This window comes from Dasypus novemcinctus, chromosome 3 (genome assembly GCF_030445035.2).
Source record: "Dasypus novemcinctus isolate mDasNov1 chromosome 3, mDasNov1.1.hap2, whole genome shotgun sequence".
NCBI lineage: Eukaryota > Metazoa > Chordata > Mammalia > Cingulata > Dasypodidae > Dasypus > Dasypus novemcinctus.
The window spans coordinates 143702515-143774603 of NC_080675.1; the positions used below are offsets into that span (position 1 = coordinate 143702515).

Here is a 72089-nt window from a genome sequence, read left to right on the forward strand (position 1 = left end):
ATCTCATTGATTTGCTGAGCATATGTCTCAGATATAATGGTTTTGCAGGGATTCAGGAAGCTGTAGTGAATCAGACCGGCAGCAGACCAGCACACAGTGACCATGATCTTTTTTTGGTGCAAGTTTGGTCTTGGGAGGTGCTCTGGAGCTTCTTCTCAGTTCAACCACTGAACTGGTTATTGCTGGTTGTCATATAAAATCCACTTTTCATTGCATGTTGCAATTCAATTGAGAAATGGTTCATTGTTGTTGCATAGAATAAGAGAAGACGACACTTCAAAATGATGGTTTTTTAAAATTTTTGATCAGCTCATGAGGCACCCAATTATTAGGCTTTTTCACCTTTCCAGTTTGCTTCAAATGCCGAACTGCTGTAGAGTAATCAACATTGAGATCTTCAGCAACTTCTCACATAGTTTAAGAGGATCAGCTTCAATAATTCCTTTCAATTGGTCATTGTCAATTTCCAATGGCTGACTTTCTAAGCCAAACTGAGCATGTAAATGCATTACCTTTCCCCCAGTGTGGGACATGACTCCTGGGGATGAGCCTCTCTGATACTGAGGGATTACTATCAAGCACCAGCTGATGATGTAACTAGAAAAAGACCTTGAATAAAAGGGTCATCTAAGACCAGCAGAATATCTCAGCCTACATGTAATATCAGGTGTTAAAAACTGCTTTTGACTTTGGATAAAAGGGGGAAATGGAAAGGACAAATGAGTTTATGTGGCTATGAGTCTCCAAAATAGAGTTGGGAGGTCATTAGAGGGATAATGCTTACACATGCCTCAGCAAGGTACCAGAGACAGCCAAAGTAGATAGAAACCCAGGTACTGGTTGTCCTGAGGGCTACAGAGACCCACAGGTTCTATGGTCATGGCAGATGACTCTGGAGTTCAGTGCCATGTCAATTGACCCTACTTTGAAGTTTGTGTTCCTGAGTGTGATGGAGTTGGACTCAGATATGATCTTTCTGTACATGTCTCTTCTGTTACTTTTACCAAACCTGTGGTTGGCATTGGGGTTGGTGTATACTCAGGAGACCTGAATCTCTGGACTGTCCATGTGACAGCCAGGCCCTGAGCCTCAGCAGACTTGCAACTCCTACCCTCAGGTTTACTGGACTTACCCTGGCCAGCTAAGATTGGGTGAAGAAGGTCAACCACCACACCAGGGAGCCAAGAGTGCCTACAACTGCAACCAGGAGAATTGCATCCATCGTCCATGTGGAATCTAAGCCCCCTCTTGATGTAGCGAGGGACTGGACATAACCATCCCAGGGTCCACAGGATGGAGGAATAGAGTATGCATTAGAGTGCACTTACTGGTGTTCTGCTGTGGAACTATTGTGATTAGTAATGGAAGAAATTGTAGCATTAATGTGGAGAAAGTGGCCACGGTAGCTGCTGATGGTAGGGAGAGGGAAAAAGAGATATGATGTGGGGGCATTTTCAGGATTTGGAGTTGTCCTGGATTGTGCTGCAGGGACAGATGCTGGATATTGTGTGTCCTGCTGTGGCCCACTGGGTGGACTGGGGGAGAGTGTAGAATACAATGTAGACCACTGTCCATGTGGTGCAGCAGTGCTCCAAAATGTATTCACCAGGTGCAGTGAATGTGCCACGATGATGGAAGAGGTTGTTGATGGGGGAGGAGTGGAGTGAGGGGGTGGGAGGTATATGGGGACCTCATATTTTTTTAATGTAACATTTAAAAGAACATAAAGAAGAAGGAAAAAAAAACAAAAACAAAAAACAAAAAAACTTCCGGTGGCCAGTCACTATGCTCCTCATCTTTAAGACGCTTGTCTCCTTTGCAAAACTTCTTGAACTACCACTGCACTGTACTGTTCATTAGCAGTTCCTGGGCCAAAGGCATTGTTTACATGAAGCTGCAAATTGTCTCCACTGCTTTATGACTGATTTTGAACTCAAATAAGAAAATCACTCAAATTTGCTTTTTGTCTAACATCATTTCCATAGTCTAAAATAAATATAAAATAAACAGCAAGTAATGTCATTAGCAAAAAGGTATAAAGTGAGAAATTCACATTAAAAGGATGTAAAACATAACTACATCTATTTAAGAATGTATGTCAATATCAAATGGCAAATTTCAACAATGCAAAGCGCAATTACTTTTGTACGGACCTAATACAATACATTTTAATTGGAGGGATAGAACTGGGGGGATTCCCCGAGGGTGGTATTTGAGCCTTGAAAAACAAAAGAATTTTGACAGGCAAGGGAAGCGGGATAGAAAGAAGGGCCCTCTTTCTTTGGGTTCAAAGAACATGAACTGTAATTTATTAAATCTCTACTGAGCACCAACAAGGTGCTATGTGGGATAGAAAAACCATAACTTTCCACTACAAAGAAGAGGTGTACAACAGCCTGAGAAAAAAGAAGTCATGCAATATTAAATGACACTGTATGATTAGATGTTAGAACAATTTGCAGAATTTAGGGATGAAGCAGAGATGCAGCCTAAATCTTTTTTTGGGGGTGGGGTGGGGATGGAATACTAAATTAGCCACTTTATAAATATTTCAGTGAAGTCAGTAAGGGGAAATAGGAGGTATAAGACACATATTGTTTCTACTACTACCACTCCTCCAAGCTTCTAGATTTTGTATAAGTGGTTGTTTTAATTTTTAATTATATGAGCAATACATCACAATCTTGTTTGGAAAAGTTCAAGAGAAAAGTATTTAGAGTAAAAAATAAAAATTTCCCTTTACAATATCCCTTCTCCCCCCCGTCTCACTTCTCTTCCCAGAAACAATCACTGTATTCAGCTTACAGTTTCTTTCCAGAATGATTTCTGGTGAATTAATATAAATATGTAACATTCTTTTTAACTAGGATTCCATAGTATATACCTTGACTATTTTCCCACTTCCATTTTGATGTTTCACAAAATGGGCAGTCACTAAGGTCTTACCTGATTGATATAACCAACCAACCAACCAAGAAACAACCCTAACTAGGGACTTAACAAATGGAGGTCTTACTTGCATCCCTCACTTACAAACCTTCACTCAACTCCCAGACCTGTCAGTTTACAAACTCAGAATCTCTTATATGAAGGGAAAGCTGGAAATCTTGAGAAAAGAATTCAGTCGTAACATTATAAGTATGTATCATGACTCTTACTCCTAGCCTTCTCCCAAGGCACCATGGTCAGCTATGGGTAATTCTGCACTGAAGAAGGAAAATCCCAGTCCTCTGGAATTATGGAACCTGGTATGAATTAGACTAACCCCTGAGGATTCAGAATGTCAGTGTGACTCACTAGTTACAGTGCGCTTATAGAAGTGAGGTGATTTAACCTGCCTTAAAAGGAGTTTTAACCTGAGTCCACCTTACACAAAGCTCGATGGGACCCTAAATTCATCCCATGTTGTTTCCTCAATTCCTGAATGTACAGGTGAAGGAGATATATCCAGACACTGGCAGAGTCTGCAAACTGGTTTCCTGATACTTAGAATAAGAGTGATTATGACAGAAAAGTGGAAACCCAGAGAGCTTGTAAAGCAGAAGCAATTGTAATCCCTTGGAGAACAGCTATAGTAATTGCCACTGTCGAAGATTTGAAAGACACATTTAACCTGCCAGTTTATTTAGTGATGAAAATGGATGGATCTTTGAAGAATGACTGAGGATGATAAATGCAATCAAGTATTGCACCCAGCTGCCAGTGATTTTCCAGGTGTGGTCTCTTTTGCAGAGCAAGTCACCAGAGGCCCTGGTATCTAGCCATTGGTTGGGCAAATGCTTTTCTTTCCCTCTATCTAATAAGATGAGTATACCAGAAGCAATTTGCTTTCACCTGGCAGTGATTGTAGACCACCTGCACCACTGTGCCTTTCTGTTGACATAAATCTAAGGCTCTGTGCCACAATTTGGTAAGCAGGGATCATTATCATCTCACCAACTATGGGATATCTTATTGATCCACCAGGTGGATGATATCTTGCTGATATGACCTACATAACAGGAAGTAGTGGGTACTTCACTCGCTTTGACAAGACACACGCAAGCCAGAGAGTGGGAATGAAACCCTGAGAAGTTTTTGGTAAAATTTCTAGGAGTCCAGTAATCTGGAAAATGTTGGAATATCCCCTCCAGTTAGAAGGAAAAGTAGCTTCACCTTTTACCACCAACCCCTTAGAAAGAAGCACAATGTTTGTCTTTGAATTTTAGAGACAACATATTCCATTTAGAGGTATACCATTCAAATTTATTTACCAGGAACCCCAAAGGGTGCCCAATTTGCATGTACTTTGAACAAAAGAAGGTTTCTAAGGTAAAACAATCAGCAGCAAAAACCACTGCCACTTGGCTTTATGACTCAGTATGTTCAACGGTGTTTGAAGTGTCTGTGGCAGAGCTGTAGCAGCACAATAGGAACAGACCCCCTAGAGTTTTAGAGGAAAGTCATACCATCTTTGGAAATTATTTTCCTGTTCAGAAAGTGATCTTGGCTTGCTACTGGACTCTGGTAGAGACTGATGTCCAGACCATAAAACACCAGGGTACCATATGACCCAAGCTGCTTATGATAAACTGAGTGTTTCCTTATCTACCTAGCCATAACGTTGGGCTGCCTAGTTCCACTCCATTTTTAGGTAAAAATGTTATACATATGTGCTCCGTTCCTATCTTTCCATGCTCTTCTTGGTTATTATAGGGGGATAAAAGCCTACTAATTCATTTCCCAGATTCTCTTGTCAGTAGCTTCATTAGGTTTTGACAATGAAAGGTGGAAGCTGGGAGAAAGGAGAAGCCATATTTTCTTTTTTCTTTGATTTTTTTTTAAAGATTTATTTTATTTATTTCTCTCCCCTCCCCCCCCTGCCCCCCCGAAGTCCCATCGAGCTTTGTGTAAGGTGGACTCAGGTTAAAACTCCTTTTAAGGCAGGTTAAATCACCTCACTTCTATAAGCCCACTATAACTAGTGAGTCACACTGACATTCTGAATCCTCAGGCGTTAGTCTAATTCATACCAGGGTTCCATAATTCCAGAGGACTGGGATTTTCCTTTTTCAGTGCAGAATTACCCGTAGCTGACCATGGTGCCATGGTGCTCCCGGTTGTCTGTTCTCTGTGTCCATTTGCTGCATGTTCTTTGTCCGCTTCTGTTGTTGTCAGTGGCACGGGAATCTGTGTCTCTTTTTTGTTACATCATCTTGCTGCCTCAGCTCTCCATGTATGTGGTGCTATTCCTGGGCAGGCTGAAATTTCTTTAGCGCTGGGTGGTTCTCCTTATGGGGCGCACTCCTTACGCATGGGGATCCCCTACGTGGGGGGGCGGGGCACCCCTGCATGGTGCGGCACTCCTTGCGCGCATCAGCACTGCACATAGGCCAGTTCCACACAGGTCAAGGAGGCCCGGGGTTTGAACCGTGGACCTCCCATGTGGTAGACAGACGCCCTATCCACTGGGCCAAGTCTGCTTCCTTCTTTGATTTTAATAGAATTTATTTTTTAGAGTAGTTACATGTTTACAGAAAAGTTGTACAGTGTAGCAGTTTGATATGGTTATGAATTCCAAAAATTGATATTGGAGTATGCTTGTAATCTGATCTGTACCTGGGCATGATTGAGTTATGATTAGGGCATTATGATAAAAGGCACGGCAAAGAACAGAGTTGAGGGTTTCTGATGTTGGAGTTTTGATGTTGAAGTTTGATGCTGAAGACTTAAGCTGGAGCCCCGGGAAGTTAGCACGCAGAGGAAAGAGAAGCCAGTCCCAGGAAGAAAGGAACCTTGAACCCAGAGAAAAGCAAGCCCCAGGAACATAGGAACCCAGGAAGCCTGAACCCTCACAGACATCGGCAGTCATTTTGCTCCAAATAGACTTTGGTGAGGGAAGTAACTTATGCTTTGTGGCCTGGTATCTGTAAGCTCCTACCCCAAATAAATACCCTTTATAAAAACCAACCAATTTCTGGTATTTTTCGTCAGCATCCCTTTGGCTGACTAATACATACAGAAAATACAGAGTTCTTATGTATCCCATTTCCCTGTGCCTCTGCACACAGGTTCCCCTTACATTAATGTGGTACATTTATTATAATTGATGATGAACCAATATTGATATGCTATTAACTAAAATCCATAGTTTACGTTAGGGTCCACTCTTTATGTAGTACAGTTTTATGGCATTTTGACAAATGAATAAAAGTTATATATCCACCATTGCAGGATCATGTAGAACAGTTTCACTGCCCTAAAAATGTCCTGTGTTCCAGTTTTTCATCCATCCACCCTCCCCCTGCACCTCTGGTAACCACTGATATTTTTATTGTCTTTATAGTTTTGCTTTTCCTAGAATGTCATGTAGTTGGAATCATGCAGTATATAGACTTTTCAGACTGGCTTTTTTCACTTAGTGACATACATTTAAGGTAACTCCATGTCTTTTGTGGTTTGATAACTCATTCATTTTTATCACTGAGTAATTTTCCAGTGTGTAGATGAACCACAGCTTGTTTACTCATTCACCTATTGAAGGACATTTTGGTTGCTTCCTATTTTTTGGCAATTATGAATAAAACTGCTATGAACACCAGCAACTGGTGTGAGTTTTGGATTTTAGCCATTCTAATATGAGTGTAGTGGTATCTTGTTTAATTTGCAATTCTATAATGACAAAGAATGTTGAGTATCCTTTCATGTTTAACCATCATCTTTATACATTATTTGGTGAGGTATCTATTCATTACTTTTGCCCATTTAAAAATTGAGCTGTTTGTTTTCATATTGTTGAGTCTTAACAGTTATTTGTGTATTTTTTATTCAAAATTTTTATTAGCTTTGTTTTTTACACATATTTTCTCCCAGTCTGTGGCTTGTCTTTTCACTCTGTTAACAGTGTATTTTTCAGAGCAGAAGCTTTGAATTTTAATTAAAATTAGGCAGAAGAGTCCAACTTATCAATTTTTTATTTTATGGATTGTGCTTTTTGTGTTGTATCTAAGAAGTCATTGCCAAATACTAGGTAACCTAGATTTTCTCCTATGTTATCCTCTAGAATTTGTACAGTTTTGCAATTTACTTTTAGTCTGTGATCCATTTTGTGTTAATTATTGTGAAAGGCATATGATCTGTGTCTAGATTCATTTTTTAAGCATGTGGATATCCAATTGTTCCGGCACCATTTGTTGAAAAGACTATTCATAATTATGTCTTCTTGTTGAATTGACCCCCTTATCAGTATACAGTGATCTTTGTCCCTCATTACAGTTTTTGACTTAAAGCTTATTTTAATGGATATCAGTATAGCCACCCCACCTCTCTTTTGGATACTATTTGCATGGTATATTCCCCCCCCCCATCCTTTCAGTTTCAACCTACTTGTGTCTTTGAATTTAAGGTCATTCTTTTGCAAACAGCATATACATACCTTTTTTTTAAAAATCATCCTGCCAACCTCTGCCTTTTGACTGGAGAGTTTAACCCATTTACATTTAAAGTTACTGCTTATAATGCAGGACTTTTTTCTGCCATTTTGCCATTTGGTCTTTGTAAGTCTTACACTTTTTTGTTGTTGTTGTTCCTCAAGTCTTCCAGTAGTGTCTACTTTCATATTTATTTGATTTTTCTGTAGTATACCACTTTGAGTCCCTTCTCATTTCTTTATGTATATATTTTTCATATTTTCTGTGGTTATCATGACACTTATATCCTAATTCTGTAACAATCACATTTGATTTAATTGTGGCAGTTTGAAATTATTTATGAATTTCACAAAGAGATATTATGTTTGTAAACTGATCTGTTTCTCTGAGGATGAGTCCCTTTGATTGTATTAGATTCAGCTGAAATGTCTGATTAAATTATGTTAAGATTAGGGCTTTGATTCAACCACATCATTAGAGTGCAACTCAGTGTTGAGTTCCAGCCCCCTTGGTGGGCTGGTAAAACAGACTCTCACATGAAAGCAGACATACAGAGAAGAAGACAGAGGAAGAGAGACAGCTCATTAGACATGGCAGAGGCCCCAGGAAGAGAGATGAGCCTGATAGTCTACAGCTGACCTTGTGCAGAGAACAGAGCAGCTGAGCCCAGAAAGAAACAAGCCCTGGGGAGAGAGATGAGCCTTATGCCAGACTACAGCTGAGATTGGGAGACGCTGGGACCACAGAGCCTTAAGAGGAAGAAGGCAGGCTGAATCCTTGCAGGCATTGCCTGCCATCTCTCTTCAACATATGGCCATTGACTTTGGGTGAGAAAGTATCTCTTGTGGTAACTTCAGTTGGACGTTTTAGGGCCTTGTGACTAAAAGCTTCTACCTCAAATACCCTTTATGAAAGCCAAAATATCTCTGGTACTTTCCATCAGCACCCCTCTGGCTGACTAATACACTAACTTTACTTTAATAGCATACATATGCATTGTCCCCATACCCATCTGTCCCCCCACCTTTTTTGTTGTACTTGCTACAAATTTTATCTTCATATGTAGATTTATCATTACTTTTTGTGCATTTCCATTTTAGAACCTATAATAAGTAAAAAGGGGAGTTATATGCCAAAAAAATACAATAATACTGGCATTTAGAATTACCCACATGGTTTCCTCTACCATGCACCTTTATTTCTTTTTGCCACTTTGATCCATTGTCTAGTGTTCTTTCCTTTCACTCTGAAGAACACCCTTTAGTGTTGTCTGTAGAGCAGGTCTAGTGGTAATGAACTATCTTTTATCTGGGGACGTCTTAATATCTTCTTCATTTTTACAAAACATTCTTACCAGATATAAAAGTCCTTGTTGACACTGTTTTCTTTCAGAACTTTAAATTTTTCATCCCACTGCCTTCTTGCCTCCATGGTTTCTGATGAGAAATTGGCCCGTAATCTTATTGGGACTCCCTTGTATGTAACACGTTGCTTTTTTCTTGCAGTTTTCAGAACTCCTTCCTTGTCTTTGGTTTTTGACAGTTTGTCTGCTATGGGTCTGAATTTATCCTGTTTGGGGTTTGTTGGGATTCTTGAATGTGCATACTAATATCTTTCATTAAATGTGGGAAGTTTTCTGCTATTATTTCTTTGAATATTTTTTCTGCCCTTTCTTTCTTCTCTTCTAGGACTCCCATATGCATATATTGTACGCTTGATGGTGTCCCAGAAGTCTCTCAGGCTCTGTTCACTTCTTTTAATTCTTTTTCTTTCTGCTCCTCAGTCTGAATAATTCTAATTTCTTATCTTTAAGTTCACTGATTCTTTCTTCTGCCCACTCAGATCTGCTGTTGAAACCCTCTAGGGCAGGGGTTCTTAACCTATACTGTGTTATTATTTAATAAATATATCACACCTGCATTAACACATCCCTGCCAGAGGAATTTTTTAAAAATTTCAATTCAAGCTTATGGACCCCTTGTTGTTAAGAAGCCCTGTTCTAGAGAATTATTCATTTCTGTTATTGTGGTTTTTAACTCCAGTATTTCTACTTGGTTCCTTTTTTTAAATTTTTATTTTAGGAAGTACCAGAGTTTGAACCCAGGACCTCATACATAGGAAGCAGGCACTCAACCACTAAGCCACATCTATTCCCCAATGAGTTTATTTTAATTTGTTTGTTTTGTTTGTAAGAGGCACTGAGGATTGAACCCAAGACCTTGTACATGGGAAGCAGGTGCTCAACCACCTGAGCTATACCCACTCTTGTTTGGTTCCTTCTAAAAAATTTGTATCTCTACTGAGATTCTCATATTGTTCATTCCTTATTTTCTGTTATCCTTTAGTTCTTTCTCCATGTTTTCCTTTTTATCTCCTTTGAAGATCATTTTCTTAAAGTCTTTGGCTGGTATATCCAAAGTCTCATCTTCTTCATTGGTGATTTCAGGATTTTTACCTTGTTCCTTTGAATAAACCATCATTTCCTATTCCTTTGTTTGTTTTGTAGCTTTTTGTTGTACACTGTACATTTTAATATTTTAAACTGTTAACTTTCGGATTTAGTCCTTGATTTGTTTGTTCCTTAAGTTTGTATCCAGCTAGTGATATGACAGAGCCTTCCTTTTGTGCCAGGAGCTAACAAAAACAAACCAATACAAAACACACAAACACAAAAGAAACAAAAAACAAACAAACCACTTTTCACAGTTTTTGCAAATTGGTTCTGCACTTACTGGTGCTTTCCTTCAGAGTTTAGCCCTCCAATAAAGACAAATAGCCCAAGGTGAAAATGAATTGCAGGATTCTCTTGTCTTTTCTGAACCTATGTCATGCCCTGGTTTTGTGCTTGTTCATGCCCTTAGAGATTCTCATTTACAGGAATTCAATTCCCCCTCCACATCCTATGAACTAGGCTTTCAGCCCTCCTGGATGCTTCGCTGTAAGACTTGAGGCAAGTAATCCTTTGCTCCAGGCTGATTCAACTTAATTATTTCTCGCTTGCTTTAGCTGTCTGCAAGCTGCTTTTCTGCATTCAGGGCAATTCTGGGAGGCAAGCCGGAGACAAATTTCCTGGTTGTCTTTCCTTCAGGCTTCCACCCAATAGATTAGCATTGACATATAGACAGGCCAGTATGTGCATAAAGGTTACTCTGCTTCCTCTGTAACTGGGTCCAGGGTCCTACAATGGGAGCAAAGGCTGGCTCCACACCACACCAATGAAGGGGTGGGGGAGCATCTAGTAAGGGTGTTATGAGCTTTTCCTATCATTTTAAAAGCCGTGTTTCTTGGTTCAGCACTCATCCAGTTATTGCAACCCTTTAAATCTTTTTGGGAATTGTGAGGAAGATGGCTCTGCCAGTTTTTGTTAGTTGTTGAAAGATTCTGTGGGGCAAATGGCACCCTGGAGCATCTTTGCCAACATCTTGGTTGAGAGGAAGACAAAGTTCCATCACTTTTGCCTATTCTGTTCATTAGAATCAAGTTACTAGGTCCAGTTCACACTTAAACTAATATTTTCTGAGTATTATTAAAGAAAATAAAATGGTCACCTCGTTGTGCATTGTCAGAAGGCACCCCTTTCTAAGAAAGGACTCTTCAGAAGACAAAAACAATTGACCTGCAGGGACTTTCTGAGAAAATGTAACAATGGAACATACCTTGCAAATCTCTACAGAACTGCCGATAAGCAGCACGTGGTGATAAACTCATGTTGGTCTAGGAGAAATGGCCTATCAGATTGGACATACCATACTAATCATTGTGTATCTGCTCCCCGCACTCTAAAACCTCTCTCTCATGTAAAATAGAAACTTAGTGTAATCAGTCAAAGCACAACTATGTTTGATTCCATGTTTGTCCTATATAAGCAACCCCTTTTCACTTCCATCGTGGAGCTTCTTTTTACTTTCTGAATGGCAAGCTGCCTGATTCATGATTTTCTCAATAAAGCTGTGATATTCTAAACTGCATGAAGAGTTTTTCTTTTAACAGTACTTACTACATGTCAGATCTATATATTCTGCTTCCTTCTGGTCTAAGCCCCAGGCCTGTCATCCAAGTCCCTTTCTCAGCATTTCGGTGCTCCCCTGGGGATTAAGAGTGCTTGATTCTTCCCTTTTCCTACACTGTCCACCTAAGGCTGACATGTTCACCTAAGTAAATGAGATAGAGCCACACAATTACTCTGACCCCCTCCTGGGTACACAGCATGTCTGAGAAGTTTGCAGTTTCCCCTGAACTCTTCCATGGAAACAGACTGTTAGAGGCTCGCAATAATTAACAAGCCATAGCTCAGTTTCCCATGATATGCACTGGGGAAAGGCTAACCCCATCCCCCATAAGCCTATGTGTCCAAGGGCATGGCACTTCCCCACAGGTTAAACAAAGAAACCACATAGACAGGAGTAAAAGGAAATGGAAACCTTCCCTACCTGCATATCAGAGGGAAATAAAATCCCTACAGAACAAAGAAACATCTGCTCCTGCAGTATTCCTAGAAACCATAACTCCCTAACCCACTCTCTTCTAGTCACTGTCAGGGAGTTTTCACCTCTAGGGCTTCCTATTGGTCCCTGCCCCTCACTTGGAGCCTCAACCCCCTTCCACCAACCATCATTTCCCCGCCTAGGAAAGTTCTGTATAAATTCAAGTCCCCCCCTTCCAGGAGTGGGCTGAAGTCTGTTTTTCAGACCCCCTCCATTGGGAAAGCTTCCCAATAAATACATTTTCTGCCTGTAGTCAATCAGTCTCCGTGCCCAGTGAATGCTGTTTTTCACCAACAGAGACAAACAAGTTATCTTTGTTAACCTCCCACGCCTGCCAGGGGTTTCGGTCTGCAAACTGCAATCCCTTTCCTCTAGTTTCCCTAGAAACTAGCCTGGTTTAGGGAAAGGAACCATTCATCACCCTGAATCTTTTCCCACTGTATTGTTTATACTCTCTTGTCTTCCAGTTTCCTTGGATTTTGGTATTCAAAACCAAGTCCTCCCAATAAAAATACAAACCAAACAAAACTTTTCACTTAAGCAGCAGCTCATACAAAAGTGCTTTGCCTTTCACCCCAACTATGAAATTTAAAAAAATTCAACACCTCACTTAACTTCTTTGAGATTCTAGCTGTCCTTCCCTGAGGTATTATGAAAGTGATTGCTGATATTTCAATGGCAGAAAGAAGGTACTGGAACAAGGAAGATGGGACCTCAGTTAATACCTCAAAATATGATCTACTCCAAATAAGCATTTCCCCAAATTATATTTACTTTATGGACATCATTTTAATAATTGGCCAATTGTCTAACCAACAAATATAATTTTTCATTCTATTTTGTATTGCTTGTGTTTATATTATAGATATTATGATTATCTTATGACATAATTTTCCCCCTGAGTTTATATTATATAACTTATAGTGTTAATAGTATGTAAACCTTTTGTTATATATCCCAAATTGCTTCCCCAATAGTTTTAGCTGTTTGATTCTAGAATGCAACTGTATTTGGATAAAGCACTGGTAAAGACTTCTGAGCCAACCTTGAAAAAGCTGTCTATACTAATTGTCACACTTACTCACCTCTTATTTATTCCTCAACTCATTGGTTCTCATTGCCTAAATCACTCCACTGAAACTGCTTCTGCCAAGAATCTCATGGCTAAATCTAAAATCTTCTCGTTTGACTGTTCAGCAGCAGTTCACAGTGTTGGATTCTCCCTCCTCCATGAAGCTTCTGTGCTCTCCTGGTTTTACTTCGAGTCTCCTTTGCAGGTCCATCCTCCTCTGTCTAGCCTGCCTATGTTTTCCAGGGATCTGTCCTAGGCCCAATGATCTTCTCACTCTAAAGACTCACCTTAGGCAACTGCACACATGCCACTTCTAAATGCTGACGTTTCCCAAACCTCCATCTCCATCTCCGCTCTCCCCAGAGCCTCCACATCCATCTGCTCCCTAGACAAGCCACTCTCCAGTATAAGTTCCCAACACATCTCAATATCACAATGTTGAAAACTAACTACCATGATCTTCCTTCACCCCATAAGTGCCCAGCATTCCCAATCTTGTTGAATGGCATCAACACATATCCAGATATTCAAGCTAGAAATCTGGGTATGCCTCCTCTTAACACCCAGATTCAATCAATCCCGTCTTGTTGATTCTAGCGCTAAATATCTCTCAGATCTGCCCCCATCTCAAGTTCTGTCCCTATGAGCCCAGGCCCTTATCAACCCGTGCCTGTATTCTGGTACAGCCACCTAACTTGGATCTCTGCTGCCTGTCTTGACTCCCTCCGCGCACATTCTTGATGCTGCAGGGAGAGTGAGTTTTCTGAAATGCAAATTTAATTACAACCTTTCCTCCCTCAAAACCTTGCATTAGCTCCCCACTGCCTCAGAACAATATTCCAAAGTTTTAGGGTTTCTTTGAGGGCCCTTAACGCTCCAGCCCACCTCCTGCCGCTCCAACTATCTCCCCACCCCATCTCTCCATCCAGTTAGGCTGGATTATTTTCAGTTTGGGGGCGAGTTCCAAGCTTTCTTCTCTCTAGGTAATCTGAATGGGGGGCAGGGGTTGCAGTCCTTCTCTTGTCTCCTTAACGCCTGACGCTTGCACCATGGCACTTTCACGATGTTGTTATTGCCAGCGTCAGTCTCTCCCATCACACAGGAAGTTCCTCCCGCGCAGGGACTGCGTTTCAGCCACTTTCTCAGCGTGAGCCCAGGCCGCAAAGCCACTTCAGTCGCCGGGGCTTCAGGGCGCCCTGGGGCCTGCGCGGGCCCCGGGCCTGGAGGACCTGGTGAGCACGCAGGGCTGGGGCGGGCGGCGCGCGGGCCCAGGAAGGGGCGGCCCCTCGGCGCTCGTGCTTTGCGCCCCCTTCCTTGCGCTTGCGCACAGGCGGCAACCGTTGCCGGGCGCCCAGGGCCCTGAGGTGGGTTTGCTGACACCCTCCGCTTTCGGCCCTGAGGTACCCGGCCTAGTGGCCCCAGGACGTTCCAGTCGCATGGCGGTGTGCTTCGGATGATGCCCATGAAGTCCTCAGCCCTTCTAGTTGTGCTGTTGCTATGGCCTTCGTCCGTGCTGGCAGATCTGAGTGATCCGAGTGAGTGACCGGTCCAAAGCGGTAGCGACCCAGGGGACACCCCGGGGGGAACATCCTTGACGACAGGGCCCACCCGAAGCCCGGTTCTTCCTTTACCCTCCGATTCCCTGGTCCTACTCTTCTCCCAAAGCCCACCGTCCAGGGGCCTGGCCTCGCAGCGCTGAGATGTCCCCTGTCCTGCTCCTGACTTTCTCCACCGCCAGCCCGCACGCTGCGCTGCGAACCAGGACGAGCAGTGATTGGGACAGTTGGTCGCAAACGTGACCAGTGACCCTTGTGCGCCTGTCTGGGCGGATTGGGCTCCCAAGTTGCAGTTTTCTCACCCCCTGTCTGAGAATTTCCTTGATGTCAACCTCTTCCTCTTTCCCCAGAGATGCGCTGCCGGGTGGTAGCGCAGGGGTGGGCAGACCACGGCCAGCGGGCTGAATCTGCCTGCTTTTGAACGGCTGGCCAGCTAAGAACGGTTTTTACATTTTAAAACGTAAATGTTAAGTATCATATTTCGTGACGTGAAAAAGTGTGAAATTCAAATTTCTTCGTTCATAAATAAAGTTGTTAGAACACAGCCACTCTCATTCCTTTACATAGGCCATGGCTGCTTCCCAGCGCTCAAACAGCAGTTTAGTTGCCACAGCGACAGTATGGCCTGCAAAGGCTAAAATATTTGCTATCTGGCCCTTTACAGGAAAAGTTTGATCTGTGTAGTAAAACTTGGAAAGCATGTGGACTCTGGGGAGCTGTCCAGGACATTCATGTAACCCTTTGTGCATGTTCACAGAGTAGCCTCCAGATGCAAAGGATTCAAGGCCTCATTTAGGCAGAATTACAAATTACTACTTGCCAAGGAGCTCTTTGGTGCCTTCCCAATAAGAGAAAAATAATGTCAATTTGGGGGCAATAAGAGTATTCAAGTCTAAATATCTGGGACTCCAAATATAACTATGTGACTTGTCCTCTGGTCTGACCCCAATTCAGTGTAATAATTAGTGATGCAGTTTGTTCGAACCAAATAAAAAAAAATTTAACGGGTAGGTGTGAGAAAAAGTACTACAGTGCAGGCTAATCATGCAAAACTATTTTTCAGAATTGTTAAAAGGTTCTTAGTTAAAAATTAGATATAAAAAATGAAAATACACCACCACCTAAATTACGAATAATAGTAGGAAAAGTTCTGGATAATTGAGGTTAGCCCTTTAAATAAAGCACTTATTTTTTAGCTGATTTTTAATAAATAACCTGGTAAAATTTTTCTTCCTTGCCATAAGGAAACAACATACTGATTTCTTGATTCCCGAAGGTCATTTTTGCTAACACAAATTATTACAACTTCTTTGGTAATTGTAGATCAGTAGGTCTCATGTATATGAGATTTTAGTTGAGGTGATATTAATATTGTCACACTCGGTATGATGGGCAGCAGCCTCTAAATCACTCTAAACTCCTGTCTCCTGCATCTTGCCTAACTCTATAATTTCATGGCCTATTCTTTTTTTCTGCCTCTTGCTCCATAAACTTCCCTATGCTTGTAGGAAATGAGAAGATACTTCTCAGAAAAATGAATACTTTCTTGGTTGAAGATACAGGTCCTAGATCCAGAAGATATCTTGGAAAATGTAATTTACCTCTTTTTTTTCAAAAAGGTGGATTAAGGGATCCTACATTCTCTGTCTCTCATTCTTTTTCTCTAAATTTAACTTTATTTACTTTCTTTTTTAAAAAATAGATATGCCAAAAGAAACAGGTTTATTATTGTGTTTGATTTAAATCAGTTATGTATTCTTTATTTTATATGGCCACTATTCCAACAATTGTTATTGAGAGAGTTAAAATAAAAATGTTCTCTCATAACAAAGATGAGTCATTTAGGATTTTACAATGGAAAGTACAGCTTTGACAAATTTTTTCTAGACTACTAAGACAGTTTTGAGGTTATCTTATATAGAATCACAGGCATTGTATTAAGTAACTGTACTTGTGAAAAACTCTCAGTACTTTGGTAACTGCCTATATCTTTCCAACAAGCCCAACCCAAGTTTACTAGTACTGGTTTAATTCAGTTTGACATGAATAAGACTTGGGGTATGGAAGTTTGCTCTCTACTACCTACACACCTATCCCGATGGTGTTGGATATACTCTTTACTATATACTTAAATTTTATATACATTAATTAATTTCCTTGTATCTGATTTTTCCATAGTTTTAGATAAATTATTTTCCATTTCTTAAAAGGATGCCTATTTAATATATTTGCACTGTACAAATTGCCTTACATTAAAAAAGTATAACTTCTAAAGTAATATAACCATAATATTATATATTTAAATCATGTTAACTAATACTAAAATAAATCGTATAATTTGCCATTTATAATTTTAAGTCACTAAATACTCATAGGACTGAAACTATAAACAAAAGAGTATGAAATACTAGTTTTTGTGTTTTTATTGTAATCTGATAAATGTATGTATTTTTTCAGTTCATCTACTTGGATAGATTAGCAGAAACAGGGTTAATGGTATAGGATCTTTTTTGGCGAGGCTGGCAATACATCTTAACTTGCCTCTTTAGATTGGTGAAATAATGGTTCAATATGTAAATCTTTGTCATCTCTCTTTGTCCATAGGAAGACCTTTGTCCACATAGGGCAACAGCAGTGGTAAGGCAGCAACAATTGTGCAAACCAATTGGCAAATAAATTAAAAGGAAAAGCAGAGTTCTTTTATTTAGGTATATTTTAAAGCTAAAATTCATTTGGTTTTGGTGCTATAAATTCACTTTGTAGTGCTTTAAGTCCCAATGCTTTGGCATTTGGGAGGATCTCTCAAACCTGAGAATGGAATATCATGACAATTTCATTAATGTTTGAGATAATGAACATATTATCTAATATGTGAACGTCCAGAGGGTGGCCTCTGGGGGAGTAGCAAGGAGTCTCATTAGCCTATCCATTAATGTTCTGTCCGGAAAGGTCCTGTCTTTCTTTTGACAATGTTAGTCCTTAACTGGATATACTTCAAATTTTTGATGATTTATATAAGGTTACATTTATTTATTTAAAAGATTTATTTATTTATTTCTCTTATTTCTCTCCCCTTCCCCTTCCCCCCCGTTGTCTGTTCTCTGTGTCCATTTGCTGCATCTTCTTTGTCCGCCTCTGTTGTCAGCGGCACGGGAATCTGTGTTCCTTTTTGTTGCGTCATCTGGTTGTGTCAGCTCTCCCTGTGTGCGGCGCCATTCCTGGGCAGGCTGCACTTTCTTTCGCGCTGGGCGGCTCTCCTTACGGGGCGCACTCCTTGCGTGTGGGGCTCCCCTACCCGGGGGACACCCCTGCGTGGCACGGCACTCCTTGCGCATATCAGCACTGCACGTGGGCCAGCTCCACACGGGTCAAGGAGGCCCGGGGTTTGAACTGTGGACCTCCCATGTGGTAGACGATGCCCAAACCACTGGGCCAAGTCCGCCGCCTAAGGTTAAATTTAAGCAACAGTTTTTCTTACCCTAATAAAATAAAGTATAATATTATTTAAACAAAAATATTCTTTTTTTTTTTTAGTGTCATTATACATTTTTGGATTTTTAAAAACACAACTTATTTTACTTCACTACAATTTTTTCCTGAGTCTCCAATATTCATTCCTTGGCCAGCTGGAACCACTGTGATAGGATCCCATACATTTAAAATGACTTGTTTTCTGACAATAACCAGTTATTCCAGGCCCACTTTGTATTTTCCCTGCTCTAAATGGAATTAGCCATCCTTCCAAGAAGACATAGTACATAACATGGTATTAGAGGTTAGTGTACCTGGGTACATATAAAATTTATGTCATAGAGTGATATTGCTATTTAGTCCATTTTAGTGAACAGAACTAGAAGAGATATATTTAAGATTCATGAGTTTATTCTGAGTTCGATTAAATTTTAGCATTGGTCTTAAGATAACTTCTTGATGTTTAGCTCTTTACATAACGGAATTTCTATTCCTTTTAAAATATGTAATTAATTGAGGCTGTTTCAGTTATCTCTTGGTGCATTTGTAAAAAAGCCTCAAATCCTGGTGGCATAAAACAATACTTTATTATTTCCCATGATTCTCTTGGTTGATTGGACTCAGATTGGCAGTTCTTCTGCTTTATGTGGTGTAGCTGAGGTCACTCATGTAACTGCATTCTACTGATTGCTCAACTTGGACCGAGAATAAATCCATCAATATGGGAAGGAACTACCCAAGAACATGAATACCATGAAGTAAAAAGTCATAAAGTTACATTTATTTAACTGGAAATCTTGATTAATATGAACGTCATTATTTGTTATTTTACCTGTCAGCAAAAATAAAAATTTGAATTAAAAGTAATATTAACAAGTTCTGGGGAAAGTACTGGATGAATAATTAATGATTCCTTTTGTGGTCATTCTTTGGGTATACTCCACTAATGAAGCACAGTTCTACCACTTTGATTTGAGTAGGAAATACTTTAATACAATTAAGTTCATTTTCATTTTGAAGGTGTTGGTGTTTTAACTGGCCGTTGTTAACATGGTGAAAACTTTGAGGTATTACTTGGTAGCAGCACTTAACTGCTAAAGGATAAGAGAAACCAATTTTACTTTACATGCATGGAAAATACAAGCAATGTGTTGTCCAAAGTCATGGACAGGTTTCATTCAGCCAAACTCTGGTCCACCTATAAGTGATTTTATGCTTGGGTATATATTTAAGTTTTATATACATGAGCTCATTATGGGTAAAGCCATTCTGGTTTTCATTTTTGTGGTAATAAAAATCCCGATTATATATGAATCTTTAAACAAATGGGCATCAATAATTCTTGGTTGAATTTCGGGTGCAACCATCCATAATTCTTGACATATGAAGGTTATGGATCAAAGACAAAGTAACAATATGTGTTCTTTAAGCAAAAAGATCGGATTTATTCCATTAACTTTTTAAATCTTGGTCTGAAAGTTTTAAAAGTTATCCTTCCCTCTTTATTGAAACACCATTTTTTCTCCACATCACCTCCCCATTATATGCAACATTTTGCTACTACCCTTAACTTAAAAGGTATGTATTCTTGTAGCAAACTGCATGTTTAAATCATGATATATTTATCTTTGAAAGTATAATTTTTAAAGCATAAATTGTATTTTAGCACATAATCACAGAGCACCCATTTTATATTGAGACATACGGATTTTTTTTTAGAATTACATCTTGACTTTTGGTATATTTTGAGTGTATCTTTTTGTATAGCCCAGTTATTACATTAAATATACAAAACTTATCACAGTCTATTGCTAGAACCTTTTAACCAGGTTGAGGGAACTAGAAAACTTACCTCCCTGTTTGCCTTTTTACTCTCCCCAAATTATCATATAACTGTTTTAAATATTTCTTTTACATACACTGAGAAACACATCAGAAAATATAATTTTTTGTTTTCAACTGTCAAACATAGTGTGGCCATTTGGTATTGTTTATGAATTCCAAAAATAGATACTGGATTGTGTTTGTAAACTGGTCTGTTCCTCTGGGTGTATTAGATTGTATTAGACTCAGAGGTTTCACTTTTACTTTGTTAAATCAAGATTGGGGCTTTTATTTGACTATGTCATTAGGTAGACTCAGCTTGAGTCCTTGCTTACAGCTGTGGGCTATATAAATGCAAATTCAATCAAAGACAGGTTAGTAAATACACAGAGAAGGAGAACACAGAGTTTAGTTTTGGATGTTGGAGCCCTGAGGAGAGAACCAAACTGTTCACCTGATAGTTTGCAGCTGAAGAGACGAGAGCCCTGAACAGCTGAGAAAGCCTAGAAAGAAATGAGCCTGGGGAGAGGGACAAGCCTTATGCCAACCTACAGCTGAGACTGGAAGAAGCTGGGACCACAGAGCCTTAAGAGAATGGAGGAAGGCTGAACTCTCACAGACATTGTCCACCATCTTGCGTCAACATATGGCAACAGACTTTGAGAAAGTACCTCTTATGGTACCTTATGTTGGACTCTTTAGGACCTTGTGACTATAAGCTTCTACCCCAAATAAATACCCTTTATAAAAGCCATCAAGGCTCTGGTACTTTGCATCAGCACCCCTTTGGCTGAGTAATACAGAGTTTGGTACCAGTAGTGAGGTGGTGCTTTTGCAAATACCAAAATGCTGTAATGGTTTTATAAACGGGTAAGGATTAGTTTTGGAGGAATTGTGAGTGCTTGATGGAAAAGGCCTTGATTGCTTTGAAGAGACTATTGATAGCAGCATGGATGCTAAAGAGACTTTCTGTGAGGCCTTAGAAGTAAATGATGAAACTATTATTGGAAACTGGAGGAAAGGCGATCCATGTTTTAAAGTTGCAGAGAACTTAGCAAGATTAATTCCTGATATTTTATGGAAGACAGAATTTGAAAATGGCAAGCCTGGGCATTTAGCTGAAGAACTTTCCAAAGTAAACTCAGAGAATGCAGCTTGGCTTCTCCATGCAGCTTATAGTAAAATGCTAGATGAGAGAGATAAGCTGAGAACTGAATTGTTGGGTACAATAAAACCAGAAACTGATTCTAGAAATTCCAAGCCTCTGGAAATCAGGCCCCCAGACAGTAGGGACCCATTTGAGGAATTAACTGGATTTGGAACTTATAAATCAGGATTGAAAATGTAGTTATCTAGGAAAGACTTGTGGAAAGTCTTACTGTCTGATGGCTTGGACCTCTGCTTCTTGCATGCTAAACCAACAAGCTTTATTGAGAGAGCTGCATGAATGAAACCACTGTCATCCTGGACTAAAAGGGACATCAAAGGGAGAGATGGAAGGGGAAACAACTTTAAGAGGAAAACTATGGAAGCTGAGATCTGGAATTAAGACATCTCTTTGGGGAAACGGACTTTGGCCCAGTGGTTAGGGCATCCGTCTACCATCTGGGAGGTCCGCGGTTCAAACCCCAGGCCTCCTTGACCGGTGTGGAGCTGGCCATGTGCAGTGCTGATGCGCGCAAGGAGTGCCGTGCCACGCAAGGGTGTCCCCCGCGTGGGGGAGCCCCACGCGCAAGGAGTGCGCCCGTGAGGAAAGCCGCCCAGCGTGAAAAGAAAGTGCAGCCTGCCCAGGAATGGCGCCGCCCACACTTCCCGTGCCGCTGACAACAACAGAAGTGGACAAAGAAACAAGACGCAGCCAATAGACACCAAGAACAGGCAACCAGGGGAGGGGGGGAAATTAATTAAATAAATAAATCTTTAAAAAAAAAAAAAAAGACATCTCTTTGGGCAAAGAGAGGAACCCCACCCACATGTACAGAGAGGGTGAGTTTGCCCCAGCAGTTGAAGAGGGTGGATGTTCCAGCCCAATGTTCAGGGAGAGTTTTGCTTCCCCAGGCTACAAAGAGGGTGGAGCACATTCCCCAAGGCTTTGGAAGAGTAAGGGTGATACCCCATAGGTCTGAGAGGGGTGGGCCTGCCCTCCATAGATTAGGGAAGGCCAGGCTGCCAACTCACTGCTCTGAGAGGGCTGGGCCTATAGACCAGAAATTAGGGAGAATGTTGCCTCCCCCTCCCTGTACTAAGGGGTTTGATACTCTACCCCAAAGATTGGATGCAGTGTGGCTATCACCCCGTCACTCTTGGAGGGTGAGGTCTGGAACTCAGTCTTGGCAAGGATTTCATTGCATTTGTTATGTTTGTGGTTCGGTTAGCTTCTTTAATCTATAAATTCATGTATTTTGCCAAATTTGGGACATTTTCAGCCATTATTTCTTTGAATATTTTTTTAACCTCATCTTCTTTATTTTTTTAACCTCATCTTCTTTTGTTCTTTCCTACTAAGATTCTGATGAAACAAATGTTATACCTTTTGTCATAGTGCCACAGGTCCCTAAGGCACTATTCTTTTTTTTTTTTTTTTAAGTTCATTTTCATTTTCTCTACTTTTCAGATTGGGAATTTTATAATTCTTTCTTTCAATTCACTGACTCTTCTTCTCACCCTCATCCTCTTCTTTATTCTTTTTTTTAAAAAAATATTTTATTTTTTTATTTATTGCTCTCCCCTTCCCCCCCCCACCCCAATTGTTTGTTCTCTGTGTCTGTTTCCTGCGTCTTCTTCTTTATCCACTTCTGTTGTTGTCAGTGGCATGGGAATCTGTGTTTCCCTTTTGTTGTGTCATCTTGTTGTGTCAGCTCTCCATGTGTGTGGCACCATTCCTGGGCAGGCTGCACATTCTTTTCGTACTGGGCAGCTCTCCTTACAGGGTGCACTCCTTGTACATGAAGCTTCCCTATGCAGGGGACACCCCTGTGTGGCACGGCACTCCTTGCGTGCATCAGCACTGCGCATGGGCCAGCTCCACACGGGTCAAGGAGGCCCGGGATTTGAACCGTGGACCTCCGATGTGGTAGACAGACGCCCTAACCACTGGGCCAAGTCTGCCACCTATTCTTCTTTTTGATATAAACTTTTTATTTTGAAATACTTTCAAACTTACAGAACACTTAAAAAAATACCTGAGTAGATGTGGCTCAAGCAGTTGGGCACTTGCCTCCCACATAGGAGGCCCCAGGTTTGGTTCCTGGTACCTCCGAAAGAAGACGAGCAAGACAGCAAGCTGATGCAAAAGGCTGACATGGTGAGCTGATGCAACGAGGTGTTGCAAGAAGGAGACACAACAAGAGAACAACAAGTAGGGAGTGGATGTAGCTCAAGCGATTGGGCACCCACCTCCCACATGGGAGGTCCTGGGTTTGGTTTCTGGTGCCTCCTAAAGAAGATGAGCAAGACAATGAGCTGACACGAAGGGCTGGTACGAGATGACACAGCAAGGAGACACAATGAGAGAACAACAAGCAGGGACCAGATATGGCTCAAACAAATAGGTGCCTTCCTTTCACATAGAAGCTCCTGGGTTCAGTTCCCAGTGCCTCCTAAAAGAAGATGAGCAGGCAGTACAAACCCCATACAGAGAGTTCCAACATACTATTATTCCCCCAGAAATCCAGATTCACAAATTTTAACAATTTTGCCACATTTGCTGTACATTCTGTCAATCTATCAATCATCTATCCATCTTCTTGTCTATTTATCAATCTCTTTTCTCAACACTTGATTGTATGTTGTATACATCATGCTCCTTGAACACTTAATGCTACCATTTACCTTTCCTAGGAACACAGATATTATATCAATTTTAGGTGCAGTTATCAAGTTAATAAAATTTAACATTGGTACAAAGCTCATAATCCATATTCCAATTTTTTTAGTCCCAATAATATCCTTTTGAGCCTTTTCTCCTCCCTTGTTGTATCCAGTTCATGATCAAGTATTGCCTCAATTGTCATTATCTCTTTATTTGCTCTTTTTTTCCCCTTTTTTAAAAAAGGTTGGAACATATATACAACATAAACTTTCCCATCTAAACTACTCCCAAGGATACCGTTCATTGGGATTAATCACATTCACTATGTTGCGCACCCTTACCGTCTTTCATTATTAAAGTTTTCTCATTTCCCCAATCAGAAACTCCACACCCATTTTGCATTAACTCCACTTTGCCTCTGTTCCCCACTCCTGTACTCACTTTCTGTCTCTATGAGCTTGCATACTCCAATATTTTCTATGTAGTTACCATGGGCTTAACTTTAATATCTTAAATCTATAACAAATTTGTTTGCTTTGGTAGCAATTTAACTTCAATAGTATATACAAACTATGTTACTTTATGTAGTTCTTGTCACAAATTACACATTTATACACTGAGTCCACACTACTGATTTAGGAATTTGCCTTTTAGATCCTATAGTAAGTAAAAAGTGGACTTTAAAATAAAAAATAAAATAATACTAGCATTTATATTTGCCCCTCTTGTTACCCATATCAGAAATCTTTATTTCTTCCTATGAGTTTGATCTATTGTCTATTGTCCTTTCCTTTCAACCTTAGAACTCTAGCATCTCTTGTGAGGCAGATCTCAACTTCTTAGCTTTCATTTATCTTGGAATATCTTAATTTCTAAATGAAACACAGTTTTGCTGGGTATCGAATTCTTGGTTGGCAGCTTTTTGCTTTCAGCATTTTAAATATATCTTGCCACAGCCTTCTTACCTTTCCATGGTTTTCTATGAGAAATTGGCACTTAATCTTTTTTTTAAAAAGATTTATTTATTTTTATTTCTTTCTTTCTTCTTTCCCCCCCAACACCCCTCCCCAGTTGTCTGTTCTGTGCATCCATTTGCTTCATCTTCCTCTTTGTCCACTTCTGTTGCCGTCAGCGGCAAGGGAATCCGTGCTTCTTTTTGTTGCGTCATGTCATTGTGTCAGCTCTCCGCATGTGCTGCGCCATTCCTGGGCAGGCTGCACCTTCCTTTGTGCTGGGCGGCTCTCCCTATGGGTGTCCCCCATGCAGGGGACACCCCTGCGAGGCATGGCACTCCCTGCACGCATCAGCACCACACATGGGCCAGCTCCACACGGGTCAAGGAGGCCGGGGTTCGAACCGCTGACCTCCCATGTGGTAGACAGATGCCCTAACCACTGGACCAAGTCCACTTCCTGGCACTTAATCTTATTGAACCTTCCTAGTATGTGATGTGTTGCTTTTCAATTGTGGCTTTCAGAATTCTCTCTTTATCTTTGATTAAAAATATAATCAACAGTTTTATTATAATATGACACAGTGAAAGTTTATTTGGGCTTATCCTGTTTAGAGTTGATTGAATGTCTTGGATTTGTATATTCATTTCTTTCATTAAATTTAGGAAGCTTTCAGCGCTATTTCTTTGGTAAGCTTGATGGTTAACCACAAGTTCCAGGGGCTCTGCTCAATTTTCTTCATTATTTCAAGATGATTTCAATTGTCTTATCTTCAGATGCACTGATTCTTTCTTCTGCTAGATTCAATCTGCCCTTGAACCCCTATAGGGAATTTTAAATTTCTGTTAATGTGGTTTTCAGTTCTGTTTGATTCCTTTTCATAGTTTCTATCTTTCTATTGAAATTCTCTTTGTGTTCATCTATCATTTTCCTGATTTCTTTTAGTTCATTGTCCATGTTTCCTTTTAGCACTTGGAGCACATTTAGTATCACTTCCTTAAAGTGATTAATATGTCCCAGTGGTTTCTTCTACTTTTTTTAAAAAAAATTTTAATTATTTATTTTTCCCTGTCCCCGCCCCCACCCTGCTGTTTTTTTGCTGTCTGTGTCCATTCATTGTGTGATCTTCGATATCTTTTTCTCTTTTTTGTCTTTTCTTCTCTTCTTCTCTAAGATTCAGAGGGATTTGATCCTGGGAACCTCTGATGTGGAGAGAGGTTCCCTGTCAATTGTGCCATCTCAGTTCCTGGTCTCCGCTGCACTTTGCTTTGACTCTCCCCTTCATCTCTCTTTTGTTGTGTCATTATCTTGCTGTGTGACTCTTTGTGTGGCACTGGATCACCACATGGGCACTGGCTCACCATGCGGGCACTCACGTGTGCACTTGGCTCACCATACAGGCACTGGCTTACCGCATAGGCACACCTTCTCTTCTTTTTTTCACTAGGAGGTCCCAGGAATTGAACCTGGGTCCTCCCGTATCACTTGAGCCACATCTACTTCCCTTCTTCTACTTTTAATTTTCTCCATTGCCTGAGTCATTGCTTCCTGTTTCTCTGTATGCTTTGTAATCTTGATATTTTAATGATGTGTTGTTGCTGGAATTTAGACACCAAGGTTACTTAAACTTGTATCCAGCTTGTGTTATAGCAGAGATTTCCTTTATTGCCAAGAGCTAATGCCAAAAAAAAAAAAAAAAGAAAAAAACCTCAACACCTTTCCTAGACTTTGCAGAATGACATATGCAGTTATTCTTCTTCACGGCTTATCCATACAATGAGTTGAGGATAGCTTGTAGGGTCCTTCCTGATCCTTTCTGTATCTTGTCTTGGGCATCTGCATATGGCCCTAGGAATTCCCCTATTTATGCAGATTCTAATGTCCCCTCTTTCTTAGGAAGCAGTTTCATCATGGTCCCAGGCACTGTATGGTATGTCCTACAGTTAGCAATGTCTTCTTCCGGCAGCATGACTTGACTGCTCTCCCAGTGTATTGTAAGAGAGTTCCACGAGCTGCCTTCTATGTGCAGGGCAAGTTCTGGGACAGTGAATCCTTCAGGCCACCACCAGATAGATTGCATCAGACATACATGCTCCCAGTATGTGCATGGGGGTACTCTGCTGCCTCTGGAACCAGGACCACATCCACACTGGGAGTATGGGTCACATCTGTCAAGGTGCCACAAGATCTTACTGCTTTTAAGTACCTTTTTCTTGATTTGGTGCTTGCCTTGTTAAATGTAGTCCTTAAGTGCTGTCTCGAGTTTTGAGAAAGAAGTTTCTCCCAGTTCATGAGTTGTTCAAAGCTTCTATGGTTGGACAGAGGTCTGAGACATATTGTTCTGCCATCTTCTCAGTTCACTGATTCTTTCCTCTGCCCTTTTTAGTCTGCTGTTGAGTCCATCTATTGAGTTTTTCAGGCTAAAAATTTCAGTTGGGTTCTTTATATCTTCTATTTCTTTGTTGATACTATTTTTAAAAAATTTATTTCAAACAAATTTCTATACTTGCTTATTGACACACTTTAATGATTGCTGCTTTAAAATTCTTTTGATATGTATATCTCAGTGTGCATGTCTGTTGATCTTATTTTCTCATTCAAATTGATTTTTTTTTTCTGATGTGATACATGAATTTCAGTTGAAACCTGGACACCTTGGGTATTATGTTGTGAGTATGGATTTTATTTAAATCTTCATTATAGCAAGCCTCCTGTGATACCACCTGAGTGGGTGTAGAAGTGGGGTGTTGCCTTATTACTATAGGGTGGTGATAAAAGTTGTGACCACTTAGCCTTCTTTACTGAAATAGATGGTTTGTTACTTGGTAGCAGCACTTAACTTCTGCAGGATAAGCACAGAGGGGTTGGTGCACCTTATTACAGCCTGGTGAGGGTAGAGGTCTAGCTTCCCCATTCAGCTTTTGCTGATGGGGGTTCGGAATGGTCCTGCAGTTTCTTCTGCTGCTACTGGAGTGTTGTGGGTTTTGTCTAGAAGTTTTATATCTTTCTAGTCTGCCCCATCCTGATCCTTTGCCTACAGAGAGCAGGCTTTTCTTGAAGATTTTTTTGTCTGTGGCCATTCACATATCTCAGTTGTTGGCAATCCAGGATATATAAGGGAAAAGAAACCTCAGGAGACTCACTGCTGTGTCATTCCTCAGGTTCTGAGGTCATTAGGTGCCCTGACTTCTTCTGTCCACTTTTCAGCCTTCTTATGCTTGTTTAATGTATAATGTTCAGAGTTTTGAAATGTACTTATTAGGAGGAATAGGGAAAAATATGTCTTTCTACTTTCCAGAAGCAGAAGTCCAGATGCTTACTTGGAACCATTTTATTTGGGCCTTTTTTGGAAGAGACAATGTGTTTCACAAGTAAATGACTATACCTAAGTAGAGTATACCAGAGAATTAGGTGATGATCTGCTTGTTTTTTAAATTATGGTTAAAATTTGGTGCAATTAGGTTTACAATACATTGTCTGATTATTTTCCTCTTTGTGTGTAGAGTTATTGGAAAGAAAAATCTTAATTGCCTCCAAGGGAGATAACAGACATCTATCTAAATTTTTTTTAAATTTTTTTTTTAAATCTCTTTTTTTTATTGACTTTGTAATAATATTACATTAAAAATATATATATATGAGGTCCCATTGAACCCCACCACCCCCACCCCACCTCTCCCCCCCCCCAGCAACACTCCCTCCCATCATCATGACACATCCACTGCATTTGGCAAGTACATCTCTGGGCACCCCCGCACCCCATGGTCAACGGTCCACACCATGGCCCACACTCTCCCCCATTCCATCCAGTGGGCCCTGTGAGGATTTACAATGTCCGGTGATTGCCCCTGAAGCACCATCCAGGGCAGCTCCATGTCCCAAAGACGCCTCCACCTCTCATCTCTTCCTGCCTTTCCCCATACCCATCAGCCATCATGTCCACTTTTCTCAATCCAATGCCACCTTTTCTATGTGGACATTGGATTGGTTGTGTCCATTGCACCTCTATGTCAAGAGGAGGCTCAGATTCCACATGGATGCTGGATGCAATCCTCCCACTTTCAGTTGTAATCACTCTAGGCTCCATGGTGTGGTGGTTGTCCTTCTTCAACTCCATCTTAGCTGAGTGTGGTGAGCCCAATAAGTCAGATTGTAGGTGCTGGAGTCTGTTGAGGCTCAGGACCTGGCTATCACATTGTCAGTCCAGAGATTCAAATCCCCTAAATATATCTTAAACCCCGACACTAACTGCACCTCCAGCACATTAGCATGAAAGTCTTATGAAGAGAGATCCCATCTGAGTCCAGATTCATCACACATAAACACCAGTTCCAAAGAGGGGCCATCTGACCTGGTAGTTAACCCCATCGGCCATGACCATAACTCCCATGGGTCTCTTTAGCCCTCGAAGGAACCGATATCTGGGGGTTGTATCTGCTTTATCTGTCTCTCAGACTCTGCTCAGTTGTGCATAAGGGCAATCCTTCTGACAGCCTCCAGACTCTTTTGTAGAGACTCGCAGCCATATAAACTCATTTCTCCTTTCCATTTCCCCCTCACATTAGGTCAAGCAGCATTTTAAAGTCATGTTATTTTATGTAGACAGGGATATTCCGCTGATCCGCGTCGAACCTTCCGTATGAGGTCATTTTCCAGTTGCATCATCAGTTGGTAGTTGTCTATCTAAATTATTTTGATAGAATTTTATCTGAGTAGTGATTCATAAAACTTAAGTAATTTAGAAAGAGAAAATATAAATAAATTTTGATGGTTTGTCTAAAATTTTCCTTTAAGTTTTCATTTTTATAGCTAAATAGTGTACATTAATTTAGTAGTCACATTCTGTTTAAATCACAGTTTGATGCCATTTTTTTCTTTTAAAAGTCTTTAAATACATGATTATTAACTTAAAATTGTTTTAGTTTAGTGATACATAAATAAGAATGTCTGAAAGTTTAACCAAGTTAATGTCAAAATAAATACAATTCATTCCAAGAATTATTGGAGTTAAAACTAGTTTTAAAAAACTGTGCACAGAATATTTTTTTTTTTATTGACTTTGTAATAATATTACATTAAAAATATATATGTGAGGTCCCATTCAACCCCACCCCCCCACCCCCCTCTCCCCCCCCAACAACACTCGTTCCCATCATCATGACACATCCATTGGATTTGGTAAGTACATCTTTGGGCACCTCTGCACCTCATAGACAATGGTCCACATCATGGCCCATACTCTCCTCCATTCCATCCAGTGGGCCCTGTGAGGATCCACGATGTCCGGTGATCACCCCCGAGGCGCCATCCAGGGCAGCTCCACGTCCCAAATACGCCCCCACCTCTCATCTCTTCCTGCCCTTCCCCATACCCATCGTCCACCATGTCCACTTTTCCCAATCCAATGCCACCTCTTCTATGTGGACATTGGATTGGTTGTGTCCATTGCACCTCTATGTCAAGAGGAGGCTCAGATTCCACATGGATGCTGGCTGCCATCCTCCCATTTTCAGTTGTAATCACTCTAGGCTCCATGGTGTGGTGATTGTCCTTCTTCAACTCCATCTTAGCTGAGTGTGGTAAGTCCAATAAATCAGATTGTAGGTGCTGGAGTCTGTTGAGGCTCAGGACCTGGCTATCACATTATCAGTCCAGAGATTCAAATCCCCTAACTATATCTTAAACCCCAACGTTAACTGCACCTCCAGCAGATTAGTATGAAAGTCTTATGAAGGGAGATCCCATCTGAGTCCAGATTCATCACACATAAACACCATTTCCAGAGAGGGGCCATCTGCCCTGGTAGTAAACCCCATCGGCCATGACCATAACTCTCATGGGTCTCTTTAGCCTTCATAGGAACCAATATCTGGGGGTTGTATCTGTTTTATCTGTCTCTCTGACTCTGCTCAGTTGTGCATAAGGGCAATCCTTCTGACAGCCTCCAGACTCTTTTTTAGAGACTCGCAGCCATATAAACTCATTTCTCCTTTCCATTTCCCCCTCACATTAGGTCAAGCAGCATTTTAAAGTCATGTTATTTTATGTAGACAGGGATATTCCGCTGATCCGCGTCAAACCTTCCGTATGAGGTCATTTTCCAGTTGCATCATCAGTTGGTAGTTGTCTATCTAAATTATTTTGATAGAATTTTATCTGAGTAGTGATTCATAAAACTTAAGTAATTTAGAAAGAAAATATAAATAAATTTTGATGGTTTGTCTAAAATTTTCCTTTAAGTTTTCATTTTTATAGCTAAATAGTGTACATTAATTTAGTAGTCACATTCTGTTTAAATCACAGTTTGATGCCATTTTTTTCTTTTAAAAGTCTTTAAATACATGATTATTAACTTAAAATTGTTTTAGTTTAGTGATACATAAATAAGAATGTCTGAAAGTTTAACCAAGTTAATGTCAAAATAAATACAATTCATTCCAAGAATTATTGGAGTTAAAACTAGTTTTAAAAAACTGTGCACAGAATATTTTAATGAAACAATCTATTGGTGTTTATGATTTTACAATATTGTATAGGTTTTATAATAACTAATTTCTAAGATAATCAGGTACTTCGTTTCTAGCACATTTCAAGTGAATCTCATATTCACATTATATTTATATGTTTTTTCAATACAGTTCTTGAAAAGTTTAGCTGTATTATCTAAAGTACAAAAATCTAAATTTGGATAAGCCACATTTGCTTTTCCAATTTTTTTTCTGTGATGATTACATAATCACCATAGAAGCGAAATGGAAATAAAAAACTTTTTAAAAATAAGTTTTTAGGAAGCAGATGTCGCTCAATCCCTCAGGTACTCGCCTACAACATGGAAGGTCCTGGGTTCAGTTCTCGGTGCCTCCTAAAGAAGATAAGCAAGACAGCGAGCTGACTTGAGGGGCAGGCACAGCAAGCTGATACAACAAGATGACGATGCAATGAGGAAACAGTGAGAGACAAACAAAAATGGAGTGGAGGTGGCTCAAGTGATTGGGTGCCTCCTTCCCATATGGGAGGTCCTGGGAGGTCCTGGGTTCAGTTCCCAGTGCCTACTAAAAAAATGAAGATGAACAGACAGCAAACACAAAAACAACAAAAGGGGCCAGGGGAGATATAAATAAAGTAAATCTTTAAAAATAAATTTTTATAAAACCCTAAATTTTATCAGTAAATATTCTTCTGAAACTTTAAATTGCAGCATTAAATAAAGGGACTCTCCAAAGAAATTTAAAAATCACCCAGTTTTATTATAACCCTTCATTTTATTACCCTGTGAAGTAAAGATATTTTATATAAAATTTCCCAAATTTGTAATTATTTATCTTTTAAGAATAATATATTTATCACCATTCTTTTATAAAGAAGAGGTGAGAATGGTTTTGTTTTCCCTTTATTCACCTTAGAAACTATTAGTTCTTTGGCCAAGATTCAAGGTGACATGTTTTTTTCCTTTCTTAAACTTTAATCTTGGGGAAACTAGGTATGTTACTAAATAAGATCTTTAATATTAACATTTTATTACTATCATTGCGTTTTAGTGTAATTTTTTGCATGCTGGCACTTCTTAGGCACATAGAAATTAATTTTTTTCTTTTTGAGAATAAAGTTTTTCTGAGAAAAAAATTGCTAGTTAAAGCAGTTTAACTCATATAGCATTTTAGGTTTACTATTAGTAATTTCTCCTGAAACAGATAAAGGCTTTACATTTTAGGTTTTTATATTTATTAATTCTCCTAAATATATATTTTAGGAGGAATTATTTGTTGTTTACATATTTTACCAATTAGACTTTTATGTATGCACTTAGGTATTTTAATTGGTTGCTTGGAAATGCATTTTATTTTAAAAATCTGATTTGTTTATAATATATTTACATAGGTAATAGAGTACTAAGTTTTCTTGGGTTAGTTTGTTATGTAGTTTCTTTAAAAAATAAATCAGTTAACTTATAAATGCCAATAATCATAGTTAAAAATGACTAGATCTAAAAATTATAGTTTTTTAATTTTTAAAAATTTACGTTATCTTTAGCCACAGAAGCCACTGTTTCTCAGCTGAGATTGGGGAACTAGACCACTCCTACTTCTTTGGTAGAAGAAAGAATTCTTATAAATTCAATTTTCAGAGCCATAATCTTAAATTTAAGAATTTTTATATTTAAGTTCCTACCTAAAAGTAATAAAAAGTATTGTAGAATGAAACTGAAAGATATTACTCTTTACTTAGCTTTACTAATTAAAATGAAAATAACATTTATTGGTAAAATTAAGTTTTTTAAACTCTAATTCTTTAAAAATGGCTTTTTATTTAGTTTCTGTGGTAATGTATAGTAACCATAGTGCAAAACTGATATTTTAACATATAACATACATATAATAAAAGCGTACAAATCACAAGTATACAGCTTAATGAATTTTTATAGTTAACATTACCATGTACCCAGCACTCAAACCAAGAAACAGTATTACCAGCCTAGACTAGTTTACAAGCATGATGGTTTTTTGTTTGTTTGTTTGTTTTATTCTATTTTTGTTGAACATGATGTTTTAATGTATGCAAATACTTAAAATATTGCATAAAAACTTCAATAATTGGAATTTTAAAAATTTCTTACACTTATAAAACTGGGTTTATCCAAAAAAGAACTTATATATAGAAAAATTATTCATATAACCACACAATGAGTCTTGAAGAGTAACCAAATAAAATTCTTGGACATGCAGATCACACTGCTTATATTTTTCATCCATTTCCTAAGTGTACTAATAAAGAACAGATTTCCTTTTCCTCTAATATTGGAATGCTGCTACCAAGAAAGAACTGTCAGTTAAAGCATCAACTCTCTCAAATTAAAATTAGGGAATTAATGAGCATATATCAGACAAGTGTGTATGTAATGACAAAACAGTTTGAAAAAATTACAGATAGCTTCAGTTAAGACAATTTCACTATTAATTAATGGAAATGGAATGTAGTCAAATTATACAAAGGCAATTGTAATGTTTAACCTTGTTATTGTTGGTACTTTTACAAGTTTTAATGTCAGTAAATTTTTATTTATTGATAGAATGAGTAATTATGCTAGTTTTAACCAAGATTTCCCTGATATTATAAAAAAAGGAATGCAGTTATAGTTTAGATGTGGGGTAAAAATTCAGCTAGATATGCCTTAAAATGATGTTAAAACTCTCATGGAAAATATCAATAAAAATTCATGGCTTGGGGAGCAGATGTGGCTCAAGCGGTTGAGTGCCTGCCTCCCACATGGGAGGTCCCAGGTTCAGTTCCCAGTGCCTCCTGAAAAAACAAAAACAAACAACAAGCAAAACACAAAAAAAAACAACTCAGGGGAGCTGATGTGGCTCAGTGGTTGAGCCCCGGCTTCCCACTTACAAGGTCCCAGGTTCAATCCCTGGCCCCTGGTACCTAAAAAGACCCACAAAAAGTAGAACCAACCCTGGCTTAAAATAGAATAAAAATTTAAAAATACATATGAAAAAAAGAGAAAAACCAAAAAAATTCATGGCTTAAATATATATCATTTAGTTCTGTGGAGAACAATGCCACTCCATAATACCAGTCTTAATAGATCTTGTTGTCTCTAATATTATTTTCCATTAAAAGAAACCAGGACTCCTTGAAGGTATAGCTGATTTCCATCTGTAGGGAGGTAAGGTACAATGAAGGGAAGTAAGGATTAGGGAGAGGGAGGCACACAGCAGTATCTGCCAAAGATCAAGAAAGGATGCTTTAAAAAATTCACAGATTCCCTCAAAAGGATATAAGAACCAGCCTACAGTGGCTGCTACTGGCTAAATTCTGACCAGTTGAGCATAAAAAAAGAAAATGGCAATAATTAATAATGTAAGTTGTCTGTAAAAAGCCTATAAATCCATAATGAAACTCTAAAGTATAAAACTACTTTTCAAATAATTAATACTTAAACTCAATTTAATTTTATTAAACTAAGCATGTTTAAATTTAATTTTATTTATGTTCCTAAGCTAATTAAGTGTGTATTTCCATACATAAAAGCTGGTACTAATCAATACTTGCAAAAAAGACCTGGCTTTTTTCCTGGACAGTCTCATGACTCATTTGCTCCTCCCAGCGAGGCTACCCACCAAGATTCACATACCACTTGCCTGCTTCGGCAGCACATATACTAAAATTGGAACTATACAGAGAAGATTAGCATGGCCCCTGCACAAGGATGACATACAAATTCGTGAAGAGTTCCATATTAAAAAAAAAAAAAGACCAGCTATCATATTGTCTCAAAGATTATTGAAATGTGTCAAGATTTCCCATTCACAATAAGGTAAGTCCTCACAAAAGATCCTGATGGCTGTACCACAACAAAGTAACTAAAATTTGGTGTTCCAGACCCAAGTAAGTTAACCTTTTATTGCAGGACTTTCTCTAGGTTCTTGGTTAAGCTGTAAGAAATGAATTTTGAGAGCAAGCTGGGTTGGTTAGGCCAGTAATTTATTAAGGAATGGTATTGATTACCCCACCCATCATTCCCCCAGGAGGGCCCAGTGATAAAGTCTCTGGAGAATATCTGAGGTTTCTCCTGGCTTCTGGAGGAAATCTTGTTCCAAATGAGATTTCTTGCGAGAGTTTTCCAGCAGCCATTTTGGGGGTACTAAAGGACACATGGGCTTTTTTGCCAGGTTCCAGATCTGTCTATTGATTACCTACCCTGACTACCCTACATCACTTTTAAATATGTTTAAACATACCGAATTCTGATTTTTCCTTAAGTTTGTTTGCTTGTTGATGGGTTCACCAGTTGTTGCTGGTTGCAAACTTAACTTCTCTCTTTGCCTATTAATGTGATTCTTGAAAGGAATGGAGTGGACAAAGACCTGCCCAAAGACCATGTTAGAAGCCAAGGATTTACACATGACATCTTTTGTTTTTCTGGTCCAAATAATCCAGCAATGTAGATCCCATTTGCGTCATTTAGTCCTGGGAGAGGAAATGAGAAAATAATTTTTTATCTAATATTCTCCTTTTAAAAAAAATTTTTAAATTTTATTTTTAAAAGAAGCTTTAGATTACATAAATGTTACATAAAAAAATATAGGGGATTCCCAGATGCTGCACCTCTTCCCCCTCCCACAAGAACATATTTTTTTGTTGTTATTTAACCTTCAGCTAAAATATCTAATGTTTCAGATTCTTGGATTTGTGGCTTCAAGGCCAAGAAAATTTAATGACTTAAAAATGTATAAGAAATATATTTAAATGAAAAAAATTTTAAAGCTGATAAAATATAATAGTTGTATAGTATGATTCTATCTATGTAAATACATTGTGTATAATCGGGAAGGCTGTTAAAACTTTATAAGATAGCTATACTACCCAAATTGATCTACAGTTTCAGCACAATTCCTTTCAAAATCCCAGCTTGCTTTTTGGGAGAAATAGACAAGCTTATCCTAAAATCTGTATGAAATTACAGGTGGCCTAGAATATTCAAAATAAAGGAATGAAGTACTGATAAATGCTAAAACATGGATGAACCTTGAAAATATTATGCTAAATAATGAAAGAAGCCAGTCACATTAGACCACAAATAGTATGATTCCACTTATATGGATCGTCCAGAATGTAAATTAGTGATTCCCTAGGGCTAGGGACCAGAGACAATGGGTAATGAGTTTCTTTGGAGGGTGATGAAATGTTTTAAACGACATTATGGTGTTGGTTGTACAACTCTGAATATACTAAAAAGCATTGTATACTTTGAATGGGTGAATCTTCTATGAATTATATCTCAATAAAGATGTTAAGAATGTAAAAGGTAAATTATGAAGGTATTTTAATATTTCTGAAGATTTTGAATTACATTAAAATTATGTGAATAAATGTTACTTTATTTTTTTATCCAATCTATTGTGGTTTTTTTTGGTTTCTTTTTTTCTTCTTTATTTTCTTTTAAATGTTACATTCAAAGAATATGAGGTCCCCATATACCCACCCCACCCCACCCACGCCACCCCTCCCACATCACCAAACTCTTCCATCATTGTGGTACATCCACTGCACCCGGTGAATACATTCTGGAGAACCACTGCAGCACATTGACAGTGGTCCATATTGTAGTCCACACTCTCCATCCAGTCCACCTAGTGGGCCACAACAGGGCAAACAACATCCAGCATCCATCTCTGCAGCACCACCTAGGACAACTCCAAATCCTGAAAATGCCCCCACACCATATCTCTTCTTCCCTCTCCCAACCATCAGCAGCCATTGTGGCCACCCTCTCCACATCACTACTACAATTTCTTCCCTTACTAATCACAATATTTCCCCAGCAGAACACCAGTAAGTCTACTGTAATCCATATTCGATTCCTCCATCTTGTGGACCTGGGATGGCTATGTCCAGTCCCCACTCTACATCAAGAGGGGGTTTAGATTCCACATGGATGATGGATGTAATTCTCCTGCTTGCAGCTATAGGCACTCTTGGCTCCCTGGTGTGGTGGTTGACCCTCTTCACCTCCCTGTCAGCTGGCCAGGGTAAGTCCAAGAAACCAGAGGGTAGGAGCTGCAAGTCTGCTGAGGCCCAGGGCCTGGCCGTCACATGGACCGTTCAGAGATTCAGGTCTCCTGAGTATACACCAACCCAAACGCCAACCACAGGTCCAGTAAAAGTAACAGAAGAGGCATGTGTAGAAAGGTTATATCTGAGTCCAACTCCATCACGCTCAGGAACACAAACTCCAAAGTAGGGTCAACTGACATGGTCCTGAACTCCAGAGCCATCTGCCTTGACCATAGAACCTGTGGGTTACTGCAGCCCTCAGGAGAAACAGCACCTGGGTTTCCATTTACCTTGACTGTCTCTGGTACCCTGCTGAGGCATGCATAAGCATCACCCCCTGATGACCTCCCAACTCTTTTTTGGAGACTCTTAGCCATATAAACTCACTTGTCCTTTCCATTTCCCCCTTTTTATCCAAAGTCAAAAAGCGGATTTTTAACACCTGATTTTACATGTAGGCTGAGATATTCTGCTGGTCTGAGTTGACCTCTTTGTTCATTGTCTTTTTGTAGTTACATCATCAGCTGGTGCTTGGTAGTAATCCCTTGGTGCCAGGGAGGCTTATCCCTGGGAGTCATGTCCCATGCTGGGGGGAAGGCAATGCATCTACATGCTGTGTTTGGCTTAGACAGTGGCCACATTTGAGCAACACAGAGGCTCTCGGGAGGTAACTCTTAGGCACCCCACAGCTATAGGCCTAGTTCATATTTCAGGCACACAGGCTCATAATTGGAGCCATCAGTATCAAGGGCTCATCGTTGGACCATCCATCTTTATTGGTCTTTGCCATTGCACTTGGGGGATTGTTGTTTTTCCATTGGGGAATGTGATAGAACTCCCCTGACACAGGGCAAGCTTTTGGGGAGTGTGTGAGTGCTCATTTTGTCATAGTAGATTATATCATTGGGTGGAGACCCATACAATAAGAGTGAAGGTATACCTACATCCTGAGTAGGACTGATGTGCTCAGATAGAGGGAATTGTATCTCTTGAGAGACTCGGTGGCTCCCAATTAGGTCAGTCAAGTATGTCAAACCCTGAACATTTTTGCAAGTATCTCTGAATATGGTCCCTCAAGTAGTGAAGATTAATTGTCATGGTGGGCCCTGAGGGGAGGGGTAAAGAGGTGTTGAATACATGGAATCAGGGTAACTGTGGAGCAATGGAAGTGTTCCACAGGATCATGCCATGATGGATATAGGTCATGTTAAATTACACCAAAAATGTATAAAAGTCTATAGGCTAAAATGTAAGCCATAATGTAAAACATAAGATAAGTAAAAATTTAGAAAATTATATAGTCTAAAATATAAACCATGATGTAAATCCAAATGGAACCATGTTTGAAAGCTATCATTTCAATATCTGTACATTAGCTGCAGCAAATATAATATGAACATGTAAAAAGATCACTGTCAGGGAAGGGACAAAGGGTTTGATGTTGGATATGTGGGAGTACCATATATTGTATATGTGAATTACTGTGACCTAAAACTTACATGAAGACAAATTTAATATTCAGAAAAATTAAAAAAAAGAAAGGATGTAGACACTAAGGAAGAAATGGAAGAAATTGTCTTGCCATTGTACATACAGGGCAAAACCTGTAGCAGTGATGAAAGGCAAAATGTCAAAAACAAATCTCTTTCATTTTTTCATTTCTTTGATACCCCAGTTTATTTTTCCTTTATTTAATTTTTCTAAATTTCTATGTATTCTATATCTAACCTTTAAACCCATCACTATATTCCATTTTTCTATTACTGGAACCTGGCAATATATTGGGTTTCCTTTTCGAAGAAGTTTTGTACTACAGAGAGGTTCAACTATGGTGGGGGAGAAGCGCTTGTGTGGGGTGTCATTAGTGGGGGGCACACGGTTGGGAGGGAGTTCTCCAGGGCATGTATACAGGGTACATAGAAAGGTTTGGATATTTTCATAGTGGTTTCAGTTGGAAACTACAGATGAGAGAGTGCTGAAAATGTTACTTTAGAGATTGATATAATCCAATGAAAGAAAATTAACAGAACTCAAATTTAGTTAAGTTTATATGGTCTAAACATATTAGGCAATTTAGGAAGGACAATTACAACAAATGTGGAGGCTTTCTGAAAATTAGAGTTGTTTTTAAGTTTATGATGTTTTAGATAAACCTAAGGCTTGGAAATTTAGAAAAATAGGGTTAAAGCTTTATCTTTTATTATTATAAAAAGCTGCCTGCTTTGCTTTAAAGTGAACACTTTCAAATTATCTAGATGATCCCCCTTAGCCCCAAAACACTGCTTTTAGACCAGCAGATCTATTTTATTTTTTAAAGATTTATTTATTTCTCTCCCCTCTCCCACCCTTCCCCCGCCCCCGCCCCCGCCCCCACCAGTTGACTGCTCACTGTATGTTCTTCAGTTTCCACTACTATTCTTGTCAGTGGCACCGGGAATCTGTGTCTCTTTTTGTTGCATCATCTTGCTGCATCAGCTCTCCTTGTGTGTGGTGCCACTCCTGGGTAGGCTGCGCTTTTTTTGTGCTGGGCGGCTCTCCTTACGGGGCGCATTCCTTGCGTGTGGGGCTCCCCTGTGCAGGGGACACCCCTGCATGGCACGACACTCCTTGTGTGCATCAGCACTGCGTGTGGGCCAGCTCATCACAGAGTTCAGGAGGCCCTGGGTTTGAACCCTGTACCTCCTATGTGGTAGGTGGACACTCTATCCATTGAGCCAAATCCGCTTCCCAGCAGATATATTTTAAACACAACATGAAGTCTAGTTTTTCTCTATAGAATTCTTTATTAAAATTTTTGTACCTGTGATAATTTCCTTAAGAAAAATTCCTGAAATTACAATTAATTTTCATACCTACCAACATTTTCTTCATTCATTCATTATTCAATCAACAAATATTTTTTGGTTGTCTATTCTGGCCTTCGGTATTGGCTAGGACAGGAAGTATAGTGAACAAAGCAGACATGACCACAGTTCTTAAAGAGCTTACAATATGTAGCAGTAAACAATATTAAACAAACAAATATTGATAAAATATTCTTAAGTTCTATAAAGAAAAACATCAGAGTGCTGAGAGAGACTAATGAGGGATCTGGGGATCATAAGGGAAGTAAGGAAGTAATAACTCCTTTCACTAAGCAAGTAAAATATATGCATGCCAATCCTAGGTTTTATTATTTTAAAAATATTTGCTTACTTGACTGGTAAAAAAAACCTTTAATTTGTATTTCTTTCTTTGACAATAAATTTTAGCAAGTTTTTATTTTCATTGACTTTTCCTTATTTCTTCTACTTTCTTCTTTCTTCTTTAGTTGGCCATTACATGAAAGGGAAATATATATTTTGAATGTATTATTTATTGATGTAAATTTTAAGTTTTATTGCTCATTTTAAAGCATGATTTTTAAAAATTTCCCTCAGTGTAAACTCAAAGCTAATTAATTGGCCTTTCACCTGAGAGTGAAATGAAATTTTCAAAATCATTGACTCTCGGTTCCCATCCATACTTTGTAGTAAGAAAATATATTAACTTTGGGTGAATTATTTTCACTGTTCTTAGGAACATCTTTATTTTTATTTTTTAAATGAATTTATTTATTTTTTCTTCCTCTCCCTTTCCCCTGCTCTGCTGTTTTGCTGTCTACGTCCATTCGTGTGTGACCTTCTGTATTTATTTCTCTTTTTTTAAAGATTTATTTATTTATTTCTCTCCTCTCCCCACCCCCCCAGTTGTCTGCTCTCAGTGTCCATTCACTGTGTATTCTTTTGTGTCCACTTGTATTTTTGTCAGTGGCACCAATCTGTGTCTCTTTTAGTTGTGTCATCTTGCTGCAGCAGCTCTCCGTGTATGTGGCGCTACTCCTGGGCAGGCTACACTTTTCCCAAATGGGGCAGCTCTCCTTACGGGTGCACTCCTTATGCATGGGGCTCCCCTATGTGGGGACACCCCTGCGTGGCACGGCACTCCTTGTGCACATCAGCCCTGCGTGTGGGCCAGCTCATCACACGGGTCAGGAGGCCCTGGGTTTGAACCCTGGACCTCCCATGTGGTAGGTGGATGCTTAATCAGTTGAGCCAAATACACTTCCCTCTATTTCTCTTTTTATCTTCTTCTTGTCTAGTCTTTCCTCTCTAGAATTTACAGGGATTCAATCCTGGGGACCTCTGACGTGGAGAGAGGTTCCATGTCAATTGTGTCACCTCAGTTCCTAGTCTCTGCTGCACTTCACCTTGACTCTCTCCTTCGTTTCTCTTTTGTTGTGTTATCATCTTGCTGTGTGACTCATTTGTGAGGGCACTGGTTCACTGTGTGGGCACTCGGTTTGCCATGCAGGCACTCGGCTTGCCATGGGCACTCAGCTTACCACGTGGGCCCTCGGCTCACCAAGCAGGCACTTGGCTTTCCATGCAGGCACTGGGTCACTGTGCAGGCACACTTTCTTTTCTTCTTCTTCACCAGGAGGCCCCAGGGATCGAACCTGGGTCCTCCCATACGATAGGTGGAGGCCCTATCACTTGAGCCACATCTACTCCCCAGGAACATCTTAATATATGAAAGACATGCATTTTGGCCCACTTGATAGTAGGACAAAATTCTTTATAATTAATTTACTGTATATTTATTTATTTAGAATATTTTAATATTCACATGTATTTTAAAATAGACTTGTTTTCCTCCAGGAAAATTTTATCCACAGTACTACTACTATTTTGCCAACATCTTTGAGTCATTTTTTTCTTTACAACAACATTGTGTATTTGTCAATTGCTCCTGATTTGAAGTCAGGCAGCGCATATTCAAATTCAATCTTTATCACTTACAAATTGAATATAATCTTAGGTAAGTTACTTATCCTTTCTATATATCCTCCTTTTCCTCTCTTTAAAACCCTACTTAAATTTAATGTGTTGTAGATGTCGAGAGAGGTTCAATTATTTGCATATGGAAAGGCCAGGACTCAGTAATAATTTTGGGAAGGAAAAGAGAATTTATTTATGACTGGCTGGGCTCGGGACCTTTCTGTTCAAAACCTGAGCCCCAAATAAGATTTTCGAGTTCTTTTTATAGAGAAAGAGTTAAAAGGTCCTTTGTTTCAGTGCTCAATAAGTTTGAATTAACACATATCCCCTACATTCTAGGTAAGCTTTTAGCATGAACTTTATACATTCCATGTAAGCTTTTAAAACATTTGGTTTGCATTTTCCCTGGATATTTAAAGTTTATAGAGTTTACATTGTTTAATTGTTCTTCCAGGACTGGAGTTGTTGCCATGGTTACCAAGGGCAGGGCTGCAGCTCTCACACAGCTCAGGTAATCTCTGAAGAGATGAATATGGGTTGATATAGGCAACCCATAGCCTATATCAAATGCCCTTAGTAAGGGCCTGGCACACAGTATTCAGATTTACTGCCACTTTTTTTCCTACAATTGTTAGTATGATTAGTATGATTTTGTATACCGTTCTATTATTTCTAACATGTGACCAATTCTTTCTGTATTGTTCCAAGAAGAAGAGAGCAGACAATGTCAAGCTCAGCCACAACCTCCATATCTGTGATTCCTGCAAAACTTCAAGCCCATTTAGCTTGAGACCTAGTAGGGGTTTTTATCCAGGAGTCCACAAAAGATTTCAGGGGGTCTGTGAGCTTGAATTAATTTTGAGTAATCCTAAAATTTAAAGATATGCCAGTGTCAAGTGTCATAGAACTATCTGTCACTACATTCTGAGAAGGGGTCTGTGGTTTTCACCTGACTAGCAAAGGGATCCTTGGGAAAAAAGGTTAAGAATCCCTGCCTGAGACACTGGAGAGCAGGATCATGCTCTCTTAAGCTAGAGGAGATTCTTACCTTAACCGCTTTCTGGGACATTGCTATGTTTGGTTGGATTGCTAACTGGTAAAAATAGAGAATAGATTATAAAGTATGTCAGTGTAGACTACAAATATTCAAAGTATAATAACCCAACTTCTATCAGAGTAGTAGATCTTTGTAAGAATTTGAATTTTGCTCCTCTTTCTAGCACCTTCTGAAGAATGGAAAGTGGCAGGTTTTCAGTGGCCAGGGCCATCTGTAGGGATAATTGAGGCTTGATTATCTTTTACTAACTTGCCTGCATACATTTTTACAAAGATGAAATTGATTTGCAAAAGTAGACCTGATTAGTAGACTTGAGAAAGTCCGTAAGAAATATTGTAGATGTTTTAGGGAGACAAAAGCAGGATGTGGCTAGTGGATGGGGAGTGGATGGAGTTAACAATAGAACACTAAGGAGACAAAGGGTGCTTGAAGAAGGGAAGAAAAGAGAGACAGGAGGTAGTGTGCTCTGTTGCTAGGCAGCCATGAACAAGCTTTTCAGTGTTGTCTGAGTAACAGTAGAAGGGATAATAAGTACTTCGGTTTTTTTTTTTAGGAATTAACTAGTAGTAAGTACGTACTGCTGTCCTTTGACACCCTAACTCACTTAATAGCAACCCGGGTATCCTAGTTACCACTTTGAGAAGAGACAAGCTAAATAATTTAGAAATTGAGTTTTTAGCAGACTATAATCTAATGGCAATGTCTTTTAAAAAACACTTAAACCATTTTGGTTGCAGGTTTTAGATTTGCTCCTGAATAGTTGCCCAGATGGAAATATTTCCAAAGCAGATTTTTAAAAATGTTTTATTATGGAATATTTTAAGTATTGTTGGGAAAATATAATTGGAAGTAAAATCTTCTCCCAACCCAGAAAACCTCTCCACAAAGGTAGAAGAGGGGAAAAAAATGTTATTGAGTAAGCATTAAGCCAAAATGCACAGTGTAATAGCCAAATCACTAATGAGATAGCAAAGAAAGAAATCTCACCCTTTTATATAGCCAAGCAGACACAACTGATTACATACATGTTCTCAAGATAAACAAAAACAGTCCTCAAGTAAAAGGACTTTATAGCATCATCCTTTTTCATCCACAATTTATCTTAAATTCATCTGGTAATTGAGGTGGCCACTGTATTTGCCATCTGGTTCTATCCAATCATATAATATAACTTCTCATGTCTCTATGACATGTAGATAGATACAGCTAGATGCCTAAATTAAACTCCCATAGAAATGGCGAGATAAGGGTGCTAATTTCCTTGCTATTTACATTTCATAGAGATGGCTCCCAGGTCATTGAGAAAGACAAAATTTTCAAAGGGGGAGGGGGATGTGTCAAGTGATAGGGCCTCTGCCTACCATATGGGAGGACCCAGGTTCTGTCCTTGGGGCCTCCTGGTGAAAAAGAAGAGAAAGTGTGACTGTGGTGAGCCAGCGCCCATGTGGTGAGCCGAGTGCCCGCAGGGTGAGCCCAGTGCGCATGCGGTGAGCAGAGTGCCTGCATGGGGCCTGCATGGTAAGCCAGTGCTTGCGCAACAAGCCGAGTGCCTGAGCAGTAAGCCAGTGCCCGTGCAAATGAGTCACAGAGTAAGATGATGATGCAACGAAAAGAGAGACGAAGGGGAGAGTCAAGGTGAAACACAGCAGAGACCGGGAAGTGAGGTGGTGCAATTAACAGGGAACCTCTCTCCATGTCAGAGGTCCCCAGGATCAAATCATGGTGGACCCTAAAAGGAGAAGGACAAGAAGACAAAAAGAGAAAGAGATACAGAAGATCACACAGGAAATGGGCACAGACAACAAAAACAGCAGGGTGGGGGAGGGGGAGGGGAAGGGGAAGGAAAAAAAACTGACAAAGGGTTTATTTAACTTTTTGAAAGATTTACATACATCTCAAAGGGGCAGAGGAAGGATTTACAATGGAAAGTTTTCTAAGGAATCCTCTAAGAAGAGGGAAGAGGGAGAGGAGAGTCTCTCTTTTTGTACCAGGGGAAATTAATATACATATATTGTTTTCTTTTTTTGATTTATTTTTACCCTTCCAGTATACATAGAACTAGAAATAATAGTATATTTTCCATTTAGCTATAGCCAGATTCAACTATTATTAATCCATGAATGATCTTGTTTCATCTGTATCTCTACCTACATTCCTATTTTCTTTTACCTCTCCCTGTTTTCTTTTACCCCCCGCCTCTCAGGCTTGGATTTAGAAGCAAATTGGACACCATGTAATTTTGTTACCAAGCAAAAGTGGTGTTCTCTTCTGCTTGATACTCCTCAATGAGCAATTCCTGAGATACTGGGATTTCAAAGACAGAGTTTATTGCTAAGCTGATAGCAAGGAGATTGAAGGCCTAAAATCTGTCTTTCTGAGTTTAAGAAGTTTAGAGATTTTATAGATTCACATAAGGGAAGGTGGAGTTGTTACTGTTACAGTAGCAAGTATAAACAAGGCTGACTTCTTTGGAGCTGGTGTTTCTGCGTGATGGAACTGGACTCAGAGGGGATCTCTTTTCACAAGACTTTCGTGCTACTTTACTGGAATTGTAGTTGGTGCTGGGGTTTAAGATATATTTAGGGGATTTGAATCTCTGGACTGACAATACGATACCCAGGCCCAGAGCCTCAACACTCTGATTTATTGGACTTACCCCACTCAGCTAACATGGAGTTGAAGAAGGTCAACCACCACACCATGGAGCCTAGAGTGCCTACAACTGAAAGCAGGAGGAGTGCATCCAGTATCCATGTGGAATCTAAGCCCTCTCTTGACATAGATGTGCAATGGACACAACCAATCCAAAGTCCACAGAGAAAATGGGGCATTGGTGTGGGAAGGGTGGCCATGGTGGCTGCTGGGTGCGGGGAATGGGAGGAAGAGATGAGATGGGAGGCGTTTTCGGGACACGGAGTTGTTCTGGGTGGTTCTTCACGGACAATTACGGGACATTGTGGATTCCCCCAGGGCCCACTGGATGGAGTGTGGGAGAGTGTGGGCTATGATGTGGACCGTTGACTATGGGGTGCAGTGATGCTGAGATGTGCTTGCCAGGTGCAGTGGATGTGTCGTGATGGTGGGAGAGAGTGTTGCTGTGGGGGGAGTGGGGGGTGGGGGTGGTGGGGTTGAATGGGACCTCATATTTTTTGAATGTAATATTTAAAAAAAATACATTAGTTTTCTTGATTAGGTACATGAACATAATAAAAAGTATCTGTTTAGAATAAAAAAAAAATAAACAAGGCTGAGACTAGTTTGAAATAATCATAAACAAGGGTGAGTCTAGAGTTACCATAACAATAGTAACTATAACCAAGGGGTGAGGCTAGTCTAGAGAGTTTCACTAATTTAAGGTTTTAACTTTTGGCTATTCTATAATATAATGGTAGAACAAGATAAAAAACATCTATATAATGATTCAGTAATCATAATCATTTGTTAATTCTTAACTCTGTGTTTCAGTTTTACCAGTAAATATTTCAGAATGGAGCACTGAAATATAAGTGATATCAGATTTTGACTAGGTTCTTGACTATGCTGCAGAAACGAATTTCGGGTGAGTTAGGCCAGTAATTTATTCAGGTAGGGAGGGACAAGAAATGGGAGAAGATAACAGATTAGGGGTCCCAGGTAGAGAGGAAGGGGCTGAAAAGTGATAAAGAGAGCTGATTTATAGACTACAATTCCTCATTATAGATTATACATCCTCAGGTTTACTTGCACAGTGATCCAAGCAGGGGAGAAGGCAACCAGAGTTGGGATCCAGAGGCAAGAGAGAATACACAAGAGACAGAGCTCAGGCCTGGTGCCTGCATTTTAAAACTGTTAATTATCCCACCCCTTTGCTAACAGCAAGGGAGGAGTTCCAGCTGTTTACCATCTGATTGATTATCTCTCCCGTCAATATCCCATGAGGGCCCAATGATAAAGTCCTTGGGGAATATCCGGGGCTTCTCCTGGCTTCCAGAGGAAGCCTTCTTTTGAGTGACAGAATCTTGGGGACGGTCTTCCAGCAACCATCTCGGGGATTACTGATGGCCATGTGGACTTCTTGCCAGGTTCCAGATCCATCTATTGCTTCCCTATCCTACTAGCCTGCTTCATAAGGACTTAAAAAACAACAACAACACAATTTTCATACCTAAAAGGGTAACTATAATTCTTAATATCACCAAATATCTGGTCAGTGGTCAAACTTTACTGATTGTCTCTCTTTTTCAGTTTGATTGAATTGGGATTCAAATAGGATTGATACATGTAATTGGTTCATAGGTCTCTTAATTTTCTTTTAGTCTATAGTTCCTCCTCTATCTCTCTATATTTTTTCCTCTTGCAATTTATTGTTGAAGAAACTAGGTCATAGTTTCTGAAGTTTCCCAGTCTTGATTTTGCTAATTACCTACATCCCCATGTGCAATTCAATATCTTCCTTTTTAGGAAGGAAGCTCCTCTATTTTCTATATATTGTTAGTTAGATCTAAACAGACATATTGAATTCAGATTTGAATTTTTTTTCTACTTCATAGGTCATATTGTATTCTATCAGGAGGTACATAATGTCTGGTTGTGTACCTTTTCGTGATATAAGTCATTGATAATCATCGTGAAATATTCTAATTATAAATAGTCTCTTTGTTTACTAACTGAAATACTTTATAAAAGAAAACTTTCCTTCATGTTGAACTGTTTTTCCAATGCTATTGGGTCTTATTTCTGCATTTTCTTTTCTGTTCCATTCATCTGTTTATTCATGTGCCAATGCTATACTATAGGCCAGGGGCTCTTAACCAGGGGTCCACAGAAAGATTTCAGGGGGTCTTTGAACTTAAACTAATTTTGAATAATCCTAGAATTTAATTTAAAGACATGCCAGTGTTGAGTGTTATGAAACTATCTGTTGTTACATTCTGAGAAATGGTCTGTGGTTTCACCTGACTGGCAAAGGGATCCGTGGAACAAAAATGGTTAAGAACCCCTGCTATAGGCTACTTAATATATATTTAATATCTGGTAGGACTACCACCTTTTTTTTTCTGGCTTTTCTTACTCACTTGTTCTTCCAAATGGACTTTATAATCCATTTATCTAGGTCTAGAAAAAAGTAATGATATTCAACTAGGTGAATATTAAATTTATATATTAACACAGAATATGACATCTAAGCGTCTTTATGATGTTGATGCTTCTTGCCCAAGATCATAGTATAATGTTTCATTTGTCAAATTTACTTTGTCTTTCAGATATTACTGTATTCCTATATTAGTTTTCTGTGACTTTTACAACAAATTATCACAACCCTGATAGTGTGAAACAATGGAAATTTACTATCCCACAGTTCTGTAGGCAAGAAATCTGAAATCAGAGCTGAAATCAAGGTGTCATCAAGGCCATGTTCCCTCTGAAGCTGCTAGGGGAGATTATGTTCCTTGCCCTTTCCAATTGCTAATGGTTAAGGGCATTCTTTGACTTTTGGCCACCCTAACCTGCCTCTTGGTCACATTGCCTCCTCCTCTTTGGTGTGCCTTCCTCTTACAAAAACACTTGAGATTGGATATAAGAGCCACCTGGACAATCCAGGATACTCTTCCCATGTCAAGATCCTTAACTTGAACATATCTTCAAAGATACTTTTTCCTTATAAGATAAAGTGTACAGTGTTGAAAGACAAAGCAGAATTGAGTTTGCAGATTACAGCATTTTATTCAGGATACCATCTGATATTCCCAAGTCATAACAGAATAGTATATCAAGAAAGAAGAGAAATGTAACTCTAAAGCATATTTTGAGTATTTTGTGCTTGCCAAAGATCCAGATAAAAGTGTTTCCTGAAAAAGAAGTTTGTTCTTTCATTTAGCCTTCAGTGATATGGTTCAAGTAGGAGTTAGCATTATAGATTTGTAAAATTTACTTATTTCCTTACATTAAGACAATTTGTATCCATGATAATGGAGGACAGTAGTGGAATCAATTCAAAATTACATGTAAATCTAAAATTGCAGCACTTAAAATCAAAATACTTTTGAATCAGGTGTAGGGAGTTAAACAGAATTTCAGAATATCTTATTCCATCCTCTTTTCTCTTCTTCATATTGGAAATGAGAGGCCTTACCACTCAGATTTTGCAAAATACCAGAATAAATAGAACTGCTATTTTGTTGTAAGAGTGAATATTGACTATTTAGACCAGGAATCAGCACAGTTTTTCTGCAAAGGGACTGATAGTAAATATTCTTGGCTTTGCAGGCCAAGTCTCTGTTGCAGCTACTCAATTCTGCTGCTGCTAAAGCAGCCATGGGCAATACATATTGAAATGGGCCAGGCTGGCTGGATTCCAATAAAACTTTATTTATAAAAAGAGTTGGGAGTATATAGCCCACAGGTTGTAGTTAGATCTTTGCTGGGTTGGAAGCAGTGGTATACTGGTAAATATTTAACCAGCTTTTGGAAGGAAAGGGGAAGCTCTGATTTGCCCATTTACATGGTGTAAATACTCCCACATTGGTTGATTTCAAGCTACCAACTTGACATCATTGAATAGAATGGTGAAAAGAGATGTAGAGTAGCATACCTTTATATTGCATTTCCACCATACAATTAATATAGGCATAAATAACCTCAAGAGCATAGCTTACAGTAAAATGTAGTGACATACTTAAGAAGCAATGAGTTTTGAGTATTCTCTTTGTTTTTAATGTAATTCATTTATTTGGAAATTCATATATTTTAATTTTTAATGATATCTGTGTTTAACATCTGACTCACAAAAATTTCTGAAAAGTTAACAATTGACTTTGTGTAAGTTAGTATTTTGAGCACATCTCCAGGTTGGAGGACATAATCAAGGACTTTGGTTTAATAAATTGCCTGCTCAATAATAAGGTACAGGGGAGTGTAAAAGCTAAAAGATAGAGAATTGTGTTATTATGCAATTTTTGTACTAATCTTGATTTTCTGTTTTAATAAGACCCTGAAAAAATAATTTTTTTCCTTGTGAGAGTTGACTCTGTGTCAAAGGCACTTTGTTTCTTCGTTCTTTAGCTCAACTTTTTAGTGACAGCATTAGAAGTAAATAAATAAATTTAGACAAGAAGACAGTAGATTCTGTCAAAATGTCAGATATAATAATACATGTTACTCTTTATTTGATTTTTTTTCTTAAGGGATAACTGTGACGCCTGAGGAAGAACAAAACTTGAATCATTATGTACAAGTCTTACAGAACATGCTACTAAGTGTTCCCACTAAGGAGCCAGACCGTGAGAAAAAATCAAAGTCTCCAAATAATGTTTATTTTATACGATCACAGACACCAAAATTGAAGGAGATAATTAGAAATGGAGAAGATTCAAATGAGCATAATGTTGTAATCAAACCAGCCACTGAAGATACTGCAGCTACAACTTTCCCTTCTAAAGGCTCCACACTGGAAACAGGGAGAAAAAAACGTACTAAAAGTAGAGCATTCTGGTCGATCAAACCAAACAATGTTTCTATCGTTTTGCGTGTAAAAGAACCTTATATTGAACATGAAGAGACAGTTCTGGATGGGAAAGAAACTGATTCAATTACTGATTCATCTACCATTTCAGATGTCACCTTAGATAAACCACCTGTCTCCTCTTTAAGTGCAAGCAAGGAAGCAGATGATTCCACAGATGGAGAAGATGTCCCACAGCTCTCAGGCGGATCTCAAGTAGAAAAATTTGATACACCAACATTTACACAACACCCACAAATTTTGAATAAGGAAGAAATTTTGAAAAAAATTTCAGATATGAGCTCTCAGGTAAAACAGGTACCTCCTAGAGACAACCTCAGTCCAGAAGATAGAGAGGATATTCTAGCCTCTAGAGAGCACCTAAGACGAAGTCTTTCTCTAGCAGTAGCAGAAGAACATAAATTAAAGAGATTGTATGAATCCCGGTTAGAGCCACAAGAACGATCTCATATTGAAGCCAGTAACATTGAAACTGTTATTAACATGCTGTATAATTCTAGATCTAAATTAGAGGACTACTTAAATGTCAAATATGTTCCACCAGAGATGAAAGAAAAAGTTACTAAAATAGTACAAACACTGAAAAAAATATTATGTGTCAATCGAAGAGAAACTCAAACCTTTATTAAGAAGTTATTAAACAATAATATAAAACTTTTAAGCCTACTTGATATGCCATCACAAAGTTGATGCAAGCAAATTGTGCATTCATTTACAGGAGAAATAAGCATATTACTGGTTTTAAATGTTAAACAATATTTTCTATTGTACTTCAGTGTGCTAACATCTTTACATGTCATGTGTTATGGAAAATTTTCATATGCACTAAAAATCTAGTAATTTAAAATAAATTTTCGTTCATTAGTTTGTAGTTTTTTCCTTATTTTTAAAATTTGTGAAGATTTAATTTTTAAAAGGTTTAAACTTTGATTTTACTTGAATAGAATAGTTAAAGTCACCTATTTTATGAGAGTTTAGAGACTGTGGACACTCGATATCTGTAGTCAATTTTACATAATCGCATAGAAATGCAAACTTTTAGGGTAAATCTTTCAGAGGCTGAGTTTTCTGTTTGAATTGCATACTTGGGGCCTGTATCAGAATTACTTTTATTTGGATATATTTGTGCCTCCTTTGAAAGCTAGATGATGTAGTAAAGTACATCTCTGTTCTTTTGCTAAGTACTTTTGGCATATCAGTGAGGCCTATAACCAGGACTTGTAATGAAGTCATTACACTTATTTCCTCTTTTTTGTTTGTTTATATAAATACACCCAAAAGCTTTACAAATTTGTTACAAGGGAGTATGATTAGTACCATTAAGCCCAACTACTGTAACTACAATAACTATATACTACATATACTATAACTATAGACCATATACTACAATAACTACTATATATATCTACTTAATTATGTTGTAGGTAATTCTGCTTCTTGATTTGACCAGTGTTATGTTCAAATTCATTCATTCAAATCAGTTATTTATAGTTTAATAAAGATTTCTTGAACAACTACTATGTGTAGGACAAAAAGTTAGGCTTTGTCCCAGGCTAGGTTTTGTTTTAAGACCTAATTCCTTTTTTCTTTAAGATTATATTAATAGCAGGAAAAGCAGACATTAAACAAATAATTTCAACAAGTTTTAAGTTTAAGTTGTGACAAGTTGCTATGAAGGTGTGAGGCATTTTAACAGGGGGACTTTACCTAGTCCAGGATTTTGGGAAAGCTACCCTGAGGAAGTGGCATTTAATCTGAAATCCTCAGTATGACAATGTGTCTTGGGGGAAGGGACATTCCAGGCAGAGGTAAGAATGGGTATGGCAAGTTCAATGAAGTAGCTGGAGTATAGAAGGGCAAGGGGAGAGCGTCCAAAGATGGTGCTGATGAGGCATGCTGGGTCAGAATAAATCCTGCAGGGCCTTACAGTGCATATTGAAGAGTTTGGCCTTTTTTCTATGATCAGTGAGAAGCCATTAGTGGATTTTAAATAAAGGAATGACAGAATCGAAATTGTGTTTAAGTAGAACCATTTTGGATGCAATTTTGGAGATAGGCAAGAGTAGAAGTGCACTATACACTGGCCAAATTTAGCTTGGATTACATGGGAAAAAGTTACAATTAAGAGGCAGAATCTATAGGATTTGGTTATTGAATGGATATGGGGACTGAGGAAGTAGGGATTAAACCTAATCCCCAAATAATTAGCTATTTTATTAAAATGATTACATAGATTGTTTCATAATAACATTCATACTCATAATAACACTTATCCATACTTTACTATTGTTGCTTTTTTTTAAGAAATGAATAAAACATGAGTCAACTTTATTTTTACATAATCTCAAACTTAGAGGATAGTTTCAAAAATAATACAAACTCCATGCAAAGAACACCAACATACCCCCACCCCCTCAAATGCCAATTTTAACATTTATCATCCATCCATCCAGCTAGCTAGCTAGCTGGCTGTTTCTTTATCTATCTATCTATCTGTCTGTCTGTCTATCTATATATCTTGTTTATCATCTAAACATTTGAGAGCAGGTTGCACACATTATACTCCTTGAACATATACTATATAATACTTTCATGTACATTTTCTACAAAGATGTTTACTTATGTAATTTTCTAAAGTGTAGTTATCATGTTCAAGAAATTTAAGATAAAGCTTACATTCTAAAATCTGTTTTTTTATGTCTCAATAATGTCATTTTGAGCATTTTCTCCTCCATTTTTAGATCCCATCAATATTATGTATGGCATTTAATTATCTCTTTAGTTTCTCTTACTAAATTTTAAAAAACTTTATACACCATCAATCTTCCCATCCCAACTCCTTCCATACTGTTCAGTAGGATTAATCACATTCACATTGTTGCAGGACCTTCCCCACCATTCATTACTAGAACATTACTTTCACCCCAAATAGAAACATAAACTCATTTTGCATTAGCTCTCCATATTTTTTATACCAACTTATCTTCAATAGTATACATAAACCATTGATTTTTTTATTACATTTCCTACGTTTGTCTCTTTTACATCATGTAGGAAGTAAAAGTTGGATTTATAAATAAAAACTACAATAGTACTGGTATTTGTATTTATCCATTATCTTTACTGGAGATCATTATTTCTTCATATGGCTTCTGTCAATTGTTCAGGGACTTTTAAACCTGCAGAACTCCCTTTAGCTTTCCTTGTAGATCCAGTCTAGTGGTGATAAAATCCCTTGCTTTTGTTTACCCGGGAATATCTTAGTCCCTCCCTCATTTTTGAAAGACATTTTTGCTGGATATAGAATTTTTGGTTGGCAGTTTCTTTTGTGTTTAGAACTTTAAATATGTCTTCCTACTGCCTTCTTGCTTCTGGTGTTTCTGATGAGAAATTATCACTGAATCTTATTGATGCTCCCTTGTATGTGACAACATTGCTTCTCTCGAATTCTCTCTTAAACTTTGACATTTTTAATTTATATATATATGTATTTTTATTAGAGAAATTGTGAGTTTACAAAACAATCATTCATAGTGTGCAGAATTCCCATATAACACACCCCACCAACACTTTCCATTGTTGTAGAACATTTGTTACAGATTATGAGAGAATATCATCAGACTCTTACTCCCCTATAATAGTCTCTGAATTTTTTCAGCTCCTTTTCATCTGTTTCTTGCCCTTTCTTCCTTGCTGGTTGTGTAGTAGAAGCTCAGGATGCAGTTGGTACTGTAAGCCATGAAGGTTGAAGCTGCTTTAATTGCCTCAGGGACTAATGAAGTTTCTCCCTCCTTTCTCCCCTGCAAGGGTAGGGATGGAGCTGCAGCTGTGTGCAGTAGCCAAGCCATGCAGACCAAGACCATCTGTAGTTGCCCAAAGAGTCTGTGACGCTTCACTTCCTTCCCTGTCTGGGATGGGGATTGAGCTGCAGGTGTGGGCAGCAAGTCAAGCAAGTCACAGTTAGCCTCAGGAGTGCCCAAAAATCTAGTCTGTGAAGACTGTAATCACCTGCAGTTGCCCCAAGAGGCTGAGGGACCACTGTCCCTTCTGTCCTTTCAGGGGTGGGGATGGAACCACAGGAGTGCCCACCAATCTAGTTTGTGCAGGCTGAAAATGCCTGCAGTTACCTGGAGAGGTTGAGGAAACACCGCTCTCCCTCCTGTCCTAACTGAAGTGGAGATGGAGACATGGGTGTCCAAAAATCCAATCTGTGTGGTCTGAAAGTGTCTGCAGTTGCCAGAGAGGCTGGGGAAACACCACTCCACTCCCATCCTATAGGGGGGTGAGGATGGAATCACAAGTGTCCAACAATCCAGTCTGTGTGGGCTGAAAGTGCCTGCAGTTGCCCAGAGAGGCTGGGGAGACACCACCCCACTCCTATCCTATAGGGGGGTGAGGCTGGAGTCACAACTTTCCAACAATCCAGTCTGTGTGGGCTGAAAGTGCCTGCAAGTTATTCAGACTGAGGAAGCATAGCCTCCCTCCCATCCTATCAGGGCAGGGATGGAGCCACAGATGTCCAACTATCCAGTCCATTGGGTTGAAAGCTACTACAGTTGCCTGGAGAGGCTGGTACATGTCCTCCCAGCTTCCTCCCTGCTGGAGGTGGGGCTAGAGCCTAATCTAGGGCTGCAATTCAACTTGGTTGGAAAGAAGCCAGTCCCTACTGTTACTGTGATTTTCAGTCAGCCCCACTTTCTCTTATACTGGGGGCGGAGTTAAAATGGAGGCTACTGGTTTCTTTCTGATTTGGACAGGTTCAAACTTAAGCGGTTTTTAGGATTAGACTTTAATCAGCTGAACTTACTAATTAGTAGCTGTAGTTGGTGCCTGACTGTCTCTTCCTACTACGTTTTTGGGAAATGGAGCTTCCAACTCCAGCCAGGGAATAGCTCTCAATGCAGATTGTGCCACCAGTAGGGGATGGGAAGCAGCCTCCAAGGTGCAGACTGCTCTACTCACAAATCTTCACTGCAGATCGGTCACCTCCCCATTCTGTTCTTCCAAGGATGTTGCAGGATGCTCTTCTCTATCTTTGACATTTGACAGTTTGATTATAACATGGTACAGTGTGGGTCTATGTGGTTTATTCTGTTTGGAGTTTGTCCAGCATCTTAGATGTGTATATTCATGTATTTTGTTAAGTTTGGGAAGTTAAATTTTGAAAGTTTTCAGCCGTTACTTTTTTTTTAGGAGGTTCTGGGGATTGAACCCAGGACTTCATACATGGGAAGCAGGGGCTCAACCACTGAGCTACATCTGCTCCTGATTGTTTTTAGGAGGTTGTGGGGAGTGAACCTGGGACCTCATGCATGGGAGGCAGGCACTCAACCATTTGAGCTACATCCACTCCTCGTCATTACTTTTTAAAAAATTTAATTATTTCACCCCACCCCCTCATTGTTTGCACTTGCTGTGTCTGTTGTCTTTGTTTCTTTAGGAAGCACCGGAAACTGAACCCTGGACCTCCAATGTGGGAGAAAGGCACCTTATCGCTTCAGCCACCTCTGTTCCCTGCTTTGCTGTGTCTCTTGTTATGTTTTTCCTTTTGTATCTCTTGATGTATCATCTTGTTGCATCAGCTTGCTGTACCTACCCATCGTGCCAGCTTGCTGCCCTGTTCGTCCTCTTTAGGAGGCACCAGGAACCTCTGCTCTCTGCTTCATTGGGTCTCTCATTATGTTTTTCTTCTTGTGTCTCTTGTTACATCATCTTGTTGTGTCAGCTTGCTGTGCCTGCCTGTCGCTCCAGCTCACTGTCTTCTTTAGGAGGCACCAGGATCTAAACCATGACCTCCCATCTGGTAGGGGGGAGCCCAATCGCTTGAGTCACATCCACTGAAGATAGTCATTCTGCCCCTTTCTCTCTTTTTTATCCTTCTGGGTCTTCTACAATTCATATATTGGTATGTTTGATGGTGTCCTACAACCCCCTTTGCCTCTGTTCAATTTTCTTCATTTTATTTCTTTCTGCTCCTCAGACTGGATGATTTCAATGGTCTTACCTTCAAGTTAAGTGATACTTTTTTCTGTCAGCTCCAATCTGTTGTTGAATCCTCTAGGCAATTTTAAATTTCTCTTACTGTGTTTTTCTACTCTGGATCCTTTTCATAATTTCCTTCTCTCTATTGATATTCCCTTTGTTCGTCTATTGTTTTTCTGATTCCCTTTAAATCTTTGTCCATATTTTCCTTTAGCTCTTTGAGTATATTTAAGCCTCTTTTTAAAAAGTCTTTGTCTAAAACGTTCCAGATCTGGTCCTCTTTATTTATGATTTCTAATGCTTTAATCTTCCTTGTCTAGGCCATCACTTCCATGTTTTTAATCTTTTGTTGAAATGTGGACACTTTGATATTTTAATATGTTATTGCTAAAATTTAGACTTTGAGGAATCTGTTCCTTAGGTTTGTATCCAGCTAGTGTTATGACAGAGTTTTCCTTGGATTCCAGGAACTAAAAAAAAAAGTTGGGTAACAGATATAGCTCAGTGGTTGAGCACCTGTTTCCCACGTATGAAGTTAAAGAAAGAAAGGGAACACCTTCCTGAGTCTTTGCAGGTTGACTTGTGCAAGTGCTGCAGAGCTCATCCATACAATGAGATTAGATATTAACTACAGGTCAAAGCACAGGGGCCTCCATGGTCCTTTTTGTGCATGTCTTGTCTTGGGCATGTGCATCTGACCCTAGGAGTTCCCCTATTTACGTGGATACAAATGTCCTCTCTTCCCTAGAAACAGTTCCCTCATGGTCTCAGGCAATGCACTGAATGTCCACAGCCAGCAATCCCTTGCCCTAGGTAGCACAATTTGACTGCTTTTTCACAGAGTTCTGTAGAAGACCTCTGTGGGTCCCCATTTACACCTAGAGCAAGTCCTGGAATGAATCCCTCATGCCACCACCAGACAGATTTGGCTAGCCGTACATGCTCTGAGTATGTGCACAAGGGTTACTCTACTCCCTCTGGAACCAGGACCAGGGATCCACACTGGTGAGGGGTAGAGGAAGGGCCAGCCAGGGTGCCAAAAGTTCTTACTGCTTTTAAGTAGCCTTTTGCTGGATTCAGCACTCACCTTGTTACTGCTGTCCTGTAACTGTTTTCTGGAGCTTTTAGAAAGATGTTTCTGCCAATTCTTGCTGGTTGTTCAAAGCTTCTGTGGGTGGACAGAGTCCTGAGGATTCTCATACTATCATCTTGATTAGGGCAGGGCTTCTTATTGCTTATTTTTAAAAATAATTTTACTATGGAAAATTTCTAACGTGCAAAAGTAAATAAAATAATATAATGGACCTCATGTACAATGAGGAACTCACAACCAATCTTTTTTTCTTTTTTTTTTAAGATTTTATTTATTTATTTAATCCCGCCCCACCCCCCACCCCGCCCCGTTGTCTGTTCTCTATTTGCTGTGTCTTGTTTCTTTGTCCGCTTCTGTTGTCTTCAGCAGCACGGGAAGCGTGGGCGGCGCCATTCCTGGGCAGGCTGCACTTCGCGCTGGGATGCTCTCCTTAAGGGGCGCACTCCTTGCGCGTGGGGCTCCCCTACGCGGGGGAACACCCCTGCGTGGCACAGCACTCCTTGCGCACATCAGCACTGCACATGGGCCAGCTCCACACGGGTCAAGGAGGCCCGGGGTTTGAACCGCGGACCTCCTATGTCGTAGACAGACGCCCTAACCACTCGGCCAAGTCCGTTTCCCCACAACCAATCTTGTTTCTCCTATACTTCCATTCATTTCCCTTCTTCCTATTTAATGTTGACTCAGATTCTAGACACTTAATCATTTCATCTGTAAATAAAACATTGTGAAGCTCTAAGTTAAAAAAAAAAAACTAGCACAAAATCATTATCGTGCCTAAAATTTTAATAATTCCTTAAAATCATTAAATATCTAATCAATGTTCAAATTTTCATTTGCTTCATAACTTTTTTTAAAGGATTTATTTATCCCTCCCTCCCTCCCCATTATCTACTCCCTATGTCCATTTGCTGTATTGTCTTCTCTGTGTCTGCTTGTATTCTCATTAGGTGGCTCTGGGAACTGATCCTGGGACCTTCCAGAGTGGGAGAGAGGTGATCATTCTCTTGTGCCACCTCAGCTCCCTGATCTGCTGGGTCCCTTTTTTTTTTTCAGATTTGTTTTTTATTATTTCTCTCCCCTCCCCCCACCCCCAGTTGTTTGCTCTCTGTGTCCATTCGCTGTGTGTTCTTCTGTGACTGCTTCTATCCTTATCAGCGGCACCAGGAATCTATATTTCTTTTTGTTGCATCATCTTGCTGTGTCAGCTCTCCGTGTGTGCGGCACCATTCCTGGGCAAGCTGCACTTTCTTTTGTGCTGGGCGGCTCTCCTTGTGGGGTGCACTCATGTGTGGGGCTCCCCTAAACGGGGGACACCCCTGTGTGGCATGGCACTCCTTGCGCGCATCAGCACTGCACATTGGCCAGCTCCACACAGGTCAAGGAGGCCCGGGGTTTGAACTGTGGCCCTCCCATGTGGTAGGCAGATGCCCTATCCATTGGGCCAAGTCCACTTCCCTGTGTCTCTTTTTTTGTTGTGTCTTCTTGCTGCGCCAGCTCTCTGCTTGGGCCAGTACTCCTGCATGGGGCAGCACTTAACGCAGGCCAGCACTCTGCATGGGCCAGTTTGCCACACAGTCCAGCTTGCCTTCACCAGGACGCCCTGGGCATCAAACCCTGGACCTCCTATATGGTAGATGGGAACCCAATTGCTTGAGCCACCTCTGCTTCCCAGCTTCATAACTTTTTAAATTCAGAATTTTTAAAAATTAAGATCCAAATAAAGCCCACATTGAGATTCACTGATTTGACTCACAGTCTCCTTAATCTGAAGAGTTTCTTTCTGCCTCTTTTTTTCCCATTGAAGCTTAATTATTGAAGAAATTGGTTATTTGTCATATAGTTTTCCACACTATGAATTTTGCTGATTGCATCCCTATATTTTGTTTAATATGTTTCCCTAGACACTATGGTTTCTGCAAAGTGGTAGTTGAATTTAGAGAGGCTTCATCAGATTCAGAAGTTTTTTGTTTTGTTCATTTTTGGCAAGGGCGTTGTATTTGTCAGGGTTCTTTTGGAAAAGAGAATCAACAGGAGATATCTGTAAATAGTCTGAGGTTTATAGGATTCTCTCATGTGACAGTGGGGATGCACAAGTCCAGGTTCCACAGGGAGGCTGCAAACTAGGAGCTCTGATGAAAGTCCAATGAAGGTCCTTGATGAGTTTCTGGGAGATGTTGGCTGTCCAAAGATGAGCTGGGAATTCTCTCAGAATGCTGAAATAATTTCCCTTTTAAAGCATTCATCAGATTGGATAAAGCATCACTTGTTGCTGATGGCAATCTCCCTGGTCAATGTAGATGTAATCAGCCATCTATGCAGTAAGCTTATTGATGACTAAAGCCCATAATTGTCCTTGTATTACAATTAGCCCAGTGCTTGCTTAACCAAACACCTGGGCGCAATTACCTGGCCAAGTTGACACATTAGCCTAACCATCACAGTCCACCCTTTAACAACTCAGCAGCCATACACATTACCTTAAACCACACTTAGTCTCTAAGTAAAAACAATAACAGACATGCATATATATGTTTCCTATGAATAATGTTCAACTCTCCTGCATACAACCTGAAATGCATTAATTCCTTACAGAATAGGGTGCAAGTCCTTGGGTAATAGTCACTCTTAAACTTGACATCCTTAAATATTATGAAATGAAACTAATACAAGTTGTCATATGATAAGGGAAAAGTTTGGGGAAGATAAAGAAATTCATTCTGTGTACATATACAATCACTCATAATGAAACAAGGACGATTCATGACTATTAACATAACTGGTTGAAGTTCATATTTATCACTACCTTTTTCCACTTCCGTAACTGGTTGGAGTTCATATTTGTCACTACCTTCTTCCACTACCCATTCTATGTTCTTATTACCCTCAGCAAGCACTTCAGCTGGCCATGGTTCTTTGTGTGGTGGGGTGACCCAAACTTTCATTCCTGAAGATTCTGGGCCATTGTCAGTCCTGCTTGGATTGGGTTGTTGCAATTTCCCATTGACTTTAACCACAGGGCATGGCAGTACTAGTAGATGCCCTCGAAGAGTGCCTTTATTCCAAGCAAACTCTTCTTTACCTTCATTATGTAGAAACAGTCCTATTTCCCCTTGATCATCAGGATTAATCACCCCAGCTAGTACAGTAATTCCCTTCTTTGCCTGTTGTTTCAGAGGTAAGAGGAGCCCAAAGTGGCCAGGTGATAGTCTTAACTTCCAGCTCAATGGAATCGTTGTTGTGTTCCCTTGTGGCAGCACTCCTCCTTTTGGGACTAAGACCTGTAGACCAGCAGAGCTTAAGGTTGCAGGGACAGGAAGCAAAAATATTCCTAGTGGTTCACTAGGGGTAAAAGTGAATGGTGCCACTCCCATTACCACTGCTTGATTCCTGACCCCATGAATCCTGGTTATGGGGAAACAGCACCATAGAGTGGATGCTGATTTAGAGCACACATAGCCTCCTGGAGAACATTGCCCCAGCACTGCAAGGTATTGCCACCTAGTTGGTGCCAAAATTAAGTCTTCAAAAGGCCATTCCACCATTTTATCAATCCACCTGCTTCAGGGTGGAAGGGAACATGGTAAAACCAGTGAATTCCATGGGCATATGCTCATTCTCACGTATCGTTTGCTATGAAATGGGTTCCTTGATCAGAAGCAATGCTGTGTGAAATGCCATGGAGGTAAATAAGACATTCAGTAAGTCCATGGATTGTAGTTTTGGAATAAGCATTGCATGCAGGAAATGCAAACCCAAATCTGGAGAAAGTGTCTACTCCAGTTAAAACAGATCCCTGCCCCTTCCATGGTGGAAGTGGTCCAGTGTGGTCAACTTGCCACCAGGTAGCAGGCTGGTCACCTCAGGAAGTGGTGCCATATCAGGGGCTGAGTGTGGGTCTCTGCTGCTGGCAGATTGGGCACACAGCAGTGGCTGTAGCCAAGTCAGCCTTGGTGAGGGGAAGTCCATGTTGCTGAGCCCATGCATAACTTCTGTCCATACCACCATGGCCATTTTGTTCATGAGACCATTGGGCAATGACAGGAGAGACTGGAGAAAAGCTGAGTATTAGCCACAGAGCGGGTCACCTTATCCACTTGTTTATTAAAATCTTCCTCTGCTGAAGTCACCCTCTGGTGTGCATTCACATGGAACACAAATATTTTCATGTTTTTTGCCTACTCAGAAAGGTCTATCTACATACCTCTTCCCCTTCTTTGTTACCAATTTTCCAATTATTTTCCTTCCAAGTCTCTGACTATCTAGCCAAACCATTGGAAACAGCCCATAAATCAGTGTACAAATACAACTCCAGCCATTTCTCCTTCAAGTAAAATGAAAAACCAGGTACACTGCTTGAAGTTCTGCCTACTGGGAAGATTTGACCTCTCCACTGTCCTTCAAGGATGTCCCAGAAAAGGGCTGCAGTGCTAGGGCTGCCCACTTTCGGGTGTACCTGCATATTATGCATAACCATCTGTAAACGAGGCCTGAGTTTTCTCTTTGTAGATCTACTGATTATAAGGGACTCTCCAAGAGGCCAAAGCTGTGGGCTGGGAAAGAGAAGGTAACATGGCAGGGGTGGTGACCATTGACATTTGGGCTACTTCCTCATGTAATTTACAGGTGCCTTCAGGACCTGCTGGAGCCCTATCTTGTATATACCACTTCTACCCTATTATGGAGTGCTGCTGTGCACACCCAGCTTCATGGTTTGGTGGGTCAGATAATACCCAGCTCATGATAAGCAACTCAGGTCTCATGGTAACTTGGTGGCCCATGGTTAAGCATTCCGTTTCTACTAAGACCCAGTTGCAGGCCAAAAGCTGTTTCTCAAAAGGAGAGTACTTCTCTACATAGGATGGTGGGGCTTTGCTCCAAAAGCCTAAGGGTCTGCATTGTGATTCTTCTATAGGGTCCTGCTGAAGGCTTCAGATGACATCTCTATTTGCCACTGACACTTCCAGCACCATTGAATCTGCTGGATCATATGGCGCAAATGGTAGTGCAGCTTGCACAGTAGCCTGGACCTGCCACCGAGCCTCCTTTGGTTCTGGTCACCAATCAAAACTAGCAGCTTTTCTTTTCTTTTTTTTTTTTTAAGATTTATTTTTATTTATTTCTCTCCCCTTCCTCTCCCCCTCCCCTCCAGTTGTCTTTTCTCTGTGTCTATTTGCTGCGTGTTCTTCTTCGTCCACTTCTGTTGTTGTCAGCAGCACAGGAATCTGTGTTTCTTTTTGTTGCATCATCTTGTTGTGTCAGCTCTCTGTGTATGCGGCGCCATTCCCGGGCAGGCTGCACTTTCTTTAGTGCTTGGCGGCTCTCCTTACGAGGCACACTCTTTGCGCGTGGGACTCCCTTATGTGGGGACACCCTTGCATGGCACGGCACTCTTTGCGCGCATCAGCACTGCGCATGGGCCAGCTCCACACGGGTCAAGGAGGCCTGGGGTTTGAACTGCAGACCTCCCATGTGGTAGATGGATGCACTAACCACTGGGCCAAGTCTGCTTCCCCTAGCAGCTTTTCTAGTCACTTGGTATAAGGGCAGAGTAGCACACCCAAATGAGGAATGTGTTGTCTCCAAAATCCAAAGAGACCAACTAAGCATTGTGCCTTTTGTTGTTGTTGTAAGACAGGCCAAATGCAATAGCTTATCCTTCACTTTAGAGGGAATATCTCAACATGTTCCACACCACTGGACACCTAAAAACTTCGCTGAGGTGGAAGGCCCCTGTATTGTTGTTGGATTTATGTCCCATCCTCACTCATACAAATGCCTTACCTATAAGTCTAGAATCTTTGCTACTTCTTGCTCACTAGGTCCTGTTAGCATGATATCATCAATATAATGGACCAGTACAATGTCTTGTGGGAAGGAGAGACAATCAAGATCCTTGCAGACAATATTGTGACATAGGACTGGGAAGTTGATATACTCCTGAAGCAGGACTGTGAAGGTATACTGCTGGCTTTGCCAGCTGAAAGCAAATGCTTCTGGTGGTCCTTACTAATGGCAATTGAAAAAAAAGCATTTGCCAGATCAACAGCTGCATACCAGGTACCAGGGGATGTGTTGAGTTGCTCACATAATGATACCACATCTGGGACAGCAGCTGCAATTGGAGTCATCACCTGGATAAGTTTATGATAATCTACCGTCATTCTCCAAGATCCATCTGTTTTCTGCACAGGCCAAATAGGAGAGCTGAATGGGGCTCTAGTGGGAATCACCACCCCTGCATCCTTCAAATCCTTGATGGTGGCACTAATCTCAGCAATCCCTCTAGGTATCTGGTATTGCTTTTGATTTATTATTTTGCTAGGTGGGACAGTTCTAGTGGCTTCCACTTGACCTTTCCAACCATAATAGCCTTCACTCCACAAGTCGGGGACCCAATGTGGGGAGTCTGCCAGTTACTGTGAATATCTATTCCTATTATGCAGTCTGGAACTGGGCAAATAACCACAGAATGAATCAGGGAACCCACTGGACCCACTGTGAGATGTATCTGTCCTCAAACTTACCTGACCTCCATAAGTCCCTACTGTGACTGGAGAACCACAGTGACATTTTGGGTCTCCTGGAATTAATGTCACTTCTGAGCCAGTGTCTAATAATCCCTGAACTGTCTGATCATTTCCTTTTCCCCAACGCACAATTACTCTGGTCAAAGGCCGTAATTCACCTTGGGGAAAGGTGGGAGGAAGAATAACAGCATAAATTTTTGGCAGTTTAACAGGATCCTTCCCCAAGAGGACCTGGCCTTCTCTGCATTCAGGGGGCTCTGGTTCTGTAAACTATCTCAAGTCTGGGAATTGATTGAGGGCCATGATTCTCTGCATCTGCAGTTTGAGTTAGGGTTTTGTTCACTGGACCTAGAACTCTTCTGCTTAGAAGAATTTAGTAGATTGCCCATCTCTTTCATTTCTAGGTACCCCACGATCTATTAGTCAACACCATAACTCTATATGACTCAGACTATTTTGAGTGCTCCTTTAAATCTGCCTTTCATTGCTGTAGCCACCCCTACCTTGTCTTTGGTGATTAACTGCTGATACTTGAACTTTACCAGCCCCAGATCAAATCATCCCCATAATGTTTAAGGATTCTACTTCCATTACAGCTCTCCCTACAGTAATATCTAGACTACAGAGAAGAGCAACCACAGAGCTCTGAGGGAAGACAGAGTTAGTCTTACACATTTATTTCTCATAGCCCTGGTGAAAGGTGTGTTTTCTGGACATTCGTGGGATAGGTGGGAAGGTCTTAAATGGTAAATCTATTGTAACATTCCAATCTCTCTAAGCCTTCGAATTCCCTATTCCACTGTATACCAGGGCAAATCAGGCATCTCAACCTCAGATGTCTTAGGCCATCATTTGGTCCATGTTTCAGTCAGCCACTCAAACTGTTAGAACCCTTTCTAACCCCTCATGCTACAGCACTGAATCCAGAATTTCTGCTTCATGGGCCCATGTCATTAAATTCAGCACAGGGAAGCGGACTTGGCCCAGTGGCTAGGGCGTCCGTCTACCACATGGGAGGCCCGTGGTTCAAACCCCGGGCCTCCTTGACCCATGTGGAGCTGGCCCATGTGCAGTGCTGATGCGCACAAGGAGTGCCCTGCCACGCAGGGGTGTCCCCTGCATAGGGGAGCCCCATGCGCAAGGAGTGAGCCCCGTGAGGAGAGTCGCCCAGCGCAAAAGAAAGTGCAGCCTGCTTAAGAATGGTGCCACCCACACGGAGAGCTGACACAACAAGATGACGCAACAAAAAGAAACACAGATTCCTGTGCAGCTGACAACAACAGAAGCGGACGAAGAAGAAGATGCAGCAAATAGACACAGAGAACAGACAACTGGGGTGGGGCAGGGGGAAGGGGAGAGAAAGAAATAAATCTAAAATAAATAAATAAACAAATAAATAAATTCAGCACAATCCAACTTTCATTCCTCCCACCATTATCCCATACCCTTAGTATCCATTCTTATACATTTCCCCTGATTTCTGTCCGTATAAATGGGAAGTCATGCAGTTATTTCAGAGTATAGAATACTTCCTCATGGGTCACACTTTGTATTTCATCTTTGGGAGCTTGTTGTGATTTTAGTCTAAGTAATAGGTATCGAAGAGAAGAGGCATGGTAGGGGTGGGTAAGGAGAAGGATTAGAAGTTTCTTGCAAACTATGGACCTCGGGGCATTCCTTGGCATTTTCTTCTGGTGAGAAAGGATTAATCTCTTCGGGCTTAGGTTGGAAGGCAGATTCCTCAGGGCAAGGTGGAGGTTGGACAGTGCATGATGGCCAGGCTGGTACCTGCCTCAGGGCTGGGAAGAAGTCCAGACTCCCTGGGGCAGGTTGGAGGCTGGGTGATACAAAGTGTGGGCAGGCCATTGCAGGTTTATCTGGTAAAGTCTCAGTAGAATTTAGAGTTCCAATGTCCCCACCAATATTATCACCATCCCATATGTCTCCATCCCAATCCCTTGGGTTCCACTCCTTTCCAATGTATGCCTTCACTTCAACCATAGATACTCTGCGGGATTGAGATTTTAGTTTCCTTTATAACTCTCCTACTCATACAATGAGAGTCTGGATTTGATTCTCAGACATCTCAAGCCTATGGCTGCAGGAGACAAGATTTTCTTTCAGAGCACACATAGAAACTTTCACATCATTCACGTGGTTTTTAAGTTTCTAATTTGAAGTCTTTAACTCATCTCTTTCTTTAGTAACTGTATTCAGAGTATCTAGGAGGAGCCATCCAACATCATTATATCTTTTGACTCCACAAAACTCTGTTAAGGTGTTGGAAACACTCTCACCTAGATCCTTGCTTCTCATAAGCACGGAAGTAGGGGAATCCAATGATGATATTTTGTGTATCTCCATTGCCGACTCATGCCATGGACTGTTAGTGGCCTCTTCAGTATTCAAAAGAGAGTCATTAGTATTCAAAAGTGAGTCCAGTTAGACTAGAGAGCTAATTGCAAAACTCCCAGAAGCACCTCAGACATCCCATGTTTAAGATTCTGTTCCTCAAGAACTGCTCCCAAGCTCTATTAGTCAGGACTCTTTTGGGAAACAGAATCAATAGGAGGTATCTGTAAATAGTATGAGATTTATAATATTCTCTCACATGACCGTGGGGATGCACAAGTCCAGGTTCCACAGGGAGGCTGCAAACCAGAGGCTCTCATGAAAGTCCAGTGAAGGTCCTTGATGAGTTTCTGGGAGATTTCTGATGTCAATCTCCCTGGTCGATGTCATTGTAATCAGCCATTTATGCAGTAAACTCACTATGACTAAGGCCTGTAATTGTCCTTATATTACAAGTAGCCCAGTGCCTGCTTGACCAAACAACTGGGCACAATTACCTGGCCTAGTCAATGCATTAGCCTAACCATCACAGTGGTATTACGCTTTTCCATCTGGTTGTGTCTCTTTTTGGATTGTTAACAGCTTTTGACGATCATTGCCTAGATAGGTCAGTTCAGCAGGTGTTTCAAAATAGAGGTATCATTCCTTCTTTTATTAGCTGAGGACATCTATTAAAAAGAAACTTCCTCTGGTTCATTATTTGGTTCACCGGTGATCCAGTGTGTATTGGAAAGACATCTAATGTTTGAGTATCTTCCTTCGTTTGACAATTTTCAAGATAATAAGTTAGTTCATAGAGTACTTCAATGGTGACTGTTAGAGAAATGGCACTCACTGGGACACGGAGACAGTCGATTGCAGGTAGGAAGTTTATTGAGAAGCTCTTCCAGTGGAGGGGGTATGAAGAATAGACTTCAGCCCCCCTACTGGCATGGCAGGGGTCTGAAGAGAGACTTCAGCCAAGCCAGAAAAGGTGTCTACAAAGACCAAGAGGTATTTAACCTTCCTTCCAGGTGGCATGTGGGTAAAAGTCTAATTTCCAATTTTGTCCTGGTTTAGAACCTCTAAACTGGTGGACTGTGAAAAAGAGAGATGTAGAGCCTCCATGGATATTAGTTTGTTGACAAATCAAAAAGCTTTTTATAATTTCTTTTAAATTTTTTTGAGTTCAGGGCAGTGTAGAGAGTTAGATAAAAGTTGTGAAAGTAGTTTGTGTCCTACATGGTACTGGTTGTGCAGGCAGATGAGAATGTCATGTGTTTTTAATTCAGGTGAACCACCCCTCAAGAAGTGTTGGCCTAGTACCTGTGATGGGATGATAAATGTGGGCCAACTCCCTTCTTGGGTTGCCTTGACATCACAAAGCCCTGAGCGCATGTAAATATTCCCAGACTACTAATGTAAGTTCCATGGCACCTGGCCAATCCCTGCTGCTGTATCTGTTCCAGGTGGGGAGGGAATGATATCCTTTGTTTTGTGGCACAAGGGGCACACATGCACATGACATCTCCCTGCATAAGCCAACAGAATGAGACTTGCTGGCCACGAGGAACTGAGGCCTACTATTAAAGCTGACCTTATTCTGTCTCTTCTCTATGTGAGTAAACATAGTTCCATTCATTGGAACTATGAGTTGTGTATGAGTTGTGCTTTGCTGGTGACCTCAACACCTGCAAACTGTGAGGTGGGCTGAGTTCCCAGAACTGCTATTCTTGGTGAAAGGCATCATTATGCTCTTGTTACACAAAAACATATCCTGTTGTTTTTTCTCAATGGAGAACCGTGACTAATACACTTGGTCTCCCAGTACCACTTACAAAAAAAGTCTTTCTTTCCCCCATTGAATTGTCCTGACACTTTATAAAAGATCAATTGATCATAAATGTAAGAATTCCATTCTGGAATCTCAATGCTATTCTTCTGATCTTCTGTCTAATCTTATTCTAGGACTACACTGCCTTGATACTGCAGCTTTAATAGTAAGTTTCGAAATCGGGAAGTGTGTGTCCTCCAGTTTTGTTTTTGTTTTACAGGATTGTTTTGGCTTATTCTGGGTCCCCTGCATTTCCTTATGAATTTTAGAGTCAGCTTGTCAATTTAATAATAATAAAAAAGACATCTGGAATTTTTATAGGAATTGCCTTGAATCTGTAAATCAATTTGAGGAGCATTGCCATCTAAACACACTAATTCTTCTGATCCATCCATGGTATGTGTTTCCATTTATTTTAGCCTTTAATTCCTTTCAACAATGTTTTGTAGTTTTCACTATATAAGCCTTGTATTTCTCTTATTAAATTCTTAGGTATTTTCCTTTTTAAACAGGTTTATTGAGATACACATACAATACAATACACACATACAATAAAGTCACTAATTTAAAGTGCACAATTCAGTTAGTTTTTGTATATTCATAGAGCTATGCAACCATCACCACAGTAAATTTAGAACATTTTCATCACATCAAAAAAGAAACCCCAAATTCTTAGCTGTCACCCCACAACACTCCCATTCCCCCAGCTGTAGGCAACCACTCGTCTACTTTCTGTCTCTAGGGATTTACTTATTTTGGACATTTCATACAAATGTAATCACACAACGTGTGTCCTTTCGAGGCTAGCTTCTTTCAGTTAGCATAAAGTTTCTAAGAACATTCATGTTGTAGCATGTCTCATACTTCATTCCTTTCTATGACCAAATAATATTCTGTTGTAGGGATATTCCACATTTTGCTTATCTATTCATCAGTTGATAGACGTTTAGTTGGTTTTCAATTGGGGCTATTAGGAATAATGCTGCTGTGAACATTTATGTACATGTTTTTGCATGGGCATAATAATTTTAATTCTCTTGGGTCTATACCTAGCAGTGGAATGTGCTGGGTCACATGGTATCTCTATAGTTCACCTTTTGTATAACTGCTAGACTGTTTTTCATTAGAGACATTGAGGGTTTACAGACGAATCATGCATAAAATACCAAATTCCCATATGTAACCCCACTACTAATACCTTGCATTGGTGTGGAATATTTGTTAAAATTGATGATAGCACATTTTTGTACTTGTACTAATTTTTTAACAGTATTTAGTTTTATTAAAATTATGAAAAATTATTAAAATAGTACTATTAACTATTGCTCATATTTTACATGAGGCATATTTTCCCATATACCACCCTATTATTAACATTTTGTAGTAGTGTCTTATATTTGTTATAATTCATGAAAGAACATTCTTATAGTTGTACTATAAACTATAGTCGATCATTTCCAGTAAGGTTGACTGTATTATACAGTGCTTTCTTTAACTTTTAATTTTTTTTTAAGATTTATTTTATTTCTCTCCCCCCCTCCCGCCTCAGTTATCTATTCTCTGTGTCCATTGGCTGCGTGTTTTTCTTTTTGTCTGCTTCTGTTGTCAGCGGCACAAATCTGTGTTTCTTTTTGTTGTCATCTTGTGTGTCAGCTCTCCGTGTGTGTGGCGCCATTCCTGGGCAGGCTGAACTTTCTTTCGCACTGGGCAGCTCTCCTTATGGGTGCACTCCTTGCGTGTGGGGCTCCCCTACATGGGGGACACCCCTGTGTGGCAGGGAACTCCTTGTGTGCATCAGCACTGCGCATGGGCCAGCTCCACACAGGTCAAGGAGGCCCCGGGTTTGAACCGCGGACCTCCCATGTGGTAGTCGGACGCCCTATCCACTGGGCCAAGTTCCCTTCCGTAATTTTTATTCTAGTAATATATGTGACCTAGTTTTCCCTTTTAACCATATTCAACTATATAGTCTGGTGCTATTAATTGCATTCACAATAGTGTGCTACCATCACCACATTCATTTCTAAACCTTTACAATCAACCTAAATAGAAATTCTGTACAAATTAAGCATCAACTCCCTACTCTCTAACTCCAATCTATCCCCTGATAACCTATATTCTAGACTCTAACTCCATGAGTTTGCTTATTATAATTAGTTCATGTTAGTGAGGTCATAGAATATTTGTCCTTTTGTGTCTGCCTTATTTTTCACAGCATGATGTCCTGAAGGTTATTCCATGTTGTCCCATACATCAAGACTTCATTCCTTTTTATGGCTGAATAATATTCCACTGTGTGCATATACCACATTGTTTATCCACTCATCTGTTGATGTACAACTGGATTGCTTCCATCTTTTGGCAATTGTAAATGATGCCACTATGAACACTGGTATGCAATTATCTGTTTCAGTCCCTGCTTTCAATTCTTCTTGAAATATACTTAGTAGCGGGATTGCCGAGTCATATGGTAATTCTGTATTTAGCTTCCAGAGGAACTGCCAAACTGTCTTCCACAGCAGCTGTGCCATTTTACATTCCCATCAGCAATGAATGAGTGTTCCTATTTCTCCATATGCTCTCTGACACTTGTAGTTTTCTGTTTTTTTAATAGCCATTCTAGGGTGTATGATATGATATTTCCTTGTGGTTTTGATTATAATTCCCTAATAGCTAGTGATGTTGAGAACATCTTTTCATATGCTTTTAAGCCATTTGTATATCTTTTTTGGAAAAATGTCTATTCAAGTCTTTTGTCCATTTTTTAACTGGGTTGTTTGTCTTTCTATTGTTGAGTTGTAGGATTTCTTTATATATTCTGGATATTAAATCCTTATAGGATATGTGGTTTTCAAATATTTTCTCTCATTGAGTAGGTTGTCTTTTCACTTCCATGACAAAGACTTTTTTTTTTCCTTAGTTAGGCCAGTAAAAAGAATTTATTGAGAAATGGAGGAAAAGAACTGAGCTTGCTGAGAAATGGAAGAGAAAGATGGAAATACACACCAAAATTTAATGCAGGCTCCTATAATCAGAAAGAGTGAGCTCTGCCTTGTGTGGTTACCTTTTAAACTATGAATTATTCCTCTCCCTTGCTAATGCTAAGAGGAGTGGCCCCAGGTGTTATTGGCTATCCCACCAATGGTGGGGGCCAATGGTGATGTCTGTTTGGAATATCTGGGGCCAAGGGAAGTTCCCAGAAAAACTCAAGTTCTCAGGGGGGTCTTGCAGCCACGTCACCTATTGGCCATGCTATCTGTCAGCCATGTTGTGCCTTGTCTTCTCGTTTCCCTGGCTAACCTGCCTCAACTACCCCCTCAGAAAATGTATGCCCCTATTCTTAAGGGGTTGCTGGTGGGCGATGGTCATTCTTCTGTAGTTACTTCCTGCTGGTTAGGGCAGTAGTCCCTGCCTGACGGAGTATAAACCTCTCCGGCTATTCTTTTGAGGAGGAGGAAAGACGAGTCTGACACTGTGGTTGGAACTTGCTGAAATCGCCATGTGACAAATATCTTGTTCTGAAAGGCATTGAAACTGGAAGAAATAAGCTTAGTTAGGATTTTGAAGATATATGGCCCCACCAAACAGATAAAGAAGATGATGGTAAGTGGACCCAAAAAGGGCTCCAGCTATCACATACTGGACCATGAGAGTGAGAAAGGCCAGGTGCCTTCAGAGGCTGCATCCTCCCAAAGTTGGTGGGAAATGGCATTTTTCCTTGAGTTCTTTTATGCTGTTGGTTAATTCTAGGGAGGGATTGTGGTAGACCTACTGGGTTTGGGAATAAACTGCCCACCTAGTTTCCACAGCAGTGGTTGTGC

At 39.9% G+C, this 72089-nt stretch overlaps 1 protein-coding gene, 1 long non-coding RNA gene and 1 other non-coding gene across 3 annotated transcripts; all 3 read left to right on the top strand.

Annotated features, from left to right (window-relative positions):
• The first annotated feature begins 14305 nt into the window (after positions 1-14305).
• SPESP1 (sperm equatorial segment protein 1) lies at positions 14306-51362 on the top strand. The gene is made up of 2 exons (XM_058288402.1): positions 14306-14500; positions 50161-51362. Exons 1-2 carry the CDS (start codon positions 14419-14421, stop codon positions 51186-51188), a joined length of 1110 nt encoding a protein of 369 aa, XP_058144385.1. The 5' UTR covers positions 14306-14418; the 3' UTR covers positions 51189-51362.
• Positions 34724-34828, top strand: LOC111762489 (U6 spliceosomal RNA). Its single transcript, XR_002795592.1, has one exon. It is a non-coding gene; the product is annotated as a U6 spliceosomal RNA (small nuclear RNA).
• Positions 51363-67963: 16601 nt separating the features above from the next.
• LOC131276095 (uncharacterized) lies at positions 67964-68665 on the top strand. The gene is made up of 3 exons (XR_009183579.2): positions 67964-68052; positions 68403-68434; positions 68590-68665. It is a non-coding gene; the product is annotated as an uncharacterized lncRNA (long non-coding RNA).
• Positions 68666-72089: the final 3424 nt, after the last annotated feature.

Coding starts and splice junctions, on each gene's coding strand:
- SPESP1 (XM_058288402.1), top strand. CDS start 14,419: ATGATGCCCATGAAGTCCTCAGCCCTTCTAGTTGTGCTGTTGCTATGG. Junction 14,501..50,160: donor GGCAGATCTGAGTGATCCGA/GTGAGTGACCGG, acceptor TTTTTTCTTAAG/GGATAACTGTGACGCCTGAG.